The sequence below is a fragment of the Spermophilus citellus genome (genome assembly GCF_964194105.1).
Source record: "Spermophilus citellus genome assembly, chromosome: 9".
Classification (NCBI taxonomy): Eukaryota; Metazoa; Chordata; class Mammalia; order Rodentia; family Sciuridae; genus Spermophilus; species Spermophilus citellus.
Genome location: NC_138191.1, coordinates 46,843,326 through 46,906,188, shown reverse-complemented (window position 1 = coordinate 46,906,188; position 62,863 = coordinate 46,843,326). Strand labels below are relative to the sequence as shown.

General features: G+C 32.9%; 2 protein-coding genes and 1 pseudogene across 9 annotated transcripts in view; all 3 read left to right on the top strand.

Moving 5' to 3' along the window:
- Positions 1–17,916, top strand: part of RNPC3 (RNA binding region (RNP1, RRM) containing 3) — a 27,900-nt gene extending 9,984 nt beyond the window's left edge. Inside the window, exons 8-15 of one of the 3 annotated variants that reach the window (XM_081305025.1) lie at positions 1,185–1,310; positions 2,364–2,515; positions 4,910–5,071; positions 6,142–6,236; positions 7,643–7,701; positions 10,055–10,187; positions 10,751–10,822; positions 11,863–17,916. In XM_081305025.1, coding sequence (XP_081161151.1) covers positions 1,185–1,310; positions 2,364–2,515; positions 4,910–5,071; positions 6,142–6,236; positions 7,643–7,701; positions 10,055–10,187; positions 10,751–10,810 — 787 coding nt within the window. In that variant the 3' untranslated portion in view covers positions 10,811–10,822; positions 11,863–17,916. The remainder of the gene's footprint in view (positions 1–1,184; positions 1,311–2,363; positions 2,516–4,909; positions 5,072–6,141; positions 6,237–7,642; positions 7,702–10,054; positions 10,188–10,750; positions 10,823–11,862) is intronic. The other 2 variants (XM_081305024.1, XM_081305023.1) reach the window with 2 other exon arrangements.
- A 13,406-nt stretch (positions 17,917–31,322) lies between these two features.
- On the top strand, positions 31,323–32,481 carry LOC308655172 (dnaJ homolog subfamily A member 1-like; annotated as a pseudogene). The gene has a single exon. The product of its transcript is annotated as a dnaJ homolog subfamily A member 1-like (transcript).
- Positions 32,482–40,051: 7,570 nt separating this feature from the next.
- On the top strand, positions 40,052–62,636 carry LOC308655170 (pancreatic alpha-amylase-like). Of its 5 annotated transcripts, XR_014023399.1 has the most exons (13): positions 40,052–40,327; positions 47,836–47,986; positions 48,641–48,854; positions 49,209–49,355; positions 50,171–50,368; positions 50,867–51,097; positions 51,946–52,079; positions 52,792–52,914; positions 53,014–53,113; positions 54,075–54,193; positions 54,293–54,418; positions 61,622–61,881; positions 62,550–62,636. XR_014023399.1 is itself a non-coding variant. In XM_081305031.1 (12 exons), exons 3-12 carry the CDS (start codon positions 48,687–48,689, stop codon positions 61,629–61,631), a joined length of 1,356 nt encoding a protein of 451 aa, XP_081161157.1. In that variant the 5' UTR covers positions 40,052–40,327; positions 47,836–47,986; positions 48,641–48,686; the 3' UTR covers positions 61,632–62,636. The 5 variants fall into 5 exon arrangements, 4 of the variants coding, with proteins under 4 accessions (XP_081161157.1, XP_081161156.1, XP_081161155.1 ...); XM_081305031.1 differs by having other exon boundaries at positions 61,622–62,636; XM_081305029.1 differs by lacking the exons at positions 61,622–61,881; positions 62,550–62,636 and adding an exon at positions 55,725–55,945 and having other exon boundaries at positions 40,053–40,327.
- The last annotated feature ends 227 nt before the right edge of the window (positions 62,637–62,863 follow it).

Genomic DNA, 62,863 nt, shown 5'->3' with positions numbered 1-62,863 from the left:
ACATCGTATGTTTACATTTTTCTCTGGGGGAAAAAATTTAAAACCTATTTTGAGCCATACCTCCTCTCTGTTTTGTTGAGTGTATTTGTTGTGCTTCCAAATTTTACAAATTAAATTCTGAGAGTTAGAATTGTGACTGGTGGTTTCTGAGCTCCTTCTTTATGGAAAATTCAAAAGTGCTTAGGTAAGATATATATATTAGCTATTCATACTCATAATGGAGGAAAGCTATGTACAAGGTATCAATACTACTTCCTAATTATTACTTGCAGGCTACTCCCACCCCCACCCCCTACCCCAGGGCTGGGGACTGAACTCAGGGCCTTTCATGTGCTAGGCAAGTGCTCTGCCACTGAGCTAAATCCCCAACTCTGCAAGCTACTTTGAGTGAAGTATTTGAAAACTGTTCTTAGGTAGCTTGTTACCTTACCTTGCTTATATAATGATTCATTTGCAGCATTTATTCATATGATGCTTTTCAGTGGAATTCTTTTTGATCTATGGTCTGTTTGAATATGAATCAAAATAGTTTTACTCTCTTGGTAAAGTCTTTTGAATATCTGTCAAGAAAATATCAATAAAATTACATAAATTGTATTAAGGTATCAGTTCTTTTGTTTGGTATAAGTCCACCATTTTATTTGGACAACTAATAATGTTTATAATGAAAAGTATTTTTTAAGATAATTTGATAAATTTTAAGTAAATTCTTAATTCTTTCAAAGAAAGTTAGAGTATAAGCTCCGTCAAATCTTTCAAAGAGGGCTGGGGATGTGGCTCAAGCGGTAGCGCGCTCGCCTGGCATGCTTGCGACCCGGGTTCGATCCTCAGCACCACATACCAACAAAGATGTTGTGTCCACCGAGAACTAAAAAATAAATATTAAACATTCTCTCTCTCTCTCTCTCTCTCTCTCTCTCTCTCCTCTCTCACTCTCTCTAAAAAAAATTTAAAAAAAAATCTTTCAAAGAAAGTTAGAATTTAAGCTCTGTCAAATTTTTTATCCCTTTATTTATGTCTTAGAATTTCTTATCCCACGTAAATATATTCCATATTAGATAAGTGAATTGTGTTATAATTTATTTTTATACATCCAAATTCAAATTTAAGCTTAACACTAACAGTATTGAATAATTATGCTTCTAGATAAGGATCTTGTTTACACTCCCTCTTTTCCAACATAGAATGACCAAACTAATGGAACTAGCAAATTTTCAGCCCAAAAGACCAAAGATGGTAAAGCAGCGCCATGTGAGAAAAAAGCGAAAAATAAAGGATATGTTGAATACACCCGCATCTTCTTCACACAGGTAGTTTTATATAGAACTATAAAAGTGAATGCTCTCCATATGTACTTTGTTTACTTGCTTAACTCACATTATTCCTCAATGTAGCTTTTGTTTAATACACATTTACTTGGTTCACCATTGGCTTCCTGTTTGCCACATTCACAACTATTCATAATTTTCTCACAATTTACCTTTGTTTAATAATACTGAGTAGCCCTGGTCTCAGAATTTTTCATTTTATAACATCACGTTCTCTTTTTGTCTTTTCTATTTAGTGTTTCAATATTAATTCAAATTTTAACTTCATTTAGTTTTTCTATTAGATATATTTGTCTTGTAATTAACTTTATAAATTAAGAGGGGAGTTTAAAAATTTTTTTTTTATTTTTAAAGGAATATATTTTTAATCACTTATTTCAATTCAAGTAAAAATAATATGATATATAATTTGATGCCCACCTGACTTGACACTGCTATTCCATACTTCTAATCTCTATAGCAGTACTGAACAACAGAAACAATGTGAGCCACATTAAACTTTCCAGTAGCCACATTAAAACAGTAAAAAGAAGCAGATGAAATTAATGTTGATAATATAACTATGTAACATGTATACCCAAAATATTATTTAAGCCTAACTATTTGTTTTTCATAAAGAATCAGCAGCCACTTATAGCTGTTATTTACTTTGTTAACACAGTGCTGCTGCATACTGTATAAAATATAGTGCATTAAAAATGTATACATTAGTATAAATTTAACTTTTTTGAGTATATTAGTAAATACCATGGTGTATAAAATCAGTAGTCAAGTAATTCAAGTACTGCCCTTCATTTACCTGGTAACTTTATGCAAATTATTAGCATCTTTTAACCTCAATCTCCTCATCTGTAAAGTAGAAATTTAGTAATACATTAGCGCATATCTTAGAGTTTACTGAAGTATTTAAAACACTTTATGCAGTGCTTATAAATGTATTAAATGTTTTATCAAACTGTTACTTCTAAATTGAGAATGAAATAATATACTCAGGATTTGCAATTACAAATTCATGCTGTGGTTATTTTTAAATAGCAATGTACATCCTGTGCTGTTACCTTCGGATGTATTTGACCAACCACAACCTGTGGGTAATAAAAGAATTGAATTCCACATATCCACGGACCTGCCAGCTGCATTGAAGAAAGATTTAGAGAAAGAACAGAATTGTGAAGAAAAAAATTCTGGTAAGAATATTTGAGTTCTTTCACGTGATAAAGTCAGTCTTATTGCACTAGAATTAAGTTTCATATATAATATTTGTCTGTTTTCGTATTTGTCAGTTTTATTTAAAATATGTGATTAGGCTTCCTTAATATCATGAAATAATATACATTTTCAACTGTTTTATATCCATAAAACTTAGTTTGCAAGGTTGTCACTATTACTTTTTTGCTAGTAATGACATCTAGAGTGAAATTTATGTTTTCTGGCTGGTATATACACTAATAATACAAGAGTTTTGTGTTGTCGTAACTTCTCCTTGCTTGTTTAATGTGATGTTCTATGGTTTTATTAGTGTCATTGTATTATTAGGAAACAATGTAGCTATCCTGTGAGTTGTAGATTTTACACATGTATCTATATTTGTGTGTGTGTGTGTGTGTGAGAGAGAGAGAGAGACAGAGAGAGTATGCATGTATTTTTTTTTAAATCCAAAACTTTTGGAGGATTGTTTACCAGATACTATTTTTACATTTAAATTTAGCATATTAAAAATTACAGGGTTTTTTTCAGCTTTTTTAGATATTAATTTTTTATTAACAGTATCATTTCTTTGTACCTTAAATCTTTATATTTCCAAAATCATACAAGCTTATTAGAAATTGATTCAGGACAGAAACATAAAGTAAATTTTTTTAAAAAAATTAGCATTCCCAAACCCTACTATCCTCTGTTCTACTATGCGAGGTAACCAATGTTTTTGTTTCTGCATTCTTCAAGACTTTATCTTGTGTGTTAGCTTTGTGTTGCTAACACAACATCAGAGATCATCAATTTAAAGGAAAGGTTTATTTTGGCTCACAGTTTAGGAAGTTTCAGTCCATAGTTAATAGACTCATTGCTTTTGGGACTATGGTGAGGCAGTAAATGGTATTTGTAACACATGGCAAAGGAAGCAGCTCATCTCACAACAGCCAAGAAGCAAAATAAAGAAAGTGTCATAGACCAGTGTTCCATAAGTCCTGTCAAGAGCAAGCCCCTGGTGACGAGACTACTTCCCACTAGACCCCAATCCTTACATTTCCACCATCTCCTAATCTCAGTCATTATTTAATTATACAATATTGTGAGTTTTTTTAATCTTTACTGTTATAGAAAAACACTAAAACATACATCTTTTTTACGTATATATTTGAATACTTTTGTGACTATGGGGTAGAATTCTAGTAGGTATTAGAGAGACATAGTGAGTGAAAATCTCTAGTGAATTTTAATTCCTGTCTGATGGTTAGTGTTGATTTTTTTGGGTAGCTTCATTTTTGTTGTTTTCAATATTTTTATTTTTTGTTTTGTAAGTTCATCTTATTAAGTCACTCATTAACACAAAAAATTATTAATCTGTTTTTTCTTTACTAGGATATGAAAATTGTACATATTTATGTGGTACAATTTTCTTAGGTTTAATTTGCTCAAAGACTTATACATGTACAAAAAGGGAACAGTCATTCTACGTCATTGACAAAGCAGTAAAATTAATAGTAGAAGCATTTTAGAGGTTTTAGGTTTTCTTTTTTAGGTAGTATTAACTAGAATGTTTCTAGTGAATGTTTAACCCTGTCTTTCTAAACATTTTTCCCCTATGCCAGATTAATTATTGTTGATGCTAAAATTCATATTTTATTAATGAAATCCAGTATGTTGATAACTAAAGTAAAAAGTTTATAGTATTTTTTAATTTCTTTAATTCGAATGAGTAATTTTTAAATTTGGGGTTTCTTCTTAAAGAATCAAGATTATAATTATCTTTTTTTCTTTGTAGTGTGGGGAGGTTAATGGAAGGACATACCTTGTTATGGTGTTTATTTCAGCATAGTTTACTTATCTTAATCTTATAATTGCTGAAAAGATTGAGGTTGTTTCACAATGTTCTGATGTAACACAATATAATCTTCATAACTATTATATAACACCGAGTGACTATCTTAGCAGAATTATGTAATTTATTTAATTGCAAATTTCTTTTTGTTCCTGCAGTTATTAATATTTCACACTGTCTACCCAGTGAACGTTTCATCAGATGCCCCTTTGGCACCTCAGACTGAATACGTTGAAACTAAATTTATTTTTTCCTCTTTGCAGAACCTCTATGTAGCAACACAAAGCAATAGTTTAGCTGCTTAGCTCTTGTCTATGGGTGTTTTCATGTTACAATAACAAAATTAAATAGTCATGATAGAAACCATATGACCTATAAAGCCTAAAATATTTACTATTTGGACCTTTACGGGACATTGAGAAACACCAAAAAAATTCAGTGATGCCAAAAATATTTGTTAAATTAAAATAGGGAACAGAAACTTGAAAACTATATTGAAAAGAGAGATAGTTAATGGCTAATATTAATGTTGAACTCTTAGAATTACCTGCTACTGAAGTTGATGCATCCAGTATAGGATTTGGGAAAATCTTCCCCAAACCTAATCTGAACATCACAGAAGAAACTAAAGAAGACTCTGATGAAATGCCCTCAGAATGTATTTCTAGAAGGGAGTTGGAAAAGGGCAGAATTTCCAAAGAAGGTAATATTATGAAATAAACCAGTTTATATTCCATTTCACAGTTCTTTAACTACACAGAAACAAAACAAATCCATTTATATCAAGAAACATAACTTAAAGCATAAACATCAATTTTTATCTGATTAATGTTTGTTATCTCTTTTGGGTTTTAAACCCCATACTTCATAGGTAAATTTCCTTTTCATACTGTTTCCTGCTTATATTCATTTGGGAAAAATATTTCTTTCCATTCCTAAAACTTTTTTATATGGCATGTAAAATAAATAATTATATCCACAAGTCTGGAGTTATGTGTTACAAATATAGAACTGTTAATTGATAATTTATTTTTCTCTGTTGTGGATTTAACACACTATATCTGAGATGCATACAAAGCAACTCTAAAACAATGTTGATGATTAAAAATGCATATTTTAGAATTTTATATTCTCACATAATAGTTTTTCACTTTTAAAAGATTTTTTACTGTTTAGTTCATTTCAGAAAAATATAAAGTTTTTGGACTATTCGTAACATGTAATTTTTTTTCCACAATAATGAGAGATAGACTTCCAGCTAGCATTTTTGCATATAACTTCTAGTTATGAAGAACAGATTGCTTAGTAAACTTGGGGAACTATAAAGGGAACCTGAAATACATTTGTCTGAAATACACGATTGTTATTTTGGAGTACTTCATAATTATTTTTGAATATGGAAGTGGCTTGTGGTTTGGAAAATTTATTTTAATCAAAATGTTATACAAACAATATCAGATATGCTTTGCTCTTTAATAAAGTAACTTATCTTAGGACCTTTAATAGTAAATATTTTATTAAACAGATTTTAGTTATTTTAGATGTCAGATATTTTTCAAAACAATACTTAAATTTTTTCCTTATAATCATTTCAGATTTTTAATTTGTATTGTATACCCATCAGTAATATTGTTACTAATATCTATGGCTTTAACATTTTCATAAAGCCTATTTTATCTGTTTAATAGCTATTTGCATGTTATAAGTTTCTTTGAAAAATTGGTAAAAATATTTTAATTTTATATCTTTTGTTTTGTCTTGTCTTTAAATAAGAAATGGAAACACTTTCAGTTTTCAGAAGTTATGAACCTGGCGAACCAAACTGTAGAATATATGTAAAGAATTTAGCTAAACATGTTCAAGAAAAGGTAAGTTGAACTTACAAATCGACTTTGTTTTTTTTTTATTTTTTTTTTAATTGGTTGTTCAAAACATTACAAAGCTCTCGATATATCATATTCCATACATTTGATTCAAGTGGGTTATGAACTCCCATTTTTTACCCCAAATACAAGTTGCAGAATCACATCGGTTACACATCCACATTTTTACATAATACCATATTAATGACTGTTGTATTCTGCTACCTTTCCTATCCCCTACTATCCCCCGTCTCCTTCCCTCTCCTTTTCCCTCTCTATCCCATCTGCTGTTGTTTAATTCTCTCCCTTTTTTTTTTCCCCTTTCCCCTCACAAACTCTTATATGTAATTTTGTGTAACAATGAGGATCTCCTTCCATTTCCATACAGTTTCCCTTCTCTCTCCCTTTCTCCCACCCCACTCGTCTCTGTTTAATGTTAGTCTTTTCCTCATGCTCTTCTTCTGTGTTCTGATCTTAGTTGCTCTCTTTATATCAAAGAAGACATTTGGCATTTGTTTTTTAAGGATTGGCTAGCTTCACTTAGCATTATCTGCTCTAATGCCATCCATTTCCCTGCAAAATCTATGATTTTGTCATTTTTAGTGCTGCGTAATACTCCATTGTGTATAAATGCCACAGTTTTTTAATCCATTCATCTATTGAAGGGCATCTAGGTTGATTCCAAAGTCTAGCTATTGTGAATTGTGCTGCTATGATCATTGATGTGGCAGTATCCCTATAGTATGCTCTTTTAAGGTCCTCAGGGAATAGTCCGAGAAGGGCGATAGCTGGGTCAAATGGTGGTTCCATTCCCAGCTTTCCTAGGAATCTCCATACTGCTTTCCATATTGGCCGCACCAATTTACAGTCCCACCAGCAATGTACAAGTGTACCCTTTTCCCCACATCCTCGCCAGCACTTATTGCTACTTGACTTCATAATGGCTGCCAATCTTACTGGAGTGAGATGGTATCTTAGGGTGGTTTTGATTTGCATTTCTCTGACTGCTAGAGATGGTGAGCATTTTTTCATATTCTTATTGATTGATTATATGTCCTCCTCTGAGAAGTGTCTGTTCAGGTCCTTGGCCCATTTGTTGATAGGGTTGTTTGTTATCTTATTGTTTAATTTTTTGAGTTCTTTATACAAAGAATTCTGGATATTAGGGCTCTATCTGAAGTGTGAGGAATAAAAATTTGTTCCCAGGATGTAGGTTCCCTGTTTACCGCTCTTATTGTTTCTCTTGCTGAGAAAGAACTTTTTAGTTTAAGTAAGTCCCATTTGTTTATTCTTGTATATAACTCGTGGGCTATGGGCATCCTATTAAGGAATTTGGAGCCCGACCCCACAATATGTTATTTTACATTTTCCCCGCTGGCTTCCTTATTTATTCTTTCTTATTGAATTTCCAGGATCTTAAATTTATTTTTGGGCGCTTTGTTGACTTTTCATCAGAGACACAACGAATCATGTAAGTAGCAATCATATAACCTCAAGTTATGTTTTGATTTTTCTGTGTTGTGAATTTAACACTTTTTGTTATGCCACCATTTTCCTTTTAAAGATAAAGATTGAGTGAATAATTGGTGTATTTTCTTTCACAAGTAACCTTTCAGACATCTAGAATAGGAATTGACAAACTTCTTTAAATGGACAAACAGGAAAAAATACAATGTTTTTATTTTATTGCAGGCCATGTTGTCTGTAGCTAATCATTTTTGTAGTCCTAGCTTCAAAATAGCTGTAATACATAAACAAATATTTATGGCTTTATTCATGTATTTCTTTACTTATAGGAATGGACTTTTGGTAAATTCTGTTCCTGTACCCTGCTCTAAAGCACAGGTACTCAGGCTTTAATATACCGCATAATAATCACCTGAAGATTGTGGTGAAGCAGTTTCTTGGACCCATCTCCAGAGAGTCTGGTTTTCTAGAGTGTAATAAGACTCATGAGTTTGCATTTCTCAAAAGCTTTTGGGTGATATGAAGCTACTGGTCCAAAGAGGACACTTTGAAAAATATTATTTTAGTGGTTTATCCAAGAATATTCAGTAACCAGGAAAGTTTTTTAAAAATTTGTACTCTGGCAAGAAAGTTCTCATCTTTTAATTGAACTGTATTAGTCAAAGCTAGCAATTCTGTGAAATAGAAGAAAGGGATGTGATTCATTATTGCTATAAAGCTAATATTTGGAGTTATAATTTCATTTTTTAAAATTTTGTACTAATTAATTTCAAAGTAAAGATTCTTTGTCATATAAATAAAAAGTAGAATGAAGTAGAAGATGAGAAATATTTGAATGGAGTTAAAATAACAAGTTAGTTTTGTTTTAACTTTCAGTCAAAAAAGTACTTTTTAATTCTTATCTGACCTGCATGTCTTTTTCGATAGATATACAGAGATAGGACCACATCTTAACATTCTCCATCTGTATTCATTAGTGGCAAATGTCTCATCAGGATATCAAGTTTATTTTTCTGGCCATGCAAAATGCTGTTCTTTTTTGTTGCCAATAGGACGTGATTGTGCAGGGGAAAAAATTATGTATGCATTCATATAAGTACATTGTGTATATATGTAAACATTATTTTCAGTGCTGTCTATAATAAGAATTTGAACTGAAAATATATTTCTATGTTGAGAAAACTGTAGGTAGCAAAATAGTGTATTGTTTCCCATGAGACTGACCATGTGATTAAAAAAGGTCAGTGCATTTTTTTTTAATTGATACCTTTACATGTTAGTATTTTTTTCCCTTCCAGTACACCATATCTTAGTGGAAAACTATACTCTCATTTTTCTAAGTAGTTTTGGAGTATAGATTTCTCTCAGAAATGTTGAAAAATGAGTATGCTGTAGAATGATAGAACACTGTACTAGGAATAAACTCTGTGAATTAAGCCATCTACTTTTCAGAGTCTTCTCTCTAGGTATCACTTTAAAATGATAGTTTTGACTAGAAAATAAGCAAGGTCTTTTTCTATCTTGATACTATAATTTCTTTCCCTTTTTTTTCCTCTTATTCTTTTTAGTTATACATGGCAGTAGGATCCATTTTGCTATAATTGTACAAGCATGGAATATATCTTATTATGATTAGGACCCCATTCTTATGGATGTACACCATAGTGAGATTCACTATGGTATGTTCGTATATATACATAAGAAAATTATTTCAGATTTATTTCACAGTCTTCCCTTTTCTTGCATGCCCTCCTTTCCCTTCATTTCACTTCATCTAATCTACTGAATATCTATTCTTCCCCTCTCCCCGCATTATAATTTCTTGTAGTAATAATAATAATAAAATAAATTACTCAGTTGCTTATATTTGGTTCCTATTAATCTTCTATCCTTGGTCGTATGGTTTATTTTTTGTTTATTTGTTGTTGTCACTTTGAGCAGAAAGTATTGAATTGATTGCAAGAAACTTTTTGAAAATAGGGATATATGTGGCAAACCTAAGTAATAGAAACATACCTAGCATGGACAGGACTCTGAGTTTAATCTCCAAAACAATAACAACCAAAAACTGTGTGTGCTTTTACTGTTACTTTATAACTTTTAAATAACATAAATATATGTGTAAGAGTTAAAATATAGAGATTCACACATCATGAAATTTGTATTACCTACTTGTAGAAAAATAGAATACAAAATAGAATTTTAGAAAGCCTGACTAACTAATATGTTAATCAGAGAGTATAGTAATTTTTATTTTGAAATAGCAACTTTTGAATTGTTGACCACATTCTTATTCATTGCATCAAAATCATTTTACATTCTTTGAAGCAAAACTACTTTTCTTACTTGACTTCTAGGTTTGATATACGCCTGATGAAAGAAGGTCGCATGAAAGGACAAGCTTTCATTGGACTTCCAAATGAAAAAGCAGCAGCAAAAGCCTTAAAGGAAGCAAATGGATATGTTCTTTTTGGAAAACCCATGGTGGTTGTATCCTTTAAATCAATCTATTTCAAAACTATGTAATTTTGGGGAAAAGGGTATAACTGAAATTAATTCTCATGTTACCCTTTAAAAAGCTCATCTGGCATTCTACCTTGAAATATGCAGTTACAGTTAAACTTTTCTTAGCTGAGTCAGGTGATGATTTTATTTAGACTTTTATTAGAAAATAAGGTAACTTAAGCATGAGGTTATTAAATTTTAGCCAAGTTTACTTAATATTTCACTTACACAGCTCAAAAGTACATTTTCTTACTAAGCCTTACAAAGGGTATCTGGAAATACATTTGGAGTCACAAAAACATTATTCATTATACCATTATTATTCTCTCGTATTATTATTCATATTTTTGCTAGATAATTTTAATATCCAGATTATATCATTGGTTAATCATCTTTTAGTCATTAATGTATAAAGGTAGAAAGTCCAGATATAAAAACTAATGAAACTAAAGGAAAGGCTAATTTTTATTCTCCTCCCCCCACGATGATTATGTAGAAAAAAAATTACTTTCATTTTTGTGAAGGAAACCTTAATTTTAAAATATTAGCAGTTTGCTCGATCTGCTAGACCCAAACAAGATGCGAAAGAAGGGAAAAGAAAGTGTTAAATATTAACAAAGGTAAGTGTGGAGAAAACATAAAAAGACAAGACTTTCTATACAAGCAAAATTAAAGAAGTGTAAAAGCCTGATAGAGTAATAATTATGATACCTCTTAAGAATTTTAAGGAAATCTCTGTGTATACAGTTGATTCCAGAAAACGTCAGAATTATTGACTGCAGAATAAAGTTCATTTGTATGTAAAAATTAAGTTTGGAGAAAGAATTTTATAAAGTATATGTCTATTAGTATTTATTTATAAAGAAGCGGGTTTTAACCTTTAAAATGTTAAATCCCTTAGAGAGCTTCGTAAAACAGTCTGCTAGGCTTCTCCCTCCCTACCAAGAATTTCTCATTCAGGAAAACTGATGTGGGTGACAAGTCATTCCTAGTTTTCCTGTGACTGAGGGATTTCTCAGTGTACACTACCTTCAGTGCTAAAAAGATCCGGCATGCCAGAACAAGTTGGTTACTCTGGGTGGCACCTGGTAATTTATGTACGTGTTCCCTCATAATAAGGCAACTTGGTCCAGAGCCCACACTTAGAAACTGACAGGAAACAGTTAAAGCAAGGTTTTCCAACTCTTAAAATTCTGCAGTGCTGAGAATATACAATTAATTATTAATATATAATGTTAAAAAAAAATTTGTGGAATTAATTTTTTTCCTCTGGATCAAGCAATTTTAATGTTATGATTAGAAATAATAAATTAGGCATTATATATTCTAAAGTTTGTTACTTAAGAAATAAGCAGAAGTAAATTACTTTCCTTTTTTTAAAAAAAATTTCTCCCTTTCTAAACTGGAAGGACATGAAATAAATTGGTCAAAATTATTGTTGTCTAGCTAAAAAAAATGCTAAATAAGAAAATTTTGCAGTGTTTAGTCTCTCTGAGATGCCTTGGATATTTGAATTTTGTTTCAAAGTATCTATATAGAAGTCAAGTATCTTAGGGGAAAAATTGAATAATTTCAGTATGTTTTAAAGTCATTTATTTGTATATCTAATGCTGAAAAAAATAAGAAAAAAATTAAACTGCATTCTGCTGTTCTTCTTTAGAAGCATTCCTGCGTAAATACTGCTGTAATACTGTCATGCAAAGTGTATCCTTTCTTGTTGTATCCTTTTTGGGGCAGTGTTTTTTGGTTTTTTCCTAGAGATTTTTTCCCTTTCCTATCCACTGATCCAGATTAAGTAGTCATTTTTCTATACTTTTATTCAAGTGAACTATTTCTAAAATTATTTCTATAGCTTGAACAGGTTTTTTGTTGAATTTTCTATGCTTTCATTTATGTTGTATAGTTTTGCCAAGGAAAGTTAGTGAATCAGGTCAACTTAGAGAATGATGCATTTGTTTAAACAGAGAATGTGGTCTTTCTTCTATTTATGTATTTCCTAAATCTAATTCAGTAACATGTTTTTTATTTTATGATACACCTGGTTTAGGTGTTCTGTATAACATGCTCTCCAATTTGAATGGGAATTTTTTTTTAATGTACATATATTGAAATAACTGGATTTCTGTATAAATGCCAAATAAGAGTAGCACACCTCACATATGAAGTCTTCATTTTGAAATCTTTTTTGACAGAGATAGCAGTAGAAGTTTCTTCTCCCTGTTTCTTTTCTTAAACAAACAAAAAATAATAATAATAAGGAAAGAGAAAAAAACATAATGTTGACTTAGGGTAGTTCAGTAAGTGAAAAGAAATGAACCTGGTAGAAATATAAGAACAGAGATTTCCAGACCAGTTGGTGTCCAAAATCCACTGGAACACAGTGGTTCTCAAATTTGGCTGCACATTGGAACACCGTGGGAACGTTAAAAAAAATTATATATATATGACTTTAAAAGGGGGAAAAATAACCTTAAATATATATTGATATCTAGTTCCTTCCCTCCCACAGAGTTTAGATTTAATTGGTTTGGGGCGTACCATGGATGTTGAAATTTTTCAAGCCTTTCTAATGTGCAGTCAAGGTGGAAAGCCACCAAAGAAGGGTTTTTATGCATAAAGATTCCTAGACTGTGTGAAACAACACTGATGAATTAGAACCTCGAGAATGAGGTCCAATAACCAAATTTGAAAAGGTTTCCTTAGTAATTTTAAGGACTGTCCTATTGGGATACTACTTTATTAGAGTAAATGGTTGGCCACCTATAACTAACTTTGTCATCAAACCTTATATAAACAGGAAAATAAAGGGGTAGAATTTCTGCATCTCTTTGTGGGAAACTTTGCTATTATACATACTATGAAAACTACTCAAAATTTTGTTAAGAACCATTATAACCCTAAGAGTTCAAAAAGTTCATAGATAACTGAAATTACAATTTTTTGATATGCACAATTAAAATGTTTTGTTTTCTAATGTTATAAATCAGTTTCTGCGAAACATGTTTATTTGCATAAAATTTTGTTGTACTGACATGATTCACTAATTTTCTAAGTAAAAATGTTTTAGCTTTTAGTTGTTTTTGAACTAATAGATTATTTTATAATCATGATTATCTTTAATGTGCTTTTCTGATATTTTAGGTTCATTTTGAATTCCATATCTTTCAAGTGCTTTCCAACTTTGATGAGAAGAAATTGACCATCTGGCTATGGAACTGTGCGTAACAGCTTTGAAAGTATATTTAAAAATTAAATCTATATTCGTTTAGATCAGATTATTGAAGATATATAATGTGTTTTAATGATTTCTCTCATATATAATAAATTATTTTCTTTCCAATAAAATACTGCTTGTATTTTTAATTATATTAGTTTATATATCTAGAAAAGTATAAATCATATGAATTTCTCACTAAGATGATTTAATAGTACATTTTAAGTATTCTTTTATGATTATATATATTACCATTTCATTCTTAACTTGATACAGTGCACTTTTTCTACAATAATCTTATTTCTTATAATTATTCTAGTAGGTTTCTTTGGTAGCGGGAAATTTGTTCCAGTTTAGGGATTTTGTACCCTTGTCTTAAGTTGAAATTTCATTTTTATACCCTGAATCTCTTAGCTACTAGAACATCATTCACCTGTGAAAATGTTTCCCATATGGATTTATTCTATTCCCCTTAGTAAAATTAGTTCCAGGGATATATAAGTGGGAAAATTTGATTTCTGTTTTTTAAAGTTTACTTGTTCTAATTGTAGTCTGTGAGTATGTGATAACACCTTCACATTAGAGTCACTGCCAAAAGATCTTCTGTAAAATTGTAAAAAACAGATTATGTAATAGCAGTAGAGAAGAAGACATTATAGTTTGGTAGATAGTACAAACATGAAAGTTTTGTTTTTTCTCAGTAAAATAGGAAATGACATTATAGAGTACAGGGAGAGAGTCATGAATAATTGAGGAAAGGAAGAAGGTGTTTAAAATAACAAGGAAAATGGAAGGATAAATATACTCTTGGGATGACTGGCTTGGTACTACCTAAAATAATTAACTGTCTCTGGTTGTTAATTTAAGTGAGATTAGTCAATATGTTTTGAGTGTTTCTCCAGTTAAATTCTACATGGATGCCATCACTGTGCATAGGCTCAGAGTTGAATTTGATGAAAATTGAGATTTTTAAAGGTAAATATGACAAATTTGGAAGAAAGCAAAAGTATTGATATTCAAGAGATTGATTATAATGAGTCACAATGAAAGAATTCTGGTTAAGGAGTAAAGTAAGAGAAGGTTGAGATGTAGTAGAAAATGGTATAGCCAATTGTAAATTACAGTATAGTTGTAAATGTGTTGAAGTTTCTTACTAGTAGTAGGAATTAGAAATTTGTTTGAAATAAGAACAGGGTGACTAAAATTGAAAATATCAGTGCAGTGATTAATGAATGAAGTTCTGGGATATGAAGATGGGAATAGGATGAGGCCAAATAATGGAAAGAGATTAATTTAAGAAATTAATAAGGAAAGTTTGAAAGTATTATGTAAGTGGACTTTGAAATTGTCAAGAATTATGACAGGAGCCAAGGAGTAAATTATCTTTAGAGCATATAAATGTCAAATATGTAAGAAACAATAATTTAAAAACTTTAAAACTCTTGAGTCCCTATCCTGCAATACTGACAGGGAATTAAATAATAAACTATTTGACTTTACTGAAATATAATGGTTTTATGAGTACGGGTTTTAAATTGAAATTTTGTATCTATGACTTGACTTTAGCCTAACTTGACTTTTTTTCCTCATTTTCCATGGGGATAATAGTATCTACTTTAAGGTTGTAAAAAAATTTGGTGAACATAAATACTGAATACAAGTCTGATATATGCTATTCAAGTATTATGTAGCTCTCATGGTAGTGGTTTTCAGCTGTATTAATTTCTTTTCCATTTCTGATACAATAATTTTGGAAGGAAAAATGTATTTAGCTCACAATTCTGAAGGTCCAAGAATATGCCACTGACCTTTTAACTCTCAGGTTTCCAAGGTGTATGGCATCACAGTGGCAGGAGTGCATGGTCAGAAGAGATCGCATAGTGAAACAGGAAAATCAAGAGAGTGGGAAGGGGCTAGTCTTGCTCTTTTGCAGGAACCCCTTTCTTGGGAATTAACTGGGTTCCCACAAGAACTATTAAATCTTGTCTGAGGGTGATGTTTCTAGTGACCCAGTCATTAGGGTTACTAGGCTGGTACAAGGTTCCACTTTTACAGTTTTCTCCATTTCAAAACTGCCACACTGAGGAACAAGCTGCCAACATTTATACCCTTGGAGGACCAGCTGAAACTGCCATACTATAGTATCAGCTCATCTCATTTCTGAGTTGTGTGAATATTCTTAAGTGTTATAAAACCTCAGTCATTCTTCCATTTTAATTATCACTTAGATGCCCAACACTTCCACTAGTTTCTTGCCTCACTTAGAGGATGATGGTATTTAACAAATTTAGGAACTTAAATATTGAGGATTGTAAGTATCATACAAATATATCCTACCTATTCTTACTTCATAAATAGAGCATATGGCCCAAGTGTCGAATTTGAAAGATTGCTAGAAATTGTTCAGAAACTTTTTTTCCCCTTCTGGATAGAAATAGACCTACATGTGTTAACCATAATCCTGTCAGTAATCTGATGATAGTTCCTGATCATTCCTGAGTCCAAAAAAAGGAGTTATCATGGTATTGAGAAAGTACTGATAATATAATCTGAGCCTATTTAGTTCCCTATTTCTTTTTCTTTTTACTACAGGATTTGTCATGTAACTGGCAGTGTATAGGTCAAATACATTACAGCTGAGGGTGAAAAGTGAAATTTTATCTAAGGGAAATTTCATCTAAAGGAAAAAGCATCGTACTACAAAATCAAGTGGGAAACTAGGTATTAGGCAGCTGAAAACAAAAGGATTACTGCAGTGTGAGATATGTAAAATTTATTCTCGTGGTTTTCTATTTGTGCCTCCATCCAAGGCTGGACTAGTGTGAGGTGAATGTGACACCAAGGGTATAATATATAAGGAGGCAGTTTTTCTCAGAATGGCACAAATACCCTTCACCTAGTCCTATTCATGATTTTGCCTTTTGTATTTATAACATGAACAGAAACAGCATAATCAATCCTTATTAGGTAAATCACCAAAGGGCAATAGTTTTCAAGTTGCTGTTTTAGATTCTATTTAAAAAATACTGTTGTGCAAATGAGACTCCTTCAGAATCAAGTCCAAAATATTCTTTCAAAGAAGGAAAGGGAAGAAGTCAGTACCTATGAAGTCAGTACCATTTAACACTCAAATGTCATTTTGCTTAATGGTGATAGTAATTATTTTATCTTTATTCCACTTCCCTTTGTAGTAGAAAGTTCTTCATGTCTCATCTGTAAGAATAACATACATTCCATCAATTGTCTTTACTAATACATATAAAAATGGTAACTTCATTGGGATTATTCAGAAGAAATAAGAGCTAATCATATGTGTCAGTAACATAAAAGGTAGAACTGATGGTTCTTAAGGAAAATAGAGAATTTCCATTTCAAGAATTTTACTGTATATCATACCCTGAGATTTCATGCAAAGTAGAGAGGTACAGTATTCACATGAAAGTCATGAGGGTATAGGGAGCAAGACAATTAATTATAAGCTTTAAAGCAACATGGAAAGTGATAGGAGAATGACAGAAATTTAACATATTAATGATTAATATATAAAGACCTGAGAGGCAATTATATCTATTTTTAAAACATATCAATTAAAAATAATGAGAAAAGGGGTATTTGACTCTAAAAGAACAATTCTAAAATAATTGTATCTTTTTAAAATTATGAGGGAGCACTTATGGTCCTTATGTACTGGAATCTGAAAAATCTAAAAATTCAAGAAGAAAATATGAGCAAAACTTTTCAGAGCTTAGAAAGATTGGTATACAAAATACTGCTTTATATTTTTCTTGGGAACATAAGTAAACATTACAAAAACGTGCATGAAATTGATAGTACCAACTATGTGAGGTAATGGTTTCTTCTGTGAAAGGAAAAGATGAAAAAATTCTATGGTTTGTGGACAACTGTGTGTGTGTGTCTGTGTGTGTGTGTGTGTGTGTGTGTACATGTGTATTATGTTACTTAAAGATGTGTGTGTGTGTGTGTGTGTGTGTGTGTATACACGTGTATTATATTAAAGAAATTTTTGGCAAAATATCAACTTCCATGGGAAATGGGGCCTCTTTTTTTTTTTTTAATAGCCTTTCTGTGTATTAGTGTTTCACAACTTAAACAAAAATAAAATAATCAAATGTCTATAAACCAGTGTTTCTCAACCATTTTTTCCCCCTATATTGGCTTTGCCCCCAGGGAACATGTTTTAGACTTTTTTTTTTTTTTTTTCAATCCTAATCACCTTCTGCAGTATTTTAAAACCACAAAATACTGTATATCTGTTTATGTGTCCTTATGGATACAGAGTAAGATTTTTCTCCCTTCCCTGCCCCTGGAACCAGATGATATACCACATTAAGACACATGATCCTGTTCAGTAAAACATTTTAAAAATTAAGACCTTAAGAAATCATAGAGTGAATTCTCTAACCGTAGCTGATTTAAACTAGACATCAATAATAGAAATTATTCTATTGCTAATTAACATGGGTTTAAATGGACTATTCAAGAGAAATTAGAAAATATTTGAATAACTGTGCAAAAATAAAAATACAATATCAAAATTTGTGTGATATAACTAAAGGAGTATTTAAAAAGAAGTTGATTTAATTTTTCTTTTCTTTTTTTTTTTTTTTTTGGTTGCAGGCATTGAACTCAGGGGCACTCACTGCTAAGGCACATCCCCAACCCTATTTTGTATTTTATTTATAGAGGCAGGGTCTCACTGAGTTTTTCTTAGTACCTCGCTTTTGCTGAGGCCGGCTTTGAACTTGTGATCCTCTTGCTTCAACCTCCTGAGCTGCTGGGATTACAGGCATGTGCTACCATGTCCACTTCAATTTTTCTTTTTTAAGAAACTAAAAAAGGAAGACTAAACCCCCAGAGCAAGTAGACTGAAAAAAATAAAACGAAACTTGAATCAGTAAACTTAAAAATGAAACAGAAAGAGAAAATAAATTGTGCAAATAATAGCTAATTCCAATAAATGACCGGAGAAATTGAAAAAGTTATTGCTAGGCTACCAAGAAAAGATGAATGACAAATGTTGAGAGTAAAAGGTTATCATTGATGAGGGCTATCATTAAATCCCCAAATTCTAAGAAGGTACTAATGGAATATTTTGAACAATTTATCTCCACAAATTTGATGAAAAGAACAATTTCATGAAGAACACAAACTGCTGCCTATTTAAAAAGTAGGTTATCTGAATCCTATGTATGTTTAAGAAATTTACTTTATAGATAAGTTTTCACATATGGAAAACTCAATAGTTTCCCATATTGTTTCACTGGTGAATTCTGCCAAACAATAAAGGAAGAAAGTACAGTATGAATCCAGCATATAAGACCATTCAAGAAAACTACAAATTACTACTTTTCATGAATATGAAAAAAATAATTTTGTCAAGTGGGAATTATTTTGGGAAATACTATTTGAGCCTTTGAAAATCATTGTAATCAAGTATAACAATAAAGAAAAAGCATATAATCATCTTAATTAGGGAAGAAGAGATGATACTTGACAAGATTAAATATCCACTTATAGCAAAAACTCAGGAAACCAGGAATGAAACAGACCCTTAAACTACCAGTGTCTACAGAACCTATCTTCATTTTAATGGCGAAATATTGAATAATGAAAGTCTTTCTCCTAAAGTGGTAAACAAGGAAAGGAGGTACAAACTCTAGATTCCTGTTCAGCCTCTCACTGGCAGGATGGCCAGTGAAATGAAAAACGAAGAAAGTATAAAAATTAAGAATGAAATAAAGTTGTTCTTAGAGATGGCATGATTTGGATGTAGCAAATACCTAAAATTTAGCAAAATGGCTCCTACAAACAATAAGTGAGTTAAGGTGTATGTGAAAAATTAATTGTACTATATATTTTCAATAAACAACCAGAAATTTAATTTCCTTTTCAATATTACTTCCCATGCCAAATCTAAGAAAGAATTGGGTGTATATCACTGAAATATGTGCTAGGCCTGAATGTTGGAAAATCTTCGCCAATTTTTATGAAAAGATGTATACCCTAGCTGGGTAAGGAGATTTGTTAAGATGTCCACTCTTCCCCTTCTTGGTTCATTCTCTTAAAAAATCCCTGCAGGATATTTTGTTGATGTTGCCAGGTTAACTCAGATTTGTTTGGTTTAAAGGCAAAAGAACAAGCAGAACCACCAGGTTTGAAAACACATACAAAACCAGATGGCTTATATTACAAATCCCAAAACTTATTTTAAAGCTACTCAAGATAGCGTGGTATTGACAAAATAAAAGACACATAAATCATTGAAACAAAAGATCAGCAATGGGCTCACACATGGCCAATTAAATTTTGACAAAGGGAGAAACAAATTCAGTGGAGAAAAGATAGTTTTTTTCAATATATAAGAGAAAAATTTGACACTTGTATGAAATAAAAAGGAAGACCTCAACACATTTCTCTCACTTTAGGTCTATGGATCATAGATCTAAATGTAAAATGTAAACTTATAAAGTCCCTGTGACCATAGTTCAGCAAGGAATTCTTACATACAACACCAAATATTGGATCAATTATTTTTAAATGATAATAGATAAAGAGGATTTCATCAAATAAAAATAGTTTGCTTTTCAAAAGACAATAAAATTTTAAAAAGCCAGAGCTTAGAGACTGGGGTTGTGAGGCGCTGGGTTTGATCCTCAGCATCATATATGAATAAATAGAAAGTAAAGGTGTTGTATCCACTTATGTATGTGTGTGTGTGTGTGTGTGTGTGTGTATATACACACACACATACATCACACACATATATTGTTTTTTAAAAAGTCAGGGCCTGGGAGAAAATTTTTACAAACCATGTATTTGATGAAGATTATATCCAGAATATAAAAAGAAATCTCAAAACTAAGATATCTCACGCACATCCTCAAAATGGTCAATGGGCTGGAGCTGTGGCTCAGTGGTTGAGTGCTTGCCTAGCATGTGGGAGGCACTGGATTCAATCCTTGGCACCACATAACAATAAATAAACAAAGGTATTTTTTTAAATGGATAATTAATTTGAACATGCACTTCACCCAAGATTTACAAATGGCAAATAATTATATGAAACGTTACTCAACATCATTCGACTATAAACAAATGTAAAATATACCTACAATAACACCAAAACACTTAGAATAGCCTGAATAATAATAATAATAATAGCAAGAATTATCAAGAATGTAGTACAACTATAACTACTAGCTTGTAGTCATAAAAAATGGATAGCCACATTGCATCTTATAAAGTTAAACATATAAATGTGACTCAATTAGAGAAATATCCAAGAAAAGCTGCTCACACAAAAATGTATATGTGAGTGCAGTGTTTTTATTCATCTTTCACTATGGAAACCCAGGTATTTTTCAACTATTGTAGTACATCTGTATAAAGTACTGATGACTGCTATGTGAAACAATATGACTTTATCTTAAATACATCATGTTAAGAAGCCAGACTCAAAAAAGTTAAATACTGTGACAACATTTTCATGAAATTTTGTAAAGGTAACTTGTATGACAGAGAAAATAACTGGTTGCCAAAAGTCAGATGTGAATGAGTAAGTTGAATGACTACAAAGGGTCAAGAGAATTTGGTGGCATAATGGAAACTTTCTGATTGTGGCTATTGGTATTCACTGTGTCTAAAACTTGTAGATCTGTACATGGCACAAAGAATTTCACTCTATAGAAAAAAAAAACTGCATTTGATGAAAAGAAGGCCTGCTCCTTTATCATTTACCGCTTGCTATAAGTAGAATAGAACTTTGGTTGATAAAATTTAATCTCTGATCCACTTTGTTATCTTTGGCATGAAATATGCTATTATTTAATATTAAACATGCTATTTTCACCTTTAAAATTATGAAATAATTTCTTTTTTCAAGTGAATGAGTTCAAGGATTTTTTAATTTATGATCAGTTTCAAATGTAAACAATGTATTTAGCTTTGCTAAAGGGGATGGTATTCATTGATTTTTATTTCTATAAACCCACCAACCAATATTTAAGGTATTTAATAGTGCATTAGTCTATCTCTGTGTAGAAAGGAACATTTTACTCTCTCTGGAGGCAGAATTGTAATTTAAAAACTAATTCTTGACCTCAATAAGTTATCTCACCTTTCTGACCCTTGGCTTCCATATTTATAATTTGGGTATAATTAAATCAACCCTGCAGTATTGTTTAGGAGGCAAATACATGCCCATAGATATAAAAAGCATCTGTTACTACTCCAGATACATATGAGGTGACCTCTTTATTAAAATGTATGTATTTGTGTTTGTGACATAATTTACAAAATACCTTCATACATAAAATCTTCATGCCATTCCTAAGAGATGGGCAGCCATACATCCCCCTTTAGATCAGCAAACATAATGTTTGCCTAATACTAAGGAAAGGATTTAACAAAGAATCAAATTTTTTACTATTGATCCCCAGTGCCTCATAACAGATAAGGCTTTTTTTTTAAGAGAGAGAGAATTTTTTAATGTTTATTTTTAGTTTCCAGCAGACACAACATCTTACTTTCATGTGCTGAGTATCGAACCCAGCGTCCTGTGCATGCCAGGCGAGCCCATTACCTCTTGAGCCACATCCCCAGGCCACAGATAAGGCTTTTGAATGCACTTTGTGCCAACCTAAGCTTTGTAAGCGTTTAATCACCTTTGGCCTTGCATTCCTAAATTATCCTATCATGAAACAGAACTGACAGGTCTTACCTCAGATAGAGGTGTTTTACTTTTAAGAGAGGTGAGTAGTTAAGTGATAAGAAAAATATAGAAGTAATCTTTATGAGCTTTATAATCACTGCCCTAAAATATAATTGGTAAATATAATCACGGTATAAATGGGGCAAGGCTTAATTGCAACAGTGACATTAAACTTCTTTAAGTTACTGTGAATTTATAGTATTATTGATTAAATACTGATCATTACTAGTGTAATCAGAATTTAGACATATCTACTTTTGCTGTTGAGCAAATCTCTTTTTAACATTGTAAAATTTTTAAATTTTGTATGTTTAATACTGATTCATTAAGAATCATGGCGTAAGTTAGATTTTAATACACAAAATAAAAGCCTGCAGAAACTGTATTAAAAACATCATGGTATATGTAACAGCAAGATTTAGATTTGTCTAGACGACTTGGATTTTTCAAGTTTTTTTTTAATGTACAGGAACACTTTGACAATGTAGTGTGAATTGATTAACTTTTCTCTAAAACCCATAACACTAGACAAGATAAATACTATGTAATCAGATGTTAGACGTTTTTACTTTTTGCTTTTAAATTTATTTATGTAAGGCAGATTTTAATTATTTTTATATTGACTATTAAGGAATTATGGCATGGATAAGATTTTAATCCCCAATTCAATGAAAATTGAATAAAGGCAATAAATAGAGAAATATGTATGAATACAATGCTGCCATAACATAAAAGAACAGATACATTTTGGATCTCTTGTCTAGAACTGCTCTCCAGGTTAACCTGCAGCCCTTCTGCCACACACAATGAAACTGTTTTGATGTGGAGACTATAAACTTATGGTGGCAATACCCATAAATGTAGCAGATGCTTTAGGAAACATTTAGAAAACAGCCTTGTTAGTGCAATATTATGATCCCAGTTGGGGGGAGTTTTGAAACAGCCATAAATTTGATTTAGTAGGAAGATCCTGGGAATAAGAGAACCAAAGTCTGAGATAAGGTTTACAAACATTCCTAAGAAAATTGTTGTATTCCAATAGGATTGAAAGAGATCATTAGAAAGTAAACCCAAAGCAGACTTGAATACTCCTAGAACTTTGTGTTCTCATCCCAAATACAGATGTTCAAATAAACAAATGTGACATACTAACAATTGTTAACTAACTCCAACTGGGTCCAGATAAAGATGATAAATATGTTCTAAGAATTAAAATACATTGTTTATGAAATATGGTGATAATGACTCAACACAATAAATCTCAGCTAAGAAGTTGAAACAGTAAAAAATAACAAAATGAGAAAAATGACATCTGCAAGGTGGTAAAATAGCTAAGTCCTAGGCCCTCAAATGGTCCATACAGAAAATCAACAAAATACTTATGAGAGATACCTAGAAACTGGTTAAAAGGTCTGAGTCTCAAACAAGCACAAAGCCAATTGCATAAAAGCTGTATAAGAAATTCAGTATTCTGTCCATTCATCAGAACCATACCACTCTTCCAATCTATATGGGAGGCTTATTTAGGAGGAATCCTGCAACTTCCTTTTTCTCTATAGGAAGGAAAACCAGTAGAACATACAGCCAACTGAATTGAAGGAGGCTGCCTAAAGGACTTTTTTCTGTCTTGTCTGTATCCACCAAATGACAGAACAAGGTACCAGGTGGGAGGTATTGAATAATTAGACTTAACAGAAACACAGTTGAGTCTGCAAATCCTCGGGCAGACAGTAGATGGCTCACAAGGTCCATGATTTAAGGCAACATCAAGAAGAAAAGGAGAAAACTTCAAAGATATTACATGCAAAATCTCAGGAGGGATTCATACTCAGAACTATGGTTTGAGAGAAACTGTAGCCAGACTCTATGAAATCTCTGTGAAACTAAATTGTAAAATATGGGTGTGTCAGCTGATTAATGAAATGACAAATAAAAGAAGGAAAAGAAAATGGAGAAAAGGGAGTTAAACAAAGAAACAGGTGACCAAGACACATTTAAAGGAACTAATTAAATTTCCATGAACCAAACACTAAAAAATGGAGAAATAGACAAAGAAATAAAAATTACTGTCATAAGATGCACGATGAATTAAGAGAACTTGGTTAATAGTTAAATAAAACAAAAATGATGCATGGACAATACAAGAATACCAACAGAAGAGAGAGGAAGCCAAACAGATATTATGTAGCTGCAGAACACAATAAGTACTAAAACTTGAGAGGGACTCAATAGCAGACCGTACCAGACAAGAAGAGACTTGAAAGAACTTATGGCATACCATTAAATGGAACAGCATTCATATTATGGAACTCCAGTGGGAAGGTATGTGACAGAAAACCTATTTAAAGAACTAATAAGTGAAAATATTCCAAATATCAGAAAAGGGATGGGCATTCAAATTCAAGAAGCTCAAAGAACTCCAACAATTATACATATAAAGAACCTACACTGAGACACATTATAACCAAACTGTCAAAATAGAATCTTAACAACATCAAAATAAAATTCCCATGTAAAAAGTAGCTGTTAGATTACTAGTAGCTTTATTTTAGCAGAAACCTCACAGGCTAGATGATAGTGGGATTATAAATTCAATATACAGATAGAAAAATATTGTCACACCAAGAATAATATATCTAACAAAGCTGTCTTTCAAAAATGAATGAAAAATTCATACTCTCCTATATAAACGAGATAAGAAAGTTCATCACAAGTAGTTCTGCTCTTCAAGAAATATTGAAAAGAGTCTCATAAGTTGAAATGAAGAACAACAAATAATGCAAAATCACACAAAAATGTAAAATCCCTTTTTTTTCCTTTAAACAGTAGCACTATGGGTTTTTGGCAAAGCTGGTGTTAATCACATCTTTTGAGTCTTTTTTTTTAAGAGAGTGAGAGAGAGAGAGAGGAGAGAGAGAATTTTAATATTTATTTTTCAGTTATCGGCGGACACAACATATACAAATACAAAGAAATACAGAAGCCTATGGTATTATAATGTAAGTGAACAAATCACTTATAAATCTGGTATAACATTCTTTAAAGCATGAAACATGGTATAAACCAAATAGTGTTTTATATACAAATGAAATTTTTATCAGTTTAAAATAGATTGTTATATCTTTACTTATTTTTATTTAGTATTTGTAGTACTGGGAATATAACCCAGGTCCTCATGACACCCTAAGCCCTTAGATTATTATAAGTGCAATGGTAACCATTGTAATATGCAAATTGGCAAATAAGAAAAGAAATAAAACATGCCACTGCCAAAAAAAAAAAAAAAAAAAAAAAATCAGTGAAACACAAAGGAAGACCATCAGAGAGGAAAAGAGGAACAAAAATCCTATAAGACCAAAAAAAAAATCAGTAATTTATTGAAATGAAAACGGGTTACATGCACCAGCAAAAATACTTAGGCTAAATGGATAAAGAATAAGATACAATGATATGTTGCCTATTAGCAACTAACTTTACATCTAAAGTTAAAAATGAAAAGGTAGGAAAAGATATTTCAGTTGTATTAGAACCTAAAGATAGCACGAATGACCATACTTATACAAAATAGATTTTAGGACAAAAATTGTCACAAGACAGAGAAGAACATTGTATGATGAGGAAAGGATCAATTTAAACAGAAGATAAATGGTTTAATATGCATGTAATATCAGAGCACCTAAATGTATTTAGCAGACATTGATAGTACTCATGGGAAATATAAGAAAAAAATAACGGCAGGAGACTTCAATATTCCATTTTCCAGCAATGTATTGAAAAACAGTATCAATGAGGAAACAGAACTTGAACAACACACTAGAAAAATCAGATCTACCAGGCCTATATAGAATAGTTCATCCAACAACAGAACATATATTCTTCTCAAGCTTCAATGGTATACTCTCCCAGATAGCCACATTAGATCATGAAATCAATGGTTTTTTTTTTTAATTTTTTATTTATTTTTTTTATTGGTTGTTCACAACTTTACATAGCTCTTGACATATCATACTTCATACATTAGATTGAAGTGGGTTATGAACCCCCAATTTTACCCCAAATGCAGATTGCAGAATCATGTCGGTTACACATCCACAATTTTACATAATGCCCTAGAAAGGTAGCAGAATACAACAACAATGAAATCAATCTTAACAAATTTAGGAAAATTTAAAATATACAAAGCATCTTTTCTGTCCCCTTAATGGAATATAAGCAAAAAATCATATCAGAAGACAAACAGGAAACTCCATAAATATCTGGAAATTAATGATTCACTCTTAAATGACCAATGATTCAAGGAGGAAATGACCAGGGAAATTATGAAATATTTGGAAACAAAACCATAACAACTTATGGGATGCAGCAAAGCAGTTTTGAGAGAGGAGTTCATAGTGGTAAACACCTGCATCAAAAAAGAAGAAAGATAGCAAATCAAGAACCTAAATTTATATCTCAAAAGAACTAAAAGAAGAACAAACTAAATACAAAATCAGCAGGAAACAAAAAGAAAATAAGAGTATGAATAAATACTAGCAATATAAAAATCAATGAAATCAAGATTTTTTTAATGATCAACAAAGTTGACAAGTACTTAGCTAGACTAACAAAAAGAAGTTTTGAATATCTAACTTAGAAATTACAAAGGAGACATTACAACTGAAGTTATAGGAATAAAAGGACTCAACATTTCTTTTAGAATTGTATGCTGACAAATTGGTTGACCTTAAAGAAACGGAGAAATTCCTACAAAAGTATAATCTACCAAGAAGAAATCAAGAAGAAATAAAAATCTAAACACCTATAGCAAGTGAGGTTATTGAAGCAATAACAAATACCTCCCCACAAAGAAAAGCCCAGGATCACAGCATTCACTGCAGATTTTTACTGAACATTTAAAAATGAATTAACATCATTTTTTCGCTCTAATTCTTCCAAAGAAAGGAACAGGAGGAGACACATCCAGACTCATTCTGTGAGGCCAATGTTACCCTAATACCAAAATGCCCAGCACAACAAAATTATAGAACAATATATCTTGCCACAGTCTGGCTGGGCACAAATCACAAGCCACTGAAGCAGGAACAAACTTTATTTCTGAACTCCACCAGCACACTCCACACACGCTCCCCGGGAACTATCACGAACCCCATGCAGCTAGTCCAGGAACCAGCCACCGGAAATATCTCCTCTGGAAATCCCTCCTTCTGCACTTCCCCAACCAATGGGAACTCTCTGGGAATCCCCACGAGAACTCCAAAGTAGCCACCGAGGCGGATAGTAATGCCTTGCCTGTCAACCAATACTATTGGCAAAATGCCAGGGGCCATTCTGACTCAGCTGTAGCTCTCAGCATCTCCCCCCTTCTGTTTAATTAAAACAACAAGCAATGTGGCTTTGGTACAGTGCCTGTTAGGTTGTCCAATACAACATATGGTCCTTACCCGTCATCGGATGAGCTGACCTCTAGGCATCAGCCTCCTGTATTAGGTTGGTACCACTGCAATTGGATCATACCCGTCACTGACTACCGGTCCAGCATACAGCCATACTTGTGGATAGGCCCTTGCACCAGTGGGGGAGTGAGGTTCTTAGCCTCACCTCTGTTGGCCCCCAAATTTGGCCTTGGTGCCAGTGGGGGGGTGAGGTTCTTTGCCTCACCTCTGTTGGCCCCCAAATTTTAGACCATCACTAGCAGAAGGGAGGAGGATAGAGAAATGCCACAACACTAAGCCAATTGATGGCTCCTTTGAAAAATTGTACCACTGGTGACACCACCAGCAAAGATACTCCAGCATTACCACAATTCGCTGCACCAACAGATAGTTCACAATGTCTACAAGTGATACATAGTCCAGGCAAGTTCTGCAAGCAGTTCAAAGTGGAGGAATCTATTAATATGTCCATTTCCTTCCAAAGTAAATTGACTCCTTGATTGAGCATTACTTCTTGAGTTATTATTCATTGATGCATCAGTTTATACAGTTTGTTGTGATAACTATCGAAGAAGCTGTAGTTTGGTTTTATCTTTGTCTTCACCGGCACTGAGATGAAGATAGGAATTCTGGCAATGATGCTAAAAAAAAAAAAAAAAATGTAACATTCCAACAGGCACTAAGAAAATAATTTTCTGAACAATTTACATTATCCTGAACAGAATTATTAAATATAATGAAAGGAAAGATGAAAGTAAACAAACAGATCTGTTAACCTCCTTATTTGTTCACATATTAAAACAATCCTCAACAGTTGTTTACCCAATTTTAAATTAAACCATTTAAATCATGTGAACAAAAATAAATTCGGATCCATTTTTTCATGATCGCTCCTCATATATGATATATGGACATATGCACATACAGACATACAACACAAAACACAAGTGTGCACACAAACATACAACACATAAGACAATAGTAAAGGCCTTGTAGTTTTACACAGGTGAAATCTCCATTGCAATGTTTAAAAACTCCACAGTCAAAAAATAAAACTGATCAGAAAAACATTAACCTAGGTCTGTATGAGCTCAAAAACTAAAATAGAACTTTATGATGTGGGAAAAGGCAATAATAAAATACATATTGAAAAAGGCATCCTGGTTAATCACTGTTGCAGATGTAAGAATAGCCATGCTGGAGCTCTGGATATCAGCTGTTATGGATTTGAGTCAAATCATCTTCTTTTTGGTCTGTAGAAATTGCTTTGGTTAGTCTCTCTGGAATCCAAATCGGCTGTTCTTCCTGTGGGAACACACAAACCGAACCCCGACTCCAGACAATCACTGGGTCAGGACCTTTCCATTGTCCTGTTAGAATATCCTTCCAAAGTATCTTAGGCTTATGTACATTTTTTGACACATATGCCTTTCCGCAGCACTAAGCCCTGATGAATCCAAATATAACAAGTTTAGAGTAAAAAGGGTTATTTTAAGTTTATCTTTGGGGGATATATACCCCTTTCCAATTCCCTCTTTTTGCTCTAATAAGTACATTTTAATAGTTTGATGAGCTCTTTCAACTCTGCCTTGTCCCTGAGGATTCTATGGAATTCTTGTTATGTGAGTAATGCCAAATGATGAGCAAAATTGTTTAAAAGAGGTAGAGGTATAACCAGGACCATTATCTGTTTTTAACTGTTTTGGAATGCCCACAGTGGCAAAATTTTGTAAGCAATGAGCTATAATATCTTTAGTTTTTTCTCTGGCATGAAGAGCTTGGTGCTGATAATGCCAAGGTCACGGGTTCCTTCCCCGTACGGGACACCAAATGCCGCAGTCTGGCTGGGCACAAATCACAAGCCACTGAAGCAGGAACAAACTTTATTTCTGAACTCCACCAGCACACTCCACACACGCTCCCCGGGAACTATCACGAACCCCATGCAGCTAGTCCAGGAACCAGCCACCGGAAATATCTCCTCTGGAAATCCCTCCTTCTGCACTTCCCCAACCAATGGGAACTCTCTGGGAATCCCCACGAGAACTCCAAAGTAGCCACCGAGGCGGATAGTAATGCCTTGCCTGTCAACCAATACTATTGGCAAAATGCCAGGGGCCATTCTGACTCAGCTGTGGCTCTCAGCAATATCTGGTGAATGTTGATATCTAAATCTTTAACAAAATAATAGTAAACTAAATTGAAGAGCACATTTAAAGGACCATACATTATGGGCACTGATATTTATACATGAAATTTGAAATACTTCATCATATATAAATCAATGAATGTCGGGCTGGGGATGTGGCTCAAGCAGTAGCGCGCTCGCCTGGCATGCATGCGGCCCGGGTTCGATCCTCAGCACCACATACCAACAAAGATGTTGTGTCCGCCGAGAACTAAAAAAAAATTTAAAAAAAATCAATGAATGTGATATACCACATTAACAGAATGAAGAACAAAATAATATGATAATGCAGAAAAAGCACTTGGTAAAATTCAACTTATCTTTATAATAAAAATACTAATCAAGAAAGGAAGAGAATGTTTCTTGATATATTAAATTTCATATATGAAAGGCCTGTAGTCAATATCATACTCAATGGGAAAGGCTGGATTTTTTTTCTAAGATTAGGAAGAAAACAAAGATGCCCCCTCTAACCACTATTTTTCAACATATAATTGGAAGTTCTAGCCATATCAGTTAGACAAGAAAAAGAAATAAAAACATTTAAATTCAAAAGGGGAATAATTTAAACAATTTCTGCTCACAGACAGCATGATCTTGTCCGTAGAAAATTCTTAAGGATTTATACACATAAAACCTGTTCTTATTAGAAATAATAAGTGAATTTGGCAAAGCTGCTGGATGCAATATCAGCAAATTCAGTTGCAGCAATAACCAAACAATAAAAGAAATAGAATAAATCTATTTATTTTGACATCAAAGAGAAGAAAATACTTAGGAATAAACTTAAGCAGATGAAAAACATACATTAAACATTGCTAAGCGAAATGAAAGGAAAACAAATAAATGGAAATGCATTCTGTGTTCACGAATTGGAAGACATAAAATTGTTAAAATGTTCATACTACCCAAAATGATCTAAATTCAATTCAATCTTTATGAAAATACCAATAAAATGTATACAGAAGTAGCAAGAATATCTCAAAATTCATGTGGAATCTCAAAGAGTCATGGACAGCCAAAACTCTCTTCAAGAGGAACAAAATTAGAGGGCTTACACTGCCTGACTTTTTTTAAAAATATTTTTAGTTGTAGATGGACACATACCTTTACTTATTTATTTACTTTTATGTGGTGCTGAGGATTGAATGCAGTGCCTCACACCTTCCAGGCAATCTACCACTGAGCTACAACCTCAGCCCCAACACTGTCTGATTTTAAGTATACAACACAGAAAAAAAAATAGTTTAGACATGTGCTACTGGATATGAAGAGAAATATACAGGCCAAAATAACAGAACAGAAAGCCCAGAAATAAACCCCTGCACATATGGCCAAGTGATTATTGACAGAAATTCCTAGACTAAACATTTGTCTTCAACAAATGGCACTTGGAAAATGGAGTAGCCACATGCAAAAAGAATGAGTTGGACCTTACACCACACACAAAAATTAACTCGAAATGGATTAAAGACCAAATGTGAGATCTAAAACTATTAAAATTCCAGAAGAGGGAACTTTCCAGAATGTTCAGTGAGAGGCGGAGGAGCAGCAGCTGCCTGGGCTGTACACAGTTAAGTGCTCCTTCCCACTCCCCCACAATGCCCCCAGCCCGCTCACAGGCTGTAGAAAATGGTGAAAGAAAGCACTTACTATGATGTTTGGGGGATCAAACCCAATGTCATCAGGAAGAATTTTAAAAGGCTTAGAGAAAACTGGCCTTGAAGTACCACCCTGATAAGAATTCAAATGAAGGAGAAAAGTTTAAACAGATTTCTCAAGCTTATGAAATTCTCTCTGATGCCAAGAAAAGGGAATTATATGACAAAGGAGGAGAACAGGCAATTAAGGAGGTTAGAGCAGGTGGTGGTTTTGGCTCCCCCATGGACATCTTTGATATGTTTTTTGGAGGAGGAGGAAGGATGCAGAGAGAAAGGAAAGGTAAAAATGTTGTGTACTATCTCTTATATAAGCCAAGAAGACTTATATAATGGTGCAACAAGAAAACTGGCTCTATAAAATAATGTGATTTGTGACAAATGTCAAGGCTGAGGTGGTAAGAAGGAGCAGTAGAGTGCTGTTCCAAATGCTGAGGTACTGAAATGCAAATAAGAATTCATCAGATAGGACCTGGAATGGTTCAGCAAATTCAGTCTGTGTGTATGGAGTGCCAGGGCCATGGGGAACGGATCAGTCCTAAAGATAGATGTAAAAGCTGCAAAGGAAGGAAGATAGTTCAAGAGAAGATGATCCTGGAAGTTCATATTGACAAAGGCATGAAAGATGGACAGAAGATAACATTCCATGATGAAGGAGACCAGGAGCCAGGATTGGAACCAGGAGATATTATCATTGTGTTAGATCAGATGTGTTAGATCATCACCTCTCATCTAAGTCAGATTGTCAAGCATGGTGATATAAAGTATGTGCTAAATGAAGGTATGCCAATTTATTGTAGACCATGTGAAAAGGGTCGCCTCATCATCGAGTTTAAGGTGAACTTTCCTAAAAATGGCTTTCTCTCTCCTGACAAACTCTCTTTGCTAGAAAAACTCCTACCTGACAGGAAGGAATTGGAAGAGACTGATGAAACAGATCAAGTAGAACTGGTGGACTTTGATCCAAATCAGGAAAGATGGCACCATTATAATGGAGAAGCATATGAGGATGATGAACATCGTCCCAGAGGTGGTGTTCAGTGTCAAAGCTCTTAATGGGGCTAGTGAATAACACTCACTGCAGGCATATTATACACACACACTCACACACACACACACACACTATGTGGCTTCAATGACAGAAATTTGTTGTTGGAAGTTAGAAAGTCTAAAGTTAATGCGACAGCACTGTTGCTTCTTTCTAATGCCAGAGTAGGAAGGATCCTTCATATGTTCTTCTCCATGACTTATAGATGACCTTCCTCTACCTGTGTGGTTTTACATTATCTTTCTTCATGTATAGTATCTTTGTGCCAAATTTACCCTTTTTACAAGGACTATAGTCATCTTTAATTAGGGACTATTCTAGTAACCTAAGTTTAACTGGATCACCTTTCTCCAAATAAGGTCACATTCTGAGGAATTGGGCATTAGGACTCCAACCTGTGAATTTTTGAAGGATACGCAACTCAACCCTATTAGTTTCCTTTTTTTTTTTTTTTTTGAGAGAGAGAGAGAGAGAGAGAGAAAGAGAGAGAGAGAATTGTTTTAATATTTATTGTTTAGTTTTCGGCGGACACAAAATCTTTGTTTGTATGTGGTGCTGAGGATCGAACCCGGGCCGCACGCATGCCAGGTAAGCGAACTACCGCTTAAGCCACATCCCCAGCCCCTATTAGTTTCCTTTTTGAGATCAAGAACAAGGTCAGGATGTGAACTATTCAATAGTTTGTTGGAAGTTCTAGCCAATGCAATAAGGCAAGAAAAGGCATAGATATGAAAGAAAGAAAAAAATGAAAATGCTTTGTTCTCAAATGCCATGATTATTTATGCAGAAATTCCTACAGCATCTCTTTTTTTCATTGATTTTATTTTTTTAAATACACGACAGTGGAATGCATTACAATTCTTATTACACATATAGAACACAATTTTTCATATCTTTGTATATAAAGTATGTTCACGCCAATTCATGTCTTTATACGTGTGCTTTTTTTGCATTACAATTCTTATTACACATATATACCACAATTTTTCATGTCTCTGTTTTTATATAAAGTAGGTTGACACCGAATTTGTGTCTTCATACATGTACTTTGGATAATGATGTCCATCACATTCCACTATTCTTGCTAATCCCCTGCATCTTAAAAATGTAATTCTTAGAACTAATGAATGAATTTATCAAAGATATAAGATAAATTCTATATGTAGTAGCATTATTTGGAAAGTGATTTTTAAAGAAAATACTTTATGGAAGGATATAAAACATAAAATAATGGATAACAAATATGACAAATAAGACTCATACAATGAAAAGTATAAAACATGTAGGGGAGGAAGATTGTCAACCTTACTGGTTCTCAAGAAAATAAAAATTAAAGGCTAAATAAGATAATAATTTTGCAATAGAATGACAAAATTAAAACCAAAAAAAAGCCAAAAAAAACCAAAAAACAAAACTAAACAACAAAAAAGGCAATGTCGTGAATGATGTGTACCAACTGAATGTCTTAAATTACTAATGGGAATATTTGCTATCATGTTGGCAAAGAGTTTCATAATCTTTATAAGTGTATACACTTAAATGAATATCCACAATTTTATTTCTAGATATTAAGAAGAGATACAAAATATAATTCTCTGAAGTCTTTTTCTTGCTTTTTTCATTGTAGCTTCATTTATGAGAGCCAAAGATAAAAACAACCCAAATGTCCATCAACATGTAAACAGATAATCAAATGATGAGAAGTTCATAAAACAGTATACAGCACAGCCATATAAATGACAATACTACTACAATATAATTTTTTTTTTTAAATAAGTGTCACATTGATTCAGCTTTTAGGTAAGTTTCCCTTTTAGAACAACTGATGAAGTTCAACCACCCAAGTACCTCCCTTATAGAATTCTCACTCTTTATGGCAGTCTGATTTCCCAGGTTCTAGGTACCAAACAATTAGGTTCAACTCCCATTACCTAAAGGTCAATGAAATTATTCAAAGGAGCTAGTCCTAACCACTCCCTACCCCTTGCTTGCCCATTCTGTCCTATATAAACCATAATGAAAGTGCTTGCCCATATTTCCCTCTATACTTCTGCCTGATATTTTTGTATTCCATCCTAGTACTTCCCCTGAGGAGTTTTGTATGGTATATTGTTTCTCCCTAGGATCCATGAGCATAAGAAGCTCTTAAACTCCAGTTTCTTTCTCTTGATCTGTATCTGCCCTCATCATACTTCACCCAAGAAAATATATTAAAAAACACTGATAAACACAAAAAACATACTTAAATTCATTTTCTATGGATGCTATAACAAATAAACATACTCTTAGTGGCTTAAAACAACAGGAACATATTCTGTTACAGTTCAAGATGCCAGAAGTCCAAATCAGGGAGTCAGTGAGGCAATCCTCCTTTCAGAGGCTCCAAGCAAAATTCAATCTTATTTCTTCCAGTTTTTGGTGGTTGCTGGAATTCCATGAGTTGGGACCACATCACTCCAGTCTCTGCATCTTTAGTTTTCTGTATGTCAAATCTCTCTCTTTTTCCCTCTATTAGGATACATGACATAGCATTTAGGTCCATTGTGGATAATCTAAGATACTCAACCCATCTCAAGATCATTAATTTAATCTCATCTGCAAAGACCTTTCTTCTAAACAGGTAATATTCAGAAGTTCTAGAAAATAGGGCTTGATGTCCTTTTAAAAATTTTAATACACAATAGCAAGACTGTGGAACCAGCCTAGATGCCCTTCAATAGACGAATGGATAAAAAAAAATGTGGCATTTATACACAATGGAGTATTACTCTGCATTAAAAAATGACAAAATCATAGAATTTGGAGGGAAATGGATGGCATTAGAGCAGATTATGCTACGTGAAGCTAGCCAATCCCTAAAAAACAAATGCCAAATCTCTTCTTTGATATAAGGAGAGTAACTAAGAACAGAGTAGGGACGAAGAGCATGAGAAGAAGATTAACATTAAACAGGGATGAGAGGTGGGAGGGAAAGGGAGAGAGAAGGGAAATTGCATGGAAATGGAAGGAGACCCTCAGGGTTATACAAAATTACATACAAGAGGAAGTGAGGGGTAAGGGAAAAATAATACAAGGGGGAGAAATGAATTACAGTAGAGGGGGTAGAGAGAGAAGAGGGGAGGGGAGGGGAGGGGAGGGGGGATAGTAGAGGATAGGAAAGGCAGCAGAATACAACAGACACTAGTATGGCAATATGTAAATCAATGGAAGTGTAACTGATGTGATTCTGCAACCTGTATACGGGGTAAGAATGGGAGTTCATAACCCACTTGAATCAAAGTGTGAAATATGATATATCAAGAACTATGTAATGTTTTGAACAACCAACAATAAATAAATAAATAAATAAATTTAATAGATTTTATTTTTATGAACACTTTTAGATTCATAGCAAACATGAATGTATAGTACAGAGTTTCAATATATCCTCAACGTAACCCCACAATTCCCACCCCCACTATCAACTGCACCAGAGTGGAACATTACTACAATTGATGAATATACATTGACATACATTTATCACCAAAAGTTTACATTATGATGAATGATTGGTATTGAACATTTTATATTTTGACAAATGAACTATGATTTGTATTCACTTTTAGTATACAGAATGAGAATGGTTTCACTACTTTATAAATCCTCTATATTCCACCTATTCATCCCTCTCCTATCCTTAACCTCTGGTGATCACTGATATTCTTACTTTGTTTGCACTTTTGTTTTCAAGGAATGTCATATATTTGTAATCATACAGCATGCACTTTTTAAAAAATTTTTTTACTCATTTGGTATCATGCATTTAGATTTCCTTTATAACTTTTCAGCTCATTTCTTCTTAGTGCTAAAAAATTATATATACACACATAAGCATACATACATCCCTCAGTTCATCCTTTCACCTTCTGAAGGACATATTGCTGCTTCCTAATCTGGGCACTTATAAATAAAGATGTCATAGACATTGGTTTGTGGGTTTTTTGTGAGCATAAGTTCTGGCTCGTGTTGGTAAATACCGAAGTATCATGTTTTTTGGATTACATGGTGAGAGAATGTTTAGTTTCAGTTCTAACATTTTACACTGATACAAGCAAATAGTTGCTGTCAAAATTTTGGATTTTCAACATTCTAATAAATGTGTAGTAGTTTCTTGTTGATTTTATTTTCAATTCTCAATGGAATATGATATCAAATATATTTTCATATTCTTAACTTAAAATCAACATATCTTTTTCATAAATATCTGTTAAAATTTTTTGCCCAGTGTTTAATTGGATTGTCCATTTTCTCATTGCTAAGTTTCAAGGGTTCTTTGTACACTTTGGATAACAGTTCTTTATCAAATGTCATTTGCACACATTTTCTCATAGTCTGTGGCTTGTATCTTGATAACATCTTTAACAGAATGGATGTTCTGAATTTTAATTAAGTCCAGATGATTAATTATTTTTTTATGAATTATGCCTTTGGTGTTGTATTTAAAAGGTGATGAGCACATCCAAGCCTACCCAGATTTTCTCCTGTTATATTCTAAGTATTTCATGGTTTTGCCTTTTATACTTACATTTGTGGTCCCTTTTGAGTTATTTTTTGTGAAACAGGAAAAGTCTGTGTCTCAATATTTTTTTAAATTTAGATGTTCACTTGTTCTAGCACCATTTGTTGGGAAGTTTATCTTTTCCCACTGTATTTCCTTTGTTCTTTTGTCAAAGATCAGATGGCTATATTTATGTGGGTCTATTTTTGAGTTCTCTATTTTGTTTCATTGAACTACTATCTTTTGAAATTATTGACTTTGGCAAAGGATATAAGAGTTTCCTTTGGACTTTAAAAATCTCTATGGTGTGACTTTTGTTGAAAAGATAGAAACAAAGTACATAATTTCCACTATGATGAAATGTAAAAAGAGATTTATAAAAATATTATGAAAGAATAAAAGGGTATAAAAAGAAGAATAAATGTGATATTAAGTGGATTCAAACACAAATGTATTAATTACTTTCAGTGTAAATGGACTAAATATTTCTGTTAAAAGAAAAGCATTTTCACACATGATATTAAAAAGTAGGGATATATAAAGAAATAAAGTTAAAAAAACAGAACAAAATAATCTATGAATAGTATAACAAAATAAAAGCTAGTATATCTTTGTTAGTATTGAAAATATTAGCTTTAAGGCCAAGTAAGCACAAAAGATAAAAATAAAACATTTGACTCTGTATATTATCTATTCAAATTATAACTCACCTTATAATCCATGTTTAAAATAGATAAGGCTAAAAAATAGTAAGAAAAATTGCACCTCTTTTATACATTTGGCAACTTGGGTTTTCACTTAAGATTCTTGTTCCTTTTTCTGCCATTTTTGTTTTTAGATTTGTCTTCTTCCTATTGAGAATTTGGAATTCTTGTATTCTTGGTATTTCTTGTTATATATTGCAGATATCAATAAAATACAATTTTAATTAGATAAGTGGTTCTATGTGACCAAAAAGTATAAATTATGAAATTAAATTTAAAAATAAACAAGAAAGACAACAATATATTAACTTTATATTGAAGTTTTTTCATATAATTCTCAGAAATTTCACTGGTTACTTAAAAATGAAAGTCTGGAAAATACTGAAGTAATTATTCCAATAGTGTCTTTGATTGTTAACATTTTCTGATTCTATGATTTATTCTTTCCTTAAATTTTCATATCCCATGAAAAAAAGAAATGTATAGAATATCTTATTAATTAAAAAGCTTACAGGAATCTAATGGATGTATCAGTAAAAAGGCTATGCTGTAGTAAGAAAAACTCAAAATTTTTCAGTGGCTTCAAATAGCCAAGTTTGTTTTTTATTTTCATCTAAGATCAGCAAGGGAATTCTTATTAGTCCTTTTGCAATGGCAATAAAATCTTTATTTTGACATATATTTTAACAATTTAGGAGGCCCCTAAGTAAACATTATTTTTTTTCTTGCATTTCATTGCAAAAGCAAATTACCTGTACTTTCTCAAATTCAAACAGGTGTACATTTCACCTACAGGAAGACACACCAATTATTGTGAACAATAGTCTGTCTGTGAGTGTGAAGTTATAATTGAAAACTACCAGAAAGATATAATTTCATTTGAGTTAACACTTGAAAAACAAGAAATGTATCAAGAACCCTTACCACTTCCACAGTCTTATAAAAATACTATTAACTAAACAGAACTTTATATATTCCAAAATGCCTTCACCAACAATACTTTGTCTGATTTTCATAACAACCAAACAAGGGAGACTACAGGAAGAGCTCACTGAAGAGTTAGACTACTTTGCCTTGAATTTCAGTCCAATAATTTCTACAATTTGACAATGAACAAATCATATGGTCTGCTTTTTTTAATGTCTCTGTTTTCTCATTTTAAAAATAGTGATAATCCCATTTGACAGGGTTATCCCATTCCTCAATATATGTCCAAAGGAGACAATATTAGCATATTACAGTGACAGAGCCATATCAATGTTTATAGCAGCTCAATTCACAATGGCTAAGCTATGGAGCCAACCTAGATGCCCTTCAACAGATGAATGGATAAATAAAATGTGGCATATATACATAATGGAGTATGACTCAGTCATAAAGAGAATGACTTGATGTCATTTTCCAATAAATAGATGGAGCTAGAAACTATCATGCTAAGTGAAATAAGCCAATCCCCCCCAAATAAAGGTTAAATGTTTTCCCTGATATCTGGAAGCTAACCCACAATAAGTGGTTGGAGTAGAGGTTCAGTGAATGAAGGGAAATGAAGGGAAGAGAGGGTAATAGGAAAAGGAAAGACTAATCTGACATAACTTTCCTTTACATATATGAATATACCATAGTGAATCTCACCATGACAAGAAATTATTTAAAAAATAATTATGGGTAAATGGCAGATCAATCAGTAGAGGCAGCGGGTGGGAAGAGGGTAAGGGAAAAAGAGGTACTGGAGTATGAATTAGAAAAAGTTATATTCTGTAATTGTATAACTATGTTAAAATGTATTCTACTGGTTACTTAAAAATGTAACTAAAAAGAACCAATATAAAACTTTATTAAAAATAGTAATAATCATAATTCAATCCTTCAGGGCCGGCGTGGGGTGTGGGGGTGGGTCAAACTGATAAAGCATGGAATTAGAAAGCAACACTCAATACATTTTGTTAATATCCTTAGAGGATTCTGTTCTTTCATCATATTCATTAAAATACTACCACCCTCATTTCCAAAGTGAAGACCTTAATGAAATCATGTAGATATCAATTGATTATCCAAGGTTCACATCATAGATGGCAGAACTTAAAATTAGTTTTCTTTTGTTGTCACTTTTTTTACATTCTAGTCTCACTTATTTTATTTAGCTAATTTGACCCAATTAGATGATCTTTATGGTTAATTTAGCAAAGGTTTTTTCTATGTATATTAGTTTAAGTGATTCAGGGAAAAAAGAAAGAAGATTAGTTGAGAGTGGAAGAGGACATTGAAGAAAAAGAAAGTGAAACAACTGTGTAGGTATGGTGTAATCAGAAAAGGTTGCAGAACAGCAAATTTAGCAGAGGAAAGACAGTGGTTGGCTCAGGAAGCAAGGGTGAGGCCAATGCGGTGTCGTTATGGAGATTGGATTACTGCTTGTACAAATTAGATTTGAAGAATTGGAACAGGGCTGTAGGATTGCATTTTGAAAGGAAGAGGTTTTGTAAAATTTATAAAATTCTACATCCAGCATTTCATTCTTTTCTGCTGATCAGAAAAAAAAAAAAAGCAAAACTGAGATTTTCGTCATTTCACAATTGAACTGTGGATTTGGGATATTGCTGATTTTAAGTTGACCTGGTAAGTGGGTTTTAATATTTTCTTGAGTTTAATATAAGTCCCCTCTCCCTTCATCCACCCTTTTTGTCTTGAAATAGGTGGTTTCTGTCATATGGTTTGATACAGTTCAGAGTTTCACAGTCTATTTTAGGTTTGCTGACAGCTCATATTTCAGTGTCCAGCAGAACAAACTGTACTATTTATGTTGGAAATGTGACTGAGTGTTGTCTCAAAACATTTCTCTAATTTCAGAGATCTAGTAGGCAAACTTCATTATCTTTGCCTTCTTTACCTAACCTTCACGTGGGGCTTATCCTAAGCTTAGGTTTATTTTCTTTTTCTTTACTTCTGGTGGGGGCTGCTGATGGGTGAAGGTTTACTGTTTTGAGAAAATCTTACATAACACAATGTAAAATTCAAAGGAATTATGGCTTCTTTTCAATAAGAACAACTATGCACTTGATCAAGTTATATAGTAATAATACTAACTAAAGCTTTAGTATATTAAAACTGGAAAAAATAGAAAAAAAATCAAAGTTGCAATACTTGGAGGTTAGATACCTGTGATAACATACCTTGCATAGATGTGACATTAAAAGTATGTCCTTTTTACAGACTATAGAAGAATGAGAAATAAATGTCTATTGGTTATAAATTATAAAGTAAATAAAAGTATTTCTATTGAATATTTTAATGATACTTCTATTAATTTTTTTACTACAAAATACATAAATATGAGGTCTCTGGCTAATAACTGTAAATGACAAGAGTATGTAATTTGTCTCTTCAATTCCTTTGGATATTAAAAACCCCAGTAGCATTTAACACAGTTGTGAGACTACTTACAATAGGTAGAAAGAATTTTGTGAATAATTGATATTTGTATAAATAGACAGGAAGTTATAGAAATTTACAGGTTTCTTGGAAGTTATTACTCTTTGTTTAACATTTTAATAGAACTCCATCAATTTATGTAATTCTGGCTTTGGCATGACTCAAATAGGGTTTAAGCTAAATGGGTTAAGTGAAATCCCGAATTTTTGATGGAGTCTTACCATTATATTGACATTTATATTGCAGGCATTAAATAAAATAACAATGTCTCATATAATATCTATTGGAAAAATATTTTAAAGAAAACTATGCACTGGATAATTTTCAGTTAGAATTTTCTTCATGTCTGTGGATATGATTTTTTTACAACTATTCATTTATATATTATTATTTTAATAGTACCTATTTATTAGGTGTGGTATAATAATTTGACTCATGTATACAAGGTACAATGATCAAATCAGGGTAGTTAGCGTTTTCAACTGTTTAAAATTTTTAAAATATTTTATTAATACATAATAAATATATATATTTATGGGGTATTTATATTTCACAATAACCTAATAAATATGTTATGAATAACTAAAAGAGGAAACTTGAAAGTTTTAAACATAAAACAATGATAAGAAGATGGACACATTAAATATCCTGTTTTGATCAGTGCATATCATATATATAAGACTCAAAAGTATCACAGTATATCCCATAAACATTGGGTATGTATATGGACTATAAATATTGACCTGAAAGATTGTTGATTTACTGTCAGGATATTACTAGATGCCCTGTTTTATATATTTTATGTGTATGAATTCCTAGCCTTATTTCATATTTTTAAGGAATTTCCAAGTTATTTCATTTGCTACCATGTATAGTAACAAGAGACCTTTTGAATAGAGAGAAATTTCCTCTTTGTTGAGCAATGCAAAAAATAAACATACACGGTTAACAGAATTATTATTACTAACTTTGATAGGTTTTCTGAGGAAAATTCTTACAGGATAGCTATTCAAGAAAATAGATACAACAAATATTGCAAATCCATATTTATTTTGTTTTTTATTCCAAAGCTATCCAGGATTTGATTGCAGATTTAATTTCACAAGGTAGCAACATATTTATTTATATGAAGCCTTCTCCTTCATTCACGAGTAAACACCCCAGTAAATAGACACTGTTTAGTTAAAAACTAGGAACTTCCCTCTGTTCCATTGATACCAGCTAGTGATGGTCACCTATGCCCTAGAAAACTTTAAAATTAGGAGATGCTGAAATCTCAGTTTACAGATTTCTCAATCCTAGGAAGGAAAGTCAGGGAAGAACTCTCCTTTTTTGGTATATCAGAGTATTACAGATTCCAACAGACTTTATCCTCAACTGTGCTTTACTTTGTCCTGAAATAATCTTCCCATGGATATAAAATTATAAATAATAAATAATTTTCCACTGTGGAAATTGATAATAACCACATGTATTTTATGAAAAGAAAATTACCCAAAAAAATGTTCAAGAGAATATATTATGCTCTTTAAAAAAGAATAAATGAGAAAAACATATGACAATGTATTTGACCAGTAATAGAAGTTTATATTTGTATATCTCCACCTATCTTGGGTTGCTAATAAAATTCCCCAATAATATCCTTAAGTTTTCCCTTACTTTAATAATATCTTACCTGCACTGTAAATATCACTGATCTGTTGTTAAAAGGATGGCTCAAAATTAACTGATTAGGCAATGATGAAAATACTTTTCAAAATCAACATAGGTCTGCCAGAAATCCTAAAGAAGGAAAGATATTGTATCCTTCTTTTCAAGGATTTCTGACTGTTCCCCGCCCCCCCCCCCCCCAGGGTCTGTCTCTCTTGAGGTAATCTTTTGCTATCTTTATTTGCTCTCTTATCTCATTGTTGGAGTGATCAGTCTTTGCCTGTATTTGCTCATTTAGGCCATTCTTTAATTCACAGGTTATTTTAATTATGAACCTTCTGAAATCCTTTTCTGACATTTCATCAAATTTGCTCTCCATCAGTTCTGTTATTAGTGTCCTGGTTTGTTTGGGGCACTTTCCTCCCTTGTTTTTTCATGTTGTCTATGTGTCTTCCTTTCTTGCAGTGTGAATCTGAGATATTACAGTTTCTTCCCTATATTCTTGTAGTACCCATGCATATTGTCTATACCTCACCTTAATGTTGGGCTTCCAAACCCTACTGGAGTCCCTCACTGAGTGCTACTGCTTCCTGGGTCTGAGTCCTGCTTCAGTTGGAGTGAGTGGATCTGGGCTGCTGGGCTTGACCTCCCCTGGTATTTTGCTGGTCGAAATGGGCAGTCCTGAGCCAAAGGCTAGACTCTGGTGGTGTCTGCCCCACAGGGAAAGGGTGGACCAGGCTTTCTGTGCACCTGGGCCCCTCAGAGGTCCATGTGGGTGGATTTGGGCCACTGGGCTTGACCTCTCACAGTAGTCTGCTGGTCACAAGGGATGGTCTTGTGCCAAAGGCTAGTTTCTGGCTGTGTCTGCCCTGCTGGGAAAGGGGTGGGCCAGGCCTACTGTGCACCTGGGCCCTGCAGAGGCCTGTGTAGGAAGATCTGGCCACTGGGCTTTACCTCCCCCAGTAGTCTGCTGTGAATATATTGTATATACAAAGAGAGATATGCAAAATTGTACTCTATATGTGCAATAAGAATTGTAATGCATTTTGCTGTCATATAAAATAAAAAAATTTTTAAAGAAGGAAAGATATAGAAAGAAAGAGCTGTGTGAAGGGAGAAAGAGGGAATATAAAATGGAAAGAAGAAAGGGAAAAGAAAAAAATTCAAAAAATTAAAGATGGAAAATAATAAAGATGTCTTTTCATTCTCATATCTTATTCTTGGGGATACAAAAATATTTCTGATAACTAGAAAGAATTATTAGAAGTTGAAAAGTGTGGAAAGGAAAGAGAATACCAAGTGATGAAAGAATGAAAGGTGGAAAGAGAAATGAGTTTGTAACAATTTCAGTAGGACCAAGACTAAAAATAACAATGCTGTAATAACAATATCATAGCAAACAAGCTTACTGAGATTTTATCATATTCATACACTAGGATGACAACTTTACTTGCATTAACTTGTTTAATCATGATAATATTATGACATAAGCATTACTTTATCTAGTTCATAGATAAGTTAAATTTACAAAGGCCAATTTCCAGGGTTACACAACTGATAAATGGAAAGGTCAAGATTTAAAACTAGCTTGTCTTAATCTTTAGGTCATGTTCTGAAACATTACATTTTAGCATTTGTAACCTTGAATCAAGTGTGAAGTTAAAATGATTTCTCTCTTCTCTCTCAACTCTGTAGAGCATCAGCTCTATATTATCACCAACTATATAATCTGTCTTCTTTTCTAATCTGATTCTAATTCTCAAGCACATCTAGTTAGTGTTTTGTAATCCTTGCAAAATTTCTTTTTTGTTTGTTTTTGAAAACCATTCTCTGATAATGAAAGAGCTCTTTATTCTCTCCTTCCTATACCCTCTACCCCATCTTTTATATCAATTGATGGTATCTGTATTTTCAATGTCTCTCTTGGTACCTTGTCAGTTATCAAGGATCCAGTTTTCCAGACCAGATAATTCAGACAGCATTAGCTGGGACATTGTTTGGGGATGACATCTGTTCTGCTCAGTATCTCTGGTAAATCAATAAATACTTTGAATGCCATTCCTCAAAATATCATAGCTTTATTGGAAACTCCCAAATTTCTCTGATATTTTGCTTCTCGCACCTATCTTTTGTTTTTGTATTCCCATGAAGGCTTAAGAGTAGAAGCTCAAACTCAGGATTTAGTGTTCCTGTAACCAATTTACCTTTAAATTGCACTGTAAGTGACAAGGGCATCACCATTTTCCACTCACCCAACCTTTAAATAACAGAGTCCTCTTTAACTCCATTTTTTTCTCCACTGATGTCTATTTAGCTACCACTTCATGTAGTCAATCTTCACCAGATTTATTGCATCCCTCCTCTCTGTATAGTTAATTATTACTTAATAAAAATATCTCATGTCTTATAATTGTATGGGTGAACAGATGGCCCTTCTGCTGATTCAGCCCTGGAGCATTATTCACCTACTGTTAGCTAGTGGGTCAAAAACTCAGATGACTGAAATGGCTAAGGACAACCAGACCTCTTTACCTATCCATTCATTCCAACTCTGCACACATCACAATAGACTCTGATTTTGATAAGATTAAGCCTCATGCAAGTCCTAATAAAATTTTTGTGTGTTTCCTGTTGACTGACATTTCACTCTATGAGGCAAATCACACACTGGGTAAATCAGCCCACACACTATATAGGAAGAGACTCCACATAGGTATGGCCACTGGAAATGTTATTCATAGGGTAGCCCTTATTGCAACAATCTGTACTACTCTCCTAATTCTCATTCTTATTGCTATAATCCTAGTTCAGATTTTCATGACTGCCTGTTTAATAATCTGCAGGACTTCTATTGTTTCTTCCCAGCTACCTGTGCCTTCTAATGCATCTGTTATACTTAAAAAGTTCTAATCAAGTTCCTTTCCTGTCTAAAGCAAACAATCAGTATCTTGGTATAGGCTTCCAAGAAAAGTGTTTCTTTCTTCTGACTTTGAGCATTCTCAATACATCTTTACCACCTTGATGTCCATGGTTCTCCTACACCTCAATTTACCATTTTAAAGCGTTACTTTCCTCCTTGCCCTTACTCACATTTGATAATTCTATTTTTCTTACTAAAATGGAATTTTACCTGAACTTTTTTCATTAGTCAAACCCATTCTTTGAATCAATTTCATCTTCCCCTATTTATGTCAGAAAATAATTTTTGTGTCAATAAAATCTTAACACACTACTCTTGACTCTCTTACCACAATGATCTCACCCTTCACTTTACTATGGTTAGCTTTTTTGTGCGGCTGTATCCCTTCTCATACTTAACCTCTAAAATAATTCTATTAGGCTCTGACATATCATATATGTAATTTAACATTTTTAATGACCATTTGTAAAGAAGCAAAAAATGAACTGAGGTTATTTATGTTAATAATAGATTTTATTTATCTTAATTTCTCTCATAATATTAATTCATCAAGTAAAAATAATTATTAATTTTCATGTTCTGGTTTTATATTAACTCTGAAATACAAAGTATATTTTATACTTAGAGCATATCTCTGTTCAAATTAGCAACATTTCAACTGCTCCATAGATAATTCTTGCTTGTGGCTTCTATAGTGACATTCCAACTTTAGAAATATGGAAGAAGTGTTGATGTAACAAAGCAAATGTCACTTCATAGTCAGACCTTTTATATTCTGCCCTATCACTTACTACAGAAGTTTGGGCAATTTGCTCAGTCTCTCTGACTGGACCTTAGTTTCTTCATGTATATGAAATTTTTGAAAAGACAAGGGTTGAAGTATTACACAATTTCTGACATGGTATTCATTTATTTATAAAATGAAGACATACCCATAGTAACCTCAATGTCTTGTACGATATGGAACTTAGAGTATATGTTAGATAGCCATTTATTGAGCACATTAGACATACTAATCATTTGCTGGGTTCTAGGAATATTACATATGATGTCTGCCTTTTAAAAGCTTAGTACACAATGGTGAACATGTAAATATTTAATTATTTATAACACATTTACAATATAAATGATATGTATAATAATTTGGAAAGTTGTTACACAGCAAAGGAGTTATAAACTATGCCTAGGAATATGAGTGTAGGCTTTATGAAGATGTTGCTTCAACTCAATATATGCCAGGTACACAACAATGGTGGAAGAGGATCATAGGAAGAATACCAGGAGGTATGAACTTACATGTAATTTAATTGTCCACATGGTTGGTCCCAGGAAGGACCAAAGGAGAGTGCTGTGATTACTAGAGAAATAATTAGGTAATAATTGGAATAATAACTCTTTCCCAGAGATAGTACTTCCTCATTTCCCCTCATCTTGATAAATGATATCATTGCCAAATATCTATATCTTTAGCATCTGCATTTCATAATTCTTTAGATTTAATATATCCATAAACCTGTTGCCTCTCACCTTTGAAACATCCTGTCTATGCCCTAGTCAAAGTCACACACTTCTTTCTTGGACTACTATAAAAAGCTTCTAACTTATCTTCCTTTTTCATTCTTGTACTCCAGTTTCTGATTTCCTCCAAGAGGCAATGATGATTTCCTTTTAAAGTACAGCATGCTCTTTCAGCACTCCTTACAGCCTCACTAGCTCTCTTTCTTGATTCATTCTAAGATCTGACCTACCTATCTATTTTCAATTAATTTGATTTTCCATTTATCACACATGCTTTAGCCTTGCTAACTTAAAAAAAAGTTTCTTGAGTATTCCAAGCTTTTTTTTGCCCATCAGTTTTTGCTTTCTCCTCTATCTAGATTGTTTTTTTTTCTTGTCTTCAAATGACTACTGATTTTTAATCCTTTAATTCCCAGCTAAAATCACTCCCTCAAGTAATATTTCACTGACCATCCAATCTGAAATACTCTGATAGTGATGTTACTCTCTATTTTATTATGCTGTTACTTCATAGTAGTTTTTATTGAAATCTGAAATTATTTATCATCACTGTTATTCTCATTACTGATATTATATTTACTTGCATATTTTGTTTTTCTTCCACTAGAATGTAAGCTCTCTTGGAATAGAAAAATAACTATCTTGCTCATCATTATATCCCTTATATCATCCTTAATACTTGGCAAAGGAGAACACTCAATCCTTGTTGAAAGGATGGATAACATTTTCCCACCCATACTATTAATTAAAGAGGAAAAGTAAGTGCATTCTTTGATTTAGTGTTTTATTAGAAATAAAAGATATTTGTCTATGGGGATAAAATCATAACCACCACAAATTCTGCTATTCCAGCATAAATCCTACTATTCTAGCACAAAATCTACTACTCTAGCCATATTATTAAGCACTTGAATTGATGAGTGGGGGCATCCTAATTCTCTAATTCATGGGCATTTAAATTTCAAGTAGTTTTTAAAATTTTAATGCAGAAATGCAAATAACTAAAAATTAGTGTTTGGGAAGGAGGAGAAGAAAATTAATGTCTTGTTTCTTTTTGGAACATTGCAGATAAATAGTTCAAAAAACATTTTGAGTATAAGTTGAGTTGTGTCTAATTGTAACTTTCTATTAGTGAAGGACATCAGAAATAAGATCTACTTCTAGGTAAATAATACATGAATGAGGACTGTTTACATATGTCACATGCCAGATATTTGAAAAGACTAATATTCCTTTAATAAGAACAACATTAAGTTCTAAAAGGTCATTTAAGATTATTTTCTTGGGAGATTTTATGAATGTTCTTCACCTGTTAACATTATTATTAATAATCTTTTTAACATTCCAGTGTTTGTACTCTAAATATTTATTCATGTTAACATTTACTTTGTCAAATGTGCTCTTTTTTACAGGAATATAAATAGTTGCTAGAAAGAACAGTGGCAGCTTCAGAGCAAAATGAAGTTCTTTGTGCTGCTTTCAGCCCTTGGGCTGTGTTGTGCTCAGTATTCCCCAAACACTCAACAGGGAAGGACCTCTATGGTCCACTTGTTTGAGTGGCGCTGGGTTGATATTGCTAAGGAATGTGAGCGATACTTAGCTCCCAATGGATTTGGAGGAGTTCAGGTAAGGATTGTTCACATCATAAATTGCAACATTTACTTGCGCTTATGATAAATGATATAGTAAAATGGCAATCCGTTTCTGTGAATCTGAGATAATATTTACTTCTCATATAAGTCCTTTGAAACAGTTTTCTGAGGAAGAAAAAATTTAGTATTGGTGGCAATTTTATATTTTGTTTCAGGATAATAGCAGGACATCTTTAATGGGCTGTTAATATTTTAGTATAATTATTAACTACTATAGCTGCATGTACAAAGATTCAGCAATAATTTTAGGTTATTAATTTGTTTTAGAGGTTTTAATGATATAAAATAAGCTATAATTTGATACTCATTAAGATTGCTTTGTTTGTAGATCTCACCACCCAGTGAAAATATTGTTGTTAACAACCCTTCAAGACCTTGGTGGGAAAGATACCAACCAATTAGTTATAAAATATGCACAAGATCTGGAAATGAAAATGAGTTCAGAGACATGGTGACTAGGTGTAACAATGTTGGTGTAAGTGAATTTAAGTTTCCTTTAAAAATATCATATAGGAAGATAATTTCTTCTTTTTCTTTCTCTTCTTGAGCAGAAAGTTTCTGGGACTTGATTTTTTAAAATTTTATTTCATACTTAAGCTATAACTCAAAAGGAACTATTGCTTTATGTTCAACCTTTATAAATCCTTATTTATGTGCCATTTATCTACTAAAGAAAAGATCATTTAGTTCAAAGAAGCGTTTATTTGTAAAGCAAGGCATCACCTTTAAACCTTTATAACTAAATACATTTCTTATTAAGTATTAGAAATTCCAATTACAATAATTGCTGTAATTTTTATGTGATTTATCTATAAGTAAATTCCTGAGTACTCTTCTCCATCATTTTTTTAATAAAAAATAGCCATTTTCTCTTTAGAGTGAGGAGTGTAAGATAGGCAATATCTGTCTTCCTTTCTTCAGATCCTAAGCAGAGAGTAAAGGCTAATTGTTTCTTTTTCCTTGTGATCCACTGAAATTTCAAAAATTAATAATTTCTTCCATCTCAACTGATTCTTATCTCCTCAAAAATGACTTTCTTAATAATTATCATAGTTTCTGCTTTTCTCAATTCATCATTTATGTAAATATATGACCAGACAACTAGAATGGATATCACTTTTCATTTCACATTAGTTTCCTTTCATGCTTCACTTTTTAGTCTTATAGGAAAATGAAGTTATACAATAATAAAGAAATATTTTATATTTTAATGAATACTCTGTAAAGTTCAATCAATAATGTGTCAGATTTTTCCTAAAATCAAACTGAAGTAAACCCTTTGCTTTTCAGGTCCGAATTTATGTGGATGCTGTAATTAATCATATGTGTGGTGAAGGGGGAGGTGCAGGAACAAGCAGTACTTGTGGAAGTTACTTCAATGCTGGAAATAGGGAGTTTCCTGCAGTTCCATACTCTGGTTGGGATTTTAATGATGGTAAATGTAGAACCTCAAGTGGCGGCATTGAAAGCTATAATGATGCTTATCAGGTAATTTTCTTTTTAAAATAATGATCTGAATAAAGAACTAACTATGCCTTTAATTATGCACATGTAGCTTACTTAAACACTGATTTTAAACACTAGTTTAGATTCCTAGGTAAAATAAGTAACCATGACTGCATAAAAATAAAAAACTCAATAATCCAAAGCATTCTGCAGTCATGATACTAGGTATAGAACTCAGTGATAGAATACTTGCCAGGCATGTGTTAGGCACTGGGTTCACTCCTCAATCCCAGAAGGATAAATAAGTAAATAAATTCCTCCAATCAATTAAAAAGCTAATCTACTCATCAACTCATTTTATACCTTCTCCCTTTTTATGCTAGAAAATATTTCAAAGTGCATCCACAGAATAATGCCAATATTCCCAATGCCCAATTTAAAAAATGAATTATGGAAATATCTCTTGATGAATAAATGATCAAACAGACTCTCAGTTGAAAGATGATATTTTTAAAAAACACAAAATTTTTACCTCAACAGGTCAGAGATTGTCGTCTGGTTGGTCTTCTTGATCTTGCCCTGGAGAAAGATTATGTGCGCACTCAAGTTGCCAATTATATGAACCATCTCATTGATATTGGTGTAGCAGGGTTCAGACTGGATGCTTCTAAGCATATGTGGCCTGGAGACATAAAGGCAGTTTTGGATAAACTGCATAATCTAAACACAAAATGGTTCGCTGGAGGAAGCAGGCCTTTCATTTTCCAGGAGGTACATTCATCTATATATGTGCATAAAAACTATATCATTTCATTCACTAGAAAATAAATGGCAGATTTAATTCAATAAGAAATTTCTGTAGGTTAATGGCTGAGTCAATATTATACTGTAGTATTCTTAAATTTTTCATTAAGAAATAACACATTTAATTCTAGAGGAAGAGGATGCTATCATTTATAAAGTACCTACAATTTGGCCATAACTATGGAATAAGTATGCATTTTTTCAGTTCATTAATTTGAAACATTAATTCACAGTATGTTATTTGGAATTACAGGAAATTAATTTAGGCTACAAATCCCTGATATTTATTACATTCTAGAGACCATTACACAAGACCAAAAATAAAATAGTTGTTGTCTAAGCCATTCTGAATTGGGGTCTTCACTACACCACTATTGGCTGTCTAAGTTTTTAATCAAACTGATTTTCCTTTCTGTGAAAATTTTTTTTTTTATGTAAAGAAAAGGACTAATGATAAAGTTTATGTTTTTGTTCTCTTTGGAAAGTTAATTAGTAATTAATGAATTAGTAATTATCAAGCATTGATAAATATCGATAAGGTAGTAAGTTCTATGATAGTGTGAGCTATTGTTTTTATAATTTATGTGCAACACTAAATGAGATCAAGATTTTCACAGGTTACCTTGTCAAGAGATTTCTTTCAATGTTGTGACACATATTTTATCAAAACAAAATAAGAATCTCAGTGTGATGAAAGCAGTTTTAAGCATTTCAAATAACAAATGTTTTAAAGCTATTTTTATATTAATTTTTTCATTAAAATACTTTAAAAGTTTTCTACATTAAATTTATATTTTCCACTGTATTTCAACCAGGTGATTGATCTGGGTGGTGAGGCAATTAAAAGTAGTGAGTACTTTGGAAATGGCCGTGTGACAGAATTCAAGTATGGTGCAAAACTGGGCACAGTTATTCGCAGGTGGAATGGAGAGAAGATGGCTTACTTAAAGTAAATACAATTTGTCATTTATGGTATTTTACAGATCTATTAGACATACTACTTCAGGATGAGTTATCGTCTTAGAACCTTCTTAGATAATCAAGAAGTAGATTATTAATAAATGTTATTCTTCCTCAAACCACAATTAATCATCTTTTTAATTTAGAATATCAGTCTCCAGGAAGTATTCTGGAAACCAAAACATCACCTAAATATTTTCATCTATCTTTTATTTGAATACACTATATTCGAGTTATGTTTCTTGTTAAAGTTAGGTTATTTTTAAGAGGATGCTACCATTTATAAAGTGACTACAATTTGAGCATAACTATGGAATAAGTATGCATTTTCTCAACTCATTAATTTGAAATATTAAGGTGTTCATGCTACAAGAATAAAGTGTTGAAGCCTCATTTTAACCAAGTTTGTCTTTCTGTATAATATGATATGAATAGTAACCTTTCAGAAATCCACATAACATGCATATATTGAAACCTTTAAAAGAAACTTTTGTATGACTAAAATCTTACTTATGAAAGGATACAAGGAATCCTACATATATACAAACACATAATGAATTTATATATTTATTAATTTGGAAAACACTAAATTCTGTGGAATAATTAGAGAGTTTATCTAAGGATGCTATATAAAAAGAGATGCAGATTTAGGTTACCCTAAACCTATTGTAAAAGAATAAAAATATTTATTTTTTTAATAGGAACTGGGGAGAAGGTTGGGGTTTCATGCCCTCAGACAGAGCTCTAGTCTTTGTGGATAACCATGACAACCAACGAGGACATGGAGCTGGAGGAGCATCCATTCTTACGTTCTGGGATGCAAGGTAGGAAAAAAAAAACCTCTCTACATGTCTTTAACTCACCTTTTAATGAGAGTAATAATATTCCATTCTTCTATTGAAATATATTTTTATAACTTTCAGGCTGTATAAAATGGCAGTTGGATTTATGCTTGCTCATCCTTATGGATTTACACGAGTAATGTCAAGCTACCGTTGGCAAAGAAACTTTGTAAATGGACAAGTAAGTTTTGAATTTGTTCAAAATATCTTTTTCTCAAGAAAGAAGTAGGTAATTTTCTTTTAATTTCTCATGAGGTTATTTTATTCAATATTTATTCATCAAGTGTTTATTTAAATGGAAACATAATGCTGATCTCTGATTTTTGTAATGGAAAGGATATTAAATACATAAAATTTATGCTGTCTTTTTTCAAAGAGTATGAAAACTGTTTAGTAATAGGACAGATATCCACACACTAAGAAAAGAAACTTATGAAAAAGAACAAATTACAAGGTATAAAATATATACTTATCATAAGTACCCAATTTCATTGAGTTGGTATGAAGATTACACATGCTAAAACTTATCAAGAACTTAAATCAGCTCTTGGTTTTATTATAAGAAATATGAATAGTGTGAAAATATTTTTTTAAAATTTTTATGGAATGTAAAGAAATGGTTCAGCTGAGCTGGAGTTAAATGAGGAAAATATCTTAAAAGATGTATGAAATGATATACATTAAAGAATAAAAAATTTAAAGACCACTTCAGGATAAGTAAGAATGAGAAAAACATCGGGGATATAGTAAAAACATTAATCCAAATATCAATTTCAAAACTGAACTGAGAAATAAATTATGAAGATGTTTTAAAAGTTAAGTGAGGGTTTTCTTTTTAAACTGAAGATTTCAGAAGTAGCATCATTACAGAGACTTTATATCTAAAATAAAATCCTTTTCATATAATTCAGACAGATACCTAGAGAATCCAGAGTTTACAGAGACGATAAAAACTCAGTAAAGGTCTATAAAAATACTGTATATGATATATTCTAAATAAAGACACTGCAGAGACAAGTAGTAGGACCAATTAATTGAGAGGTGTAATGAAGGAAGAAAAAGTTATATGTGTGTATGTGTGTGTGTGTGTGTGTGTGTGTGTGTGTGTGTGTGTTAAAAAATCTGCTATTGTTTAAATTAAGGATGTTAATGATTGGATTGGACCACCAAATAATAATGGAGTGATCAAAGAAGTAACTATTAATCCAGACACTACTTGTGGCAATGACTGGGTCTGTGAACATCGATGGCGCCAAATAAGGTAAGACTAATACATATTCTCTAACACTTTCTTTAACATTTTACTTTAAACTGTTTGAGTTTAAGAATATCAACATTTTATATGATACTATGCTTTCAGAAACATGGTTATTTTCCGAAATGTGGTTGATGGCCAGCCTTTTCAAAACTGGTGGGATAATGGTAGCAACCAAGTGGCTTTTGGAAGAGGAAACAAAGGATTCATTGTCTTTAATAATGATGACTGGTAAGTAGATATCAATTTTAAATAATTTTTACACTTTTGTGTTCTATTCTATTCCTGTTCATTTACTTTTTTCATATCTTGAAAATCCTTTAAATCAGGGAATTAAAAAAATAAGAAATCAGAAAGTAAAGAAGAAACATGATGATAGCATTTATTTCCCCCCATATTTTTATAAAGGTCTTTGTTTTAACTCGAGCTTTCTTATGCATCCATGCAATATTGTGTTCTAAATATTATGCATATTATGCTAATATTACATGATCCACTAAATATACCAACAGTTAATTTAAGGATGGCAAGATCTCTAAAAGAACATGGCTTTCAGTCTCAATCTTAGTACTGGAATATCTTTTTTTTAGCTCTGTATCTCAACTACTCCACTATCTGCTCCTTTGCTATATATTCTTCACTTTCTACCTCTCAGGGGCAAGTACTACTTTAAAGTGTATGTGTTAGAAATATATCTTATGGCCAATGACTTTCCTCACTAGATTTTTTTTAGTTTTACTTCTAAAGCTTCTCATTGCTGACCTTTCTTTAGTGATACTGATAGCCTATTCTTGTAGTCTAATGAGTCTTTCATATGGAGAACTACAGCCAGAAGAACTCTGCCAGCTTTGGAATGTCTCAGTCCCACCCCAACTTCTGCTCATGTTTCACTCAGGTTAGGCTAAAGTTATATTTTATTGGTCAAAAATAAATAAGTAAGTAATGTGTCTTTCTTTCTTTTTTTTTTTTTCCAAAATAGCCTATGGCTAATTCTTTAATTTCTGTGTTTTCTGCATACAAGAACTGAAATAAATTAATACAAGATAGTTTTCTATACCAAGCTATATACTTCTTCATAAAAATGCTAGAATATTTTTACTTCTAATTCTAATGATTTTTGGTCTCTTGAAAAAAATATTTTTTGAAGAAAAATTCCAATTTTAATTCTTTATAGCAATCAGTATTTTTATAAATTCACAAAAAGCAAATAGAAAATATTTATGTTTACCACAGGCAGTATTTTTATCTAAGGGTAGCAATTCCTATAGATCTTCACTGCTATTCTTCAACCTTTATGGTTTGGTAATAGTCACCACTGACTAGGAATGGATAGGTGTTCTGTATGAGTACATTGTAATGAGAGTGCTGTTCACATCCACTGGAATGGTCTCTGTGTTTCCATTTTCTTCTTATTGAGACCTTGACTGCTTAAAATTCTATGGCACAAAATTAAGCTGTTTATTTACTTTAGAGAGAATCTGAATTCTTATATTTGACAGTAATGAATTTAAGTTAAATAGCAAATTTTGTTTTATAGGTCATTGTCAACAACTTTGCAAACTGGTCTTCCTGGTGGCACATACTGTGATGTCATTTCTGGAGATAAAATTAATGGAAATTGCACAGGAATTAAAGTCTATGTTTCCAGTGATGGCAAGGCTCAGTTTTCTATTAGTAACTCTGCTGAAGACCCATTCATTGCAATTCATGCTGATTCAAAGTTGTAAAATTTAAATTAAATGCATATACACAGCATTATCAAGTGTCCTTTTATTGTAAATACATTAGTTTCCATAATCCTTTAAATTTTATTATAAGATGTATGTCATCAACTTGAAAACGTCAAGCATTAAAAAATCGCATTACTTATATGTATAATTATAAGAAAAAAACAGGCAAGGTATTATTGTTTTAGAAGACACACTTTCACCTACCTGTAAAGGGAATTTCTAAGAACTCAGAAAGGCATTTTGACAAATACATTTATTGTCATTGACACCATTTGTCCACTATGTATCTCTTATATCTGAGATATAGTCTGAAAGTCTATCTACGATTTAGAGATATAGTCTGAAATTCTGTCTGTAATTCTCTTACAGAGTCTTTCTGTCAATTAGAAAGAGCTGATTTAATGGTGATTCACATACTGAGATAGTTCAATTGGATGGTTTTCACAATACAGAAGTGCTTTTATAATTTACAGAGTTAAAAATAGAAGTTACTGGGGCTGTGATTGTGGCTCAGTGGTAGAACACTTGCCTAGCATGTGTGAGGCACTGGGTTCATTTCTCAGCATAACATATAAATAAATGAATAAAATAAAGGTCACCCAACATTTTAAAAAATAGTTAAAAAATAGAAGGGACTTCAATTACATAGTCTATAATTTTTAATATTATTGAGCCCACAGGAATATTCTACTCCTTTCCCTATAGTCTTGTCTCTCATTTTCTTTTTTGTAATTGTTTTTTTAGCTATAGTTGGACACAATGCCTTTTTATTTTACTTATATATTTTCATGTGGTGCTAAGGATAGAACCCATCACCTTGCACATGCTAGGCCCTCTCTCTACCACTGAGCAACAACCCCTGCCTGCCCTCCTCTCATTTTCTTTCAGTGGTTTTGACTTGCTGTTACATGGCTTTTCATTCTTGCTCCAACCTCTAACATGGATGTTCAGTTAAGGCTTTCATGTCACTATATTCTCCAGATTTTCTTTATAATCATCTAGTTGTTTATTCCCCATTGTCTAAAATTTTAACATAGAATTTCTTATGGCACTCACCTAGATCTTTGTATAACTCAGTTGTTTTATAATGCTTAAGTGAGAAGATAGAAAAAATAAATTGAAAACTCTTCTTTGCACCTATAAATTTATATGTCTCTGCCATGAAACAGATTTATAGTGCATTGGTTACAACTTCATCTCAATTTATCTTGGGCTCCAATTTTCTAGAATTTCTGTGACTTTTATAATGCAGATCTCTCTCTCTCTCTCTCTCTCTCTCTCTCTCTCTCTCTCTCTCTCTCTCTCTCACACACACACACACACACACACACACACACACAAGAATTTTTATGAAGCAGGTTATTTATTTACAGAGAGGCAGCAAGGGACAACAGACACCTAGCATAGCCATTCTCCCAAGGCTCAGGAAAGCTGCACAGGGTAGAAGCAGTCAAATGTGCCTCATTTGTTCCAAAGCAGAGGGCAAAAGGAAGCCTTCCCTAGATTGATAACCCAGGATTCACAAGATTTTCTGGGCTAAAGTGTAGATGGACATCTGGTTCGTGGAGGGACAAAAGTGCCTTGGGCTGTCATTTCTAATTCCCACTCCTTCTTATTTAAGGATGCTGTATTTCAGCCCATTTCTACAGTTATTCTTGAGAACTAAAAATGTAAAATGGAGACCAACTGGCTTGGTCCACACAGCATTGGAGAATAGTCATTTATTTGCACGTAGGATTTTCTTCTTTTCTCTCTCATGATAAAAACCGAAAAACATACCACATTCTACCAAAGGTCATTCCATCCACTTTTGTCAATGGTCTTGCCATTTTTAACCACTCTGTTGTAGCCATCTTTTTCTTCCTACCTCATTAGTCCCCTTAGATTATATGCACTATAGTCTTTCTACTAAAAAAAAAAAATCCATGATTTTAGCCAGGCCCTGTAGTGTACACCCATAATCCCAACTACTTGGAAGTTAAGGCAGAAAGATCAAAATGTCCATATCAGTTTAGGCGATTTAGTAAGACCTTATCTCAAAAGCAGCTGAGGATGTAGCCCAGTGGAAGAGTACTTGTCTACATGCACAAGACCCTTGGTTCAATTCCAGTAGTACAAAAATAAAATGGATAACTAAATAAGTCAATTTTTTGGTTTTATATGGTTTGTCTTCCAAGTGTCATGTTTTGATCTTGGTCCCCATTTGGTGATGTGAAGGACAATGGGATCTTCATGTGGTAAAGCCTAGTGGGAATTGGTTAGGTCATTTAGGGTGCTATCCCCTAATGGATTAAGGAAGTTCTGTGGGAACTTTTTTAGTTCCCAAGAATGAGTTGTTGCAAAAGAGTAAGTCTGGCTCCTAAATCCCTCTCTGGCTTCTTGTCTCACTATGTGATCCCTTTATACGTGTTCCCACTATGATGCCATTCACTATAAGACCCTCACCAGAGACCAAAAAATTGGATCACCCAATCTTGGTCTCTTGGCATCTAAAACTGAAAATAAATAAACCTCTTTTCTATGTTTTCATGTTTTCCACAGTATCAACATCATTTCTCATCTCTCCAATGACTATTTTCCATCATCAATACATTCACCTTGTCATTCCTATATCAGCGGTAACATTTAAGCTATCTGTCTTATGTACTTCTCTATTCTTATTGTATTCTACTTCATATTCAATATGGTGGATCACTCTTTCTTCCTTTTCTACCATACTCTTTTATGGTATTCTTTTGTATTACTGTTTATTTTTAAATTTTTTATTTGTTTTTTTTTTTTTTAGTTACACATGACCGTAGAATGTATTTTGTCACTGACCACTTTTTTAAAGTTATTTTTACTGAATAATCTTTTTATGTTTTACCAAAGCCTCATTTTTGTCTAATTCTCTTTTTTATCCTACCTTATCCAGATGATTCCAATCATTTCCATGGATTTAAAGCAAATCCCTTTGCATAATACCTATATCTCCAAATGCAGAACATTTCTTGGACTTTAGCTCACATTTCCAGTAGGTGCTATATTTATATAAATTAAAGGAAAATATAAACCTTTATACTTAAATCTCTTAAATTTGTATTATGCTTAGAATAAAATTTCAATCACAGTATTTTACAAAACCAAAGAAACTAGCCATCCAAGCTCAACTCTTATATACCTTAAATTCTTCTGGCCTTTCTCCATTTTCTTGCATATACCATATTATTTTTCATTTTGAGGATTTTGTTGAATGTCCTCCCTTATTTACTTTTGGAATGCTCTTAAACCATTATGGCTGGCTTTGATCCTTTATAAATACTCCCTCACTCAGTGATTATCATTGTCATTTATTCAATTCTTCAATCCAGAAATCTATGTTGCATCTTTGAAATTCCCCGTTATATCTCTCAGAACTAATCAAGCAGCAAATTCTTTATATTTTGCCTTCTAAATATTTCTTGACTGTGTTATTTTTTCTCTCTCTCTACTGCCACTATCTTGTCATTCTTTTCTTAAATGTCCCAAACCTGCTATTTTATGTTCTTCAATATGTGCAAAAAGCCACAATGAATTGAAAACCTGAATCACTACAGTTTATTTATGACAATTGCAAGTAATTACAGATCCATGGGTTATTAATACTGAAGATTAAACTTTACCTCAGCTGCAGAGGGGAAGAAGAACTTTATGTGGATATAAGCTAGTAAACTTCAAAAAGAATATTTGAAAGGGATTCTATGATGGCATAACTAACTATGTTTCTGTAAGGGGATATATTGTACAGAGGCTAAATAGATTGTCCAGGAGAGTAAAACATTACTAAAGTCTAAAGTATATGCAGATGCTTAAGTCAAGTCCTTGATAAACAAATTAACTCCATTTAAGGCATTCTTCCAAAAGAAGTTTGTATAGTAGCTGAATTTTTTACTCTTAGTATCCCTTTAATGGAACTCCTTTATTTATCAAGGTCTGAACTCCAGCATCTGCACCTACTTAGCCCTTCCTCCAACCACATGGTTCTCCACCATACAACCAAGGTGATTTTCAAATTGGAAAACCATAACCATCACCACTACAATGTTTCCAAATCTCATTAATGGATTTTTTACTTTGCACAGGATAAAAGGCCAAAAATCTAACTAGACTATTAAGCCTGCATTTGAAGCCTCGCCTCAAAATATTTCTTCTCTTTAGCTTCTGTTTTTTTTTTTTTTTTTTAGCAAAGCTAACCCTTTAGTTATTTGAACTTAACAAACCTCACTTAGCTTCTAAAGTTCAATACAAGAAACATTCTAGGTCGGGGCTGATGGTGCATGCCTGTAATTCCAGTGGTGTGGGAGGCAGAGGCAGGGGAATCAGGAGTTCAAAGCCAGCCTTAGTAAAAGCGAGGTGCTAAGCAACTCATTGAGACCCTGTCGCTAAATAAAATACAAAATAGGGCTGGGATGTGGCTCAGTGGCCAAGTGCTCCTGAGTTCAATCCCAGTACCCAACCCTTTGCAAAAAAAAAAAAAAAAATTCTTTTCCTTCTACTTGGGATATTCCTTACCTCTTCCCCTAATAAACTTCTATTCATGGTTCAAATTTTGGTTCAATGGCTGACCTATTGATTAGGTCAGATCCCCTGATTTCTTTCATGACTACCCATATCATCCTTCTTATTACTCATTAGTATTATGGAAAATGCCTATTTTGCTCTTTATTGAATCCTTATTCTCAGTATAACATCCAGAAGGTATAATGTATGAATTCAATAAGTATTTGTAAAATGAATTGATATATTGATTTGCTTAGTACTTTGCTTTTGCTGAAGCTGGCTTTGAACTTGTGATCCTCTTGCTGCAACCTCCTGAGCTGCTGGGATTATAGGCATGTGCCATCATTTCCAGCTCAATTTTTCTTCTTAAGAAACTAAAAATGGAAGACTAAATTAAATTCCCAGAGCAAGTAGAAGGGAAAACATAAAACAAAACTTGAATCACTGAACTTAAACATGAAACAGTATGGGAAAATAAATTGTGTAAACAATAGCTAATTCCAGTAAATGATGACCAGTGAAATTCAAAAAGTTATTGCTAGATTACCAAGAAAAGATGAATGACAAATGTCAAGAGTAGAAGGTTATCATTGATGAAGGTTATCATTAAATCCCCAAATTCTAAGTAGGTACTAATGGAAAATTTTGAATAATTTATCTCCACAAATTTGATTAAAAGAACAATATCATGAAGATCACAAACTGCTGCCTATTTAAAAAGTAGGTTACCTGAATCCTATGTGTGTTCAAGAAATTTACTTAGTAGATAAGTTTTCACATAAGGAAAACTCAATAGTTTTCCCACATTGTTTCACTGGTGAATTCAGCCAAACATTAAAGGAAGAAAGTACACTATGAATCCAGCATATAAGACTGTTCAAGAAAACTACAAATTACTACTTTTCATTAATATGGAAAAATTCATTTGGTCAAGTGGGATTATCTTGGGAAATACTGACTATTTGAGCCTTTGAAAATCATTGTAATCAATATAACAATAAAGAAAAAGCATATGATCATCTTAATTAGGGAAAAAGAGATGATATTTGACAAGATTAAATATCACTTATAACAAAAATTCAGGAAATCAGGAATGAAACAGATCCTTAAGCTACCAGTGTCTTCAGAACCTATCTCCATCTTGATGGCGAAATACTGAATAATGAAAGTCTTTCTTCTGAGACAGGCTGACTTGAATGCCATGGAGCTCTGGCAGCGTGGAGTTGCAGGGTTACAGATCCTTTAGGGCTGGAGCGCGCCAAACTGCAACCCATGTCACTGCAAGGCACCCTACCGAGGACCGAAATCTGGACATAGTATAGGAACAGCCCAGCCCCCTCCACCTCACTGGACACCCCAGCGTGGAAACAGGCGGTCGCCATCTTGGAAAATGTACCTCATCAGCTTTGGCAGATGTAGCAGACAGCGCGATTGGCTTCTGAACAGGTGTGTGATTCCCAGCCCCACTCTACCCAGCTGTGATAACTCAAAACCTTTCTCTTCAGCTTTCAGTGGGCGTGAATATCAGAGCCAGTGAAACTGAGAAAGTGCCTGATCTCCAACCCCCCCTCCCCCAGCTGTGATAACCCAAAACCTTTCTCACCAGCTCTCCATGGGTGTGGCTATGAGAGGGAATAAGACAGAACAGGTTGCAGGTTTCCAACTCCCCTCTCCACAGCTGTGATGACTTGGTGACTACCCAACATAGAAATAACGCTCAGTTGATCAGGATTGTGGGGCGGCCAGGGAGCCACAAGCCCAGAGTGAACCCAGGGCTACAGAGAAGAGGCCCAGTAATTGGGACCTGGTGGGCAGGAGAAATAAGGGGGATAGAGACCAGGAGCAACCCAAAGAGACCGGGATTAGAGAGGCACCCGGCAGGTGAGGGATAGCAGCCTCACACGGATTGTTTCCACCACCCTGAGGGCAGAGACTCAACCTGGAATGCACAATGCCACTACTGGAAGAGAAGAAAACAGAATTTTAAGAGTACATTTTTTCTTTTTTCTTCTTTCCTTTTTTCTTTTTATATTTTTCTTCTCTCTTTTCCTCTGTCTTTGTTCATTCCTTTTTCTCTATATCTTCTCCCCTTTTTCTTCTTCTTTTATTTTTAGTTTTCTTTCTCCTTCTCTTCCTCTCCCAACCTCCCAAGTGTTACTACTTCTACTACGTGTAATTTAATAAATGCAAATAGATGTTTGTTTCTATGTTTCTTATTGTCCTCCCACGTACTTAGCTACCCTAAAATACCATCTGTCTATTCTCTTGGTAATAACTCCCTTCATTAGAGTTCTCCTCCAAAGTACCTAAAATATATTAACCCGCATACTCCCACATCTTTCCCCCTAAATATAAAGTCCTATGCCTGACCCTCAGTTCTCTCTAAGACACCAGAATCTGTATGCCTTTTATGAAGCTATTGAATATA

What these genes read in the sequence shown, in the direction of transcription:
- LOC308655170 (XM_081305030.1), top strand. Translation starts at nt 48,687, where the DNA reads ATGAAGTTCTTTGTGCTGCTTTCAGCCCTTGGGCTGTGTTGTGCTCAG. An exon ending in CTAGGTGTAACAATGTTGGT is followed by an intron (nt 49,356 to 50,170) that starts GTAAGTGAATTT and finishes TTTGCTTTTCAG; the next exon opens with GTCCGAATTTATGTGGATGC. An exon ending in GAGAAGATGGCTTACTTAAA is followed by an intron (nt 52,080 to 52,791) that starts GTAAATACAATT and finishes TTTTTTTAATAG; the next exon opens with GAACTGGGGAGAAGGTTGGG.